The sequence below is a fragment of the Telopea speciosissima genome, chromosome 10, assembly GCF_018873765.1.
Source record: "Telopea speciosissima isolate NSW1024214 ecotype Mountain lineage chromosome 10, Tspe_v1, whole genome shotgun sequence".
In the NCBI taxonomy this organism is placed as follows: Eukaryota; Viridiplantae; Streptophyta; class Magnoliopsida; order Proteales; family Proteaceae; genus Telopea; species Telopea speciosissima.
Genome location: NC_057925.1, coordinates 986,687 through 1,058,775, shown reverse-complemented (window position 1 = coordinate 1,058,775; position 72,089 = coordinate 986,687). Strand labels below are relative to the sequence as shown.

The window sequence follows — 72,089 nt, the reverse complement described above, 5'->3', positions numbered from 1 at the left end:
ATCTATTAAGATCCGGTGAAGGCCTGTTTAGAGTTAGATATGCCCATAGCCCAATTAAGGCCCGATTATAGCCCGACCAAGCCGAGCCCAAATACTTGAACGGGCGGTCACGATATAGGCTTTAAGCACTGTAAGGCCCGACCGGTTGACACCCTTATGTGTAACCCAGTTACCCAGACCTACCATCCCCCCCCCCCCACCTCGTGGATATGATTCACTTTCAATCTACATCCCTCAATTGTTTTAATTTGTTCCTCATTCTCTACAACATATTGAATTTTTAAGAACCATCAAGATCATTAATTACTTAATTTTTTTTATTATTAACTAAATATATATTTGAATCTTATAGATTATATTTCGAATTATCCAAATTTAGATCCGAATACCATCTAAAGGGATTTGAATACCACAAAATAGATACTAATGTGAACCAAATTTAAAAATTGGGAGAATGTTCTCTGTGTCGCAGCGCAGCTTACGCCTAGACACATGGACAGCCTGTGCAGGAGGCAGGGTGGTCATTGCGCCCACTCCCATGTGTTTGGGTGCAGGCTGCGCTGCGGCACAGAGAACAACGCCCCTTAAAAATTTGACTATCTAATATCTATTGACACTTTTTTTTTGGATAGAGAGTATCTATTGACACACACATGCGCACTAGCATGACAAATTAGGTATGTTATGGTCTCCTTTTGCTTTCTCTCCTTTGTCCCATGTGATGAAAGGCTTTGTGAATGTAGAGCTCTTTCTTCTCATCTTTTCTAGTACTAATTCTCTATTCCTGAAGATGTTTGTTAGTGAGGATAGAGATGACAATGGTGATTGGATGGTAAATGGTTTTAGAAAACCACTTTGCCGGCTCTAAAGCCTACAACATCTCAGTATTAAGGTTATTTTTTCTTCCCAAAACCTTATTAATTAAGTTAATATGCAGGGCTAGCAGACAAGCAGCACACAGTGTTCCACGCTGTCCATCTTATGGGAATCCTCCCTCCCACTTCCACAAGCGGAATCAACATTTAAGACAACTTTTTATCTTGTCCACATCAGCCTCATAAATCCCATTATTTATTATTGCTATTTTGTCCTCTCATTTATTAAATAATACAGTATCTAAAGGTGTAGCAGCTAAGGACAAACATATATTTTCTCTTCCTTCAATTACCACATTTCTTAATTATCATACTAACCAAATAAGTTTTGGAGTTTTAACTTTTCTTAAATTCTAGTCACAATACAACAAGAAAGAAAGGTAGGATCGTGATCCTCTGCTGTCGCTGCCTGTGCGGCCGGCTTGCAATCTCACACAGGGAAGGGCAAAATGACCATCCTACCCCATCTGGAAAGGTGCTCGGGTAATGGGTAGGGCGATCATTTCGACCCTACGTGTTTCTCTACTGAATTGATCCTCTAGAACGATGTAGGTATAACCATGCATGAGGTATGCTACATGTTGCATATCCACATGCAAGTGCAAAGGTAGAAAGCATAGAGATATACAAGTCCTGATCGATGGAATTTATAGAGAGATTTTCTTATTCATACGTCTTAAGGTGTCAAATAAATTGTAATTTTATTTTTTATTTATTTAAAATAGTATATTTTATTTTTTTAATAAAGATAATTATAGGCCGAGTTTCTTCCACCCACGTTGAATGGGATCTCACTCATTGAGGGGCGGGAAAGAACAGGAATGGATATTAGGAGAGTATTTTGGAACATAGGAAAAGTTGAAAACCCAAGTAGGGGTTTGTGAACCCTAGAAAGGTGGGTGAACAGTTCTTTATTGATGGAAGAAAATTTTATTTTATATATAATGTGTACTTGAAAAATATACAAGATAATAACATTTTTTTGATAATCCATTGTCACCAAATGGTTATGGGATCGAGTAAATAAAAAGCCTCTTTGTAAAGCGGGGTACATTATGACCCTCTCTAGACCCTACAGTGCAGTGGAGGGAACCTCACGCAATGGATATGCCTTTTAGGAAAAGAAAAAGCTTAAAAAGAAATATTGAATTTATGATTTTTTTTTTTGCAGTTTTCGATCCAAACGACATTTTGATTGATTCGCTCAGCTTCGATCTGCTAATGTTTATAAAGGCAAAAAATATAATCGATTTCAATCGGTTCAATCAGTCGAGTCTCATTTTTTATACCCCACTTCAACTCTTCAATAGGAATATTCAATTCCCATGCGTCTGTTAAATGATTGAATTATTGACCATTCAAGATATATCCTATCAGTCCAGTATCATTTTTTTTCTCTAATGATAACCTTCTTTATTTTTTATTTTTGAAAATTTGAGTTAAATGATTGAACGCCACTAGGTCGCACTATACACGCCGTCCTTGTGCCATGATACAAGGGTGCACAAAATGACCGCCACATTCTTGGTCATTTTCGAGGTTTCAAGGAGTGTGACGGTCATTTCATGCAACCTTGTTGTAGGGTACAGAGGTGGCGTGTGTTGCACGACCAGGTGGGGTTCTCTTTCTCATAAAATAATATTGACTTTAAAAAATCATTATCGGATCCAGATTTCCATTAAATCATACACAATCATTTTCTTCTCCTCAATATTCTCTAGAAAGGCAGTAGATTCCGTGTTGACTGTTGAGTGTCTCTCTCGTTCATGGTCAAACACCATCAAAACAGTATGCTAATGTCAACCATTGGTACGTTGCACCTGCAGAGTCCATTATGCGTAACCACAATGACAAAGACCTCTCAGGTCAAGGAACCAATTGAACTCTACTAATGAGAATCTTGTTTCTTATCAACCTACAGTAACATATGCAAGACTCTCGAGTAATCTTATATAATACACACATCATATGTGCAGTCACAGTACTTGTGTCTTAGAATCACCATTATGAAGAACACATAGTCTGACGACCGTGTGAACCAGTTTGATCCCTAGTCGAATACCATTTTAGGTGAAAACCTAAGGATAATTAACAACATCGATCCCAGCCATTGTATTATCATATACGTACACAATAAAATGAATTAAAAATTAAACAAAATAAACACTTCTTTCTGTGCATGCATCATCCCTCAATCTAGCAGTAAAAAAAAAAAAGGTTACATAGAACAATGGTAGGAGGAAATTAAGAACCTGCAATAAATGGAGGAGAGATGGCAATTTGGGAGTAGTAGTTCTCTTTTCAAGTTTGAAAACCGGAACAAAGGTCCCACAAGGTATGATTAATTAAGAAGAAGGATGGATAGAAGAGATAACAATAAAAATTGAAAGGCGAAAGGGACAATAAGCTAAGTATGGATGATGTGAGCAGCACGCACCGGCAGCCCAATTAACCCAAAGCCAATAAATCCTCCCCAAACAACGCAATATTGCACCAATTAACTCACTCACTCATCCTATCCAATCTCTCAATGGCTAGCGTCCACTATGTTTATCTCTCGATCTCTCGTTTGCCCCCTCCTTTAAAATAACTCCTCTCTACCCTTCTCGTATGATGCTCGGCCGGTCACGTACCTCTATTGGTGTTGCCCGCTAGTTTATTGCACGCGATCCTGCCTCTTTCCTTATGTTAAAAACTTTAGAATAATTTACTATGTATTTGAAGGGGGGGGGGAAAGAGTACTCAGTGGGGGAGTGTGGCCCTTACACACAAAAGACCTATGGAAATATGTGCGAAAGCATATTAATAAGGTGAACATTTCCACCTTTCATGGGGTAGAGTGGTCATTTCGTCCCCCTATATGTCTGGGTGCAGGGGCCATAGTCTAGTCTCCCACAGAAACCATTTCCTCTTATTTGATGGTATACCTTAATTGGCTTTGTCACAAGCGCCAAAGAGTCAATAGCACTACTTTGGAGAATTAGAAGATTCTCATAATTTTGCTTTAGTTGTTGCCAATGAAGAGATTTCCCAAAGCTTCACGACTCCACCAAAGCACACAAATCCAAGCCACTAAAGTTGGCACTGAAGCTTATCTGATTATGCATCTCTACGTATCATTTAAGTATGATATAGCTTCTTCTTATTCCTTAAGATGTTCATTATACTCCTATATATAAAAGCAAATTAAATGTTTCATTTAGGCTTGAAAGATTATAAGACAATTCAACTTTCGTTTGCCTTTGAGTTGACTATGTGCTTTAGTTGACCTTTGATTGGAGTATCTCCTTAATTTTAAGAAATTTATTTTAAAAAAAATAAAAATAAAAAACCTGTGCTGCTGCCCTCTATGGTTTTAGTTTTCAAATTGGCCTCTAAGATTTTAGTTTTTAAAAGTACACCCAATGGGCAGATATGTCATTTCAAGAAATTCATTCACATAATATAGAATACCGTCCAGATGGACAGACTGTTTCTATTTCTCTCCTCCTCTCCTATGGAATGAAATATTTGCATAGACTGTGTCTATCTCTCTCTTATTATGGGAGGAGAGAGAGAGACACAATGGAGGTGCTAACATACTCTACTACATAGCCAAATAAAGATCTCAATCCCAATGTTTCTATTTCTCTCCTCCACTTGAGTTTTGCACGTCACCACCAATCAGTGGTCTGAAAATTTTCAATGCCTTTTTTGTATTTTATATTAAAATAAACAGTGGAATATGCTATCTTCATAAAAGGTTACATTTTCCATCTTTTTACAAGAAAAACAAACTTTTCAGGTGTTGTTAGGTATCATACACCTTACCTTTTAGAATGCAGCTCAGGAGGTTGTCGTACGAGAACCATTCTTGTACGGTCTAAGCCGCACAAATGGAATCCAAGAGAGGTGGGTCTCATTCTTGGATTCCATCAATGCGGCTCAAGCCTATATGAGAACCTGACCTTGCACCTTCTCGCACTCGATCTTGTCCTTAACATGTGTGTTCTCCCTTATACTAGCAATTCAACACCCCCTCTGTTGCTCTCATTAATGGCATGGCTTGGCTTAGCATAGAGATTCCATACCACACCGGCAGCATGGGGATCACCTTCTCACACTCTCTCCTCCTCATTGTTAGGATTAATTTTAGGGTTAAGTTGAGGCTAGGGCATTTAAATAAAGGGTGTAAATTAAACCTTTATGGGGAACAAGAGAAGTTTGAATTGAGGCGAAGATGTCTTGGTAGCATTGATCGATCAACTTCTTATAACGTAACTCATGAGAATAGATAAACTCCAACCTCATCCATGATTATATTCCCACACAGTCCTAGATTAGCTAGCTAGAACCAACAATGGCAATCCGAAAGAAAGCGGGGAGGGATAAAAGCTCCCCCCTGCTTTATATATATTGATCACCACTGCCATGCCTAAGAATCAAAAGACACATGTACGGTACTACTCATGTTCTTATTCAGGGATGTGTGCCAATCAACCCAGCAATTCAGATCTTCTATGGTGCGTTACCCGTAGTGGCCTGAGCGGTGCACAAACAGGACGTAGTACAATGACCGTCTTTTCCCTGCCCGAGCGGGGATAAAGTAGTTATTGCATTGCACCCTATTTGTGCATCGCTCAAGCTGTTACAGACAGTGCACCGTAGATGAAGAAGAAAACCACAAGCAATGAAGCAAAGACAAATACCCAAATCATCATGACCACCAATAAATCCCAATGGCGTGGGGAGAAGGGGGGGAGAGGTGGCCACTTGGGTTTTAGCAGTAGTTAGGGCATAAGCAAGCATGAGCATATCATGAAGATGTAGGCAAAAGATGGGGCAAAAGCGATGGTTGAAAGTCGTAGGATATCAACAAATCAAATCAGCTATTTAATTTTCGTTAATTTGACGAGAGATTCTATTATTTTTTAATAGAAGAGCTGACGAGTGACGACCACATAAAAGAAAAGAAAAGAGAAGAGCTCTCCTTCTCTTCTCTTCAAAGTTAGGCAATTCCATTCCATTCCATTAGGCGATGAATAGCATAGGAGTGAGTTGTGCATTAATGCGTTGTCTTGTTTGATGAGGATTAATTTCTAGGCTTTGGTCATACCTTGTGGGACCTTAATTTGCCACCCATTAATTACTGTTAGGGATGTATAGATAGAAGTTACTTCAGAGAGCTATATATATTGTTTCTATGTCTCTTCTAGATTCTTCTATACCATGTTTCATCGTCTAGATATATATAAAGTTTTGAAGAAAGTTTTTCGTCACCATGCGCATGGTGAAGGTCTACCGTTCCCTATTAGGGTTTTTAAATCTCTCAAAATACCATTTGTTGGTATTCCATGCGAGAGCAATAATTTCACATCAGAAGTGAATAGCCTAATGTGAAGTCTTATAGGTACTTGGACACCCTCTCCTTAACTTTTAGGTTTTGAGGATGAGTTTTTTTCAAGTTTCCTAATAAGTTGTGTTAGAGCTGGGGCATGGCAACTCCGGTGTGTCTCTGAGGATGGAGAAAATTCTTTAGGAAAGATCTCGGTTTCCATGTATACCTTTGCATAGAGGGGGAGATTGTTGGGGTTCCACACTAGAGCAATAATCTTACATCAAAAGTGAATAGCTTGATGTGGAGACTTATAGGTACTTGGACATCCTCTCCTTAACGGCTAGCTTTTTAGAATGAGTTCTATCCAAGCTTCTTAACACCATTCTGATATTCTTCCGCGAGCATTTGAAGGCCTGCACCGAATGGATTGGCTTAAGGAAAACTCGGTCTTGAAATTTTTACAGGCGAAATGAGGGATACGTGAGTTTTCTAAAGAAAATTAATAATAGGTCACCCATTCCAATATTTTTCATGATCAGCAAAATTCTAAAATTCGTACACTAAAATTTGAAGAGTGAGAAGGGTATTTGGAGTTCCATATCAATCTCACTTTGGTAAAGATAAGAGGCAATCAAAAGAAGATTATAACTTCTCATTTTTATAAACAAGGTGACGAGGCAATCAAAGAAGTATGACAACTCAAAGAAGATTATAACTTCTCACTTCACCATTTTTATGACAACAAGGTGCACCCAAAGTTTGAAAGTTTGTTCCACCACTCACCGCTTGGAGCATGCCTCATTCATGGTTATACCTTCTATGGTTCTAGAGGTTTAACTCAGTAGAAACTAGAGAGGTTCCTTCCCTTCTTGTTGTGTTATGATTAGAATTTAAGAACAGTTCAAACTTCAAAGCTTATTTGGGTAATATGATAATCAGAACATGTGGCAATTGAAGGAAGAGAAAATATATGTTTGTCTTTAGCTCCTAGGTATGGATCCAGATCCTCTACTACCGAGCTGCCTAGTAGGATTGTGCTGCTAAGACACAGCGAGACGTGCAATGACCGCCTTACCTCTATCCGATCATCTTGCCGCAGTGGAGGTAAGGTGGTCATTACACGTCTCACCGTGTCTTGACAGTGTGGTCCTACCGGGCAGCTCGGCACTAGAGGATCCAAATTGCCTGCCTAGGTATACCACCTTTAGATACTTTATCATTTAATAAATGGAGAGGATAAAATAACAATAAAAGACTGATGTGGACAAGATAAAAGTGGCCTTAAATGTGGATTCCGCCTGTGGGAGTGGGAGTGGGAGGGAGGATTCCCATAAGATGGACAGGGTGGAACATTTGTGTACATGGTGCTTTTGTATTAGCCCCTTCATATTAATTAATAAGTTTAAGGAAGGAAAAAAGCCTTAATACTGAGATGTTGTAGGCTTTAGAGCCGGCAAAATGGTATTCTAAAAACTATTTACCATCCAATCACCATTATCATCTAAACATCTTCATAATAGAGAATTACTAAAAACGATTTGGAGAAAGGGTTATATAGACTTTCATCACATGGGACAAAGGAGATAAAGCTAAAGGAGACCATATGACTTTCCCAATTTGTCATCCTAATGCTAATGCGCATGTGTGTAACTAATGGATAGTCAAAAACTTGAATTTGGATAATTTAAAACATAATTTGTCATATTCTAATAATAATAGAAAATTAAGTAATTAATGATCTTGAGAGTTTTTGAAAATTTGATAAATTTCAAAGATTGAGGAAAAGAGAAGACTTAAGACAATTGAGAGAAAAGGTCTGGGTTACACAAGTCAAGTATGTAAATAGATAGTAGAAAATCCAGATTCGATTTATATCTATATCTGTTTAAGGGTATTTGTATTCGGATTGGGGATATCCAGATTCGATCGCATCTGATCCGTATTTGATCTGTTTACATCCCTATGTATACACGTGAGGAACCCTTATCCCTCAACGTTATGGAAAAACTAAGAAAAGCATAGAAATGAATGTCATGTTTTAAAAAAAAATTCAGAATCAGACACCATAGTAGTCTGTACCCGATTCTAACTTCTAATTCAAATCGATCCGGCAAAAATAGATTGAACCATATAAATTGGAATGGGAAAAAAGAATCAAAGATTTCCTCTCGTCATATATTTTTTTCCCTGAGTTTTTATATTCAAAACTTGTAGATCTTAATATAAAAGGTTAAGTATTATTGATTTTTTATTTTAACCAAAGATCAAAGTGCATTCATACCTAAGGGTGTCAATTTTGATTGGTATCTGGAACCAAACTGGAACAGTTCCGCTAAGAACCGAAACTGACCCACCCAATAGCTTATTGGTTCGGTGTTGGATCTACTAATTAATTTATTGATCCTCCAAAAGTTATAGAACCGATAGACCAACTAAGAATTGGTGGAATCGAAATTCTAACCCTACATTATATAATTCTTAAAATTGTAATCGCGAATCGAAGGTCAAGCCCTTTATTTCTTTAGTCTTTCAATTTTGATTGGTACCTCTTGTCCCATATACTATTTTACTAAATATTTGACTGGTAATTTAGTGGTCCATTTGAAAATGCTAACTTAATAACATGTCTTAAAATAATCTTACTTTATAAGGGTGGAGGTGTTCCTACTTATTTATTTATTTATTTTTACTGAAAAAGAGATAATATATTACTTAAGAAAGAGAAAAATATACAAAAGAGCCCTCATTGGTTTTGTCATTTCGGTCAATGAGGGTTTTCCTAACCAAACTAGTTAACATAGTCATAAGTTTAGTGTCATGTAGGTAGTTAAGTTTCCAGAAAAATCTCCACCAATTAGAGAGGCTTGGATTTGATTGAGACTTTGAAAAACACTTAGCAGCAAAGATTTAGAGAGAGTGCATCTCCTACTTATTAATTAAATATAAAACAACAGATAATATGGATTAGTTTCGTGATTTGAGAAAAAAATTTGTGGACTGCATATCTCGTGTGATTGAAGGGTTTTTTATTATTATTTTGGATTGCTCGGAATCGATTAGGAACTGGAACCGGTCCATCCGTTAGTTAATGGTCTAGGTTCTCAGGTTTGGAACCAATTAGCTTATTGGTCTAGATTTGGTCCTGATTTCTTAAGATGAGAACCGTTACGAAACTGGACCAATAACCTAAAACCGAACCAATTGATACCCTTAATATTCATACTCAAATCATGAGTAGATTTTCATGAATCAAAGTGAGTCGACTGATTCCGAATAAACCGGCTGTGCCATCCATTTTATCAAACATGAGTAGTGAAAAGGATGAAAAGGTTTACGATAAAGATTTTCTTTAACCCCATCTCTCTTCATCATTGGTGACTTTGCCCCTTTGATTGAGGAATTTAAAAGGTCAAAACGATTTCATTTCTCAGTCGAAATAGAAGGTCAGATCCTATGATTGAATAGATATGAGAAACTGGGTCCAAAGTTTGTTTAACATAAAATTGGAATCCTCACTTGCCTCCCCTAAGCTTAAAACCCCACCGCTTGTATTTGGGAGGGTTGAAGAACTGCTTTGGCTCAGTACTCCTTTGAGTTCTGGCCCAAGTGCCCAAGTGCCTAAGTGCCCATCCATCCATCCATAAGGTCAAGAACAGAGCCCGGTAACAGTAGTAGTTCCATAGTTCCATACTCCTAGGCCTGTAAAGAATCCCTTCGAGGGACCTTGATCTACTTTATTTTCTGGGCAGTTCCATTTTCCCAAATTCCTCTAATAGAGGGGGAGGGGGCAGAAATGATCACCTTACCCCTGCCCAAACATACTACGTAGGTGGGATCCATCCCTCTCTATTAAAGGAACTTGGGGAAATGAAATAGATCAAAAATGGAAGAGAAAAAAATACCCCTTGTGTCGTCTTTCAGCTTTGTACTTGAGAAGATAAAAATCCGATTATATATACTTCTTGAGATCACATCTTCTTCTGAAAGAGCATGGTTGTAGTCCAATCTGCAGAATTCGTTTTCAAGAGGGTTCTTGATTGCTTTGGTTTAAACTAAAAAACAACAAAAAAACCAAAAGTGGACGTGGCAATCTGCATAATTCGTTTTCAAGAAAAGCAAAAGTGGTTTTTTGATCCTTTTGATTTGATTGATTGTAAAATTTATTATTCAAAAAAAAAAAAAAACAAATCAAAAGAAGGTTTTGGAAATTACCTTTTTGACAGAGTACGCTGGATTTATTATAACAAGTTAATACTATTTTTAAGAATGATTGGTGGTGGTGACTCTTTTTCCCCCCCTTTTTCTAGTGTATAAAGAGACCGAAAATGACAAAAAAACAAGGGCAGCCAAGATTACCCTGGATTGCAAGTTGCGTGCATGCCCCCGGAGGTCAAGGGATCGACTCTCTTGGATTGCATATTCTCCCTTCTCCCCCTAGTTGTAGATTGTGGGCTTGTCTTAGCCTTCCCCCTTAGCTTATAGTTGGTCTGTGGGCCCTTGAGTAGGATAGACCCAAAAACAAAAAAAAATGGTTACCCACAACCAGCACAACCTTACCTAGCCCTGAAATGACAAAAATAGTGATTGCTAATGTCAATTAGGATCAATCCAACCCAACACAGTCCAATCAGGATCAATCAGGGTTGGACTAGGCTATATCGAGGTTTCTCAACCCAACCTAAGGCTAGGCTGGGCTGGGCCTGTGAGGAATTAAGGGGACATAAGGTTGGGTTGGGGTTTTAAAAAAACTTGGCACAGTTTGTCCCAGTTAGGCTCGATTACACACCCCTATTACCAATTAGGGGTGTCAAAAGTTGGCTGGCACCAGTAGGCCTGACCAATTACTGAACATAACAGGCTCAAGCATTGAATGATTAATAATCGGATTGGGTTCCGGTGCAAGGTAGTAGACCGAAGGTCACCCAAACAGGACCAATTGTGAATATTGTGACTGACCGTTTATAGCTTGATTGGGCTGTTTAGCATACTTAGCCCGATTTAACCCATTTAAGGATAGTTTATGATCCATTTATAGTCCAATTAATCAATTAGTCCACTTAAATCCTGATTAGCCCAATTAACTTGAACCCGATTACAACAATAACCATAACCTTATCCCAACTAAATGGGGTCGGTTACATGGATCCGATAGAGACTATGACAATTATAGAAATAAAAGAAATTAGAGTCTCGGTTCCCCCCCCTCCCCTTGTTTCTTCCACGTTTCTTGTAATATTAATATGGACAACGTACATGAAAACGTCCCCTTCATGTACTAGTCCACTCGCTTTCTTCTTTCTTGTCTCATAATTTCAAATAAAACCTTCACTCCTCCTACCGGAATAAGTGATTGAGTGCAACTGAGCTTGCCAGGTGCCTAGCCAGGCTGGGGTTTTGATAATTTCCTTCGTTGCTATTTCTTCTTCCTCTTTCTTTTACGCTCTTCTCCTTTGTCCTCCTTATTCTCTCTTTTTTTCTCGTTGTTTTTTCCTTTGTCTGTGGCTTTGGTCTGGCTCGGTTTCTGCGGAGGTCTTCGATCTGGGGTTTTGTGAAGTTGTTTCAAGATCCTCGCCTTTCCATTGTTGGGCTTTGCTTGATCAGTTCTCTTCTATCAGTGGAGTTCTGGTATTGCTTTTCTCTGCTTGTCCCGGCCGGCTTTATTCTTTTGTTTGATCTCCTTTTTATCGTGGATCTTGGCTTCAGTTTATCCTTGCTCTGGGTGTTATACGAGTGTTGCATATATTGTTACCTCGTATTATCGCTCACTATGTCTTCTCAACACCCCCCGGAGATCTCAGATGATGGGCAATCGCCGACAGTACTGGGGCAGGCGTGCTTTTGGATACAGGCACAAAGGTTCCCATAACCCTTCTCCTCCTTCTTTCGCTCCTCACGTGCGTGGAGCCCAGCTATTTATCCAAGACCTTCACCCCAACAATCGGATCAGGGAAGACCCAGTTATTTCCTGCAATGGAAACCCAATGTTATTTGATTTTTCCATTGGATTTCCACAGCCCTCTAACACAGTCCTAAAGATACACTTCACAACATTATGGCATCCATTGTGTCTAATCTCTTTTACATCTGTTGATGAAGGACGATTTATGGTTGAGCTTAACTCCTCGGTTGCTCCTGACCATCTTATTTCTTTGAGCCCTTGGTGGTGCGGTAATAATCTGGTCCATGTGATTCCACACAATCTCGATGAAGATATCTTTACTGCTGAACGTGACTATGTCCCTATCTGGGCTCATGTCAGTCCTGTCCCTGCTGAAGCATTTTCTTTTGATGCTATTAAACAGACAGTATCATGTGTTGGCAAGGTGATTGACTTATACCTGAAGATTGATCTGGCTCTTTCTTCCCCCAATTGTAGCCAGAGTGAAATTACTGATCAAGTGGCGACGTCCCCTCTGCATGCATTCAAAAATCAGAACTTAGTCGTGGTATTTTGATCCCAGTCGACCTTTTAAGTACGAAGCTTTTAAAATTTGTAGACGTTGTGGCCGTATTTGTCATGATATCAGTTCAGTTCCTGCCCCACCATTTTTGGGCCCTCGAGCTCCTCTTCTGTTGACTCCTCTGTGGGTCTGTTTGATCAAGCTCTCACCACCCCCTTACATGTGAATTTCACAGGCTATCAGGAGGATAATTTACCAAATGAATGGTAGATTGATACAATGCTTTTGATCGACTCGGGATCCTCTCCTGATTCTTTGGTTCCAAAGCCTGTCTTTGAGAAAAGGCCTAGTGGATTGTAATAGTATTGCCTCAATGGACTGGGAGGGAATTGATAATTTTACCTTTGCCTCTCCGCAGTTGGGCCTCAATGCTGGTTGTTTCCAAGATCTTCTTACTGATCCTCCCTCGAACCCTTTTGTGTCCATCCCTGTGGCACCCTCTGAGCCATTACACATTACCCATTACCCATTATTACCTCACCTACGGAATCTAGTGATGACTCCTTCATCAATGCCCTCCTGACTGAACACCCAAATCTGATACCTTTTCTGCTGATGTTCTACCCAAGGATAGAGAAAACCTGGACAGCTTGGAATCTGGAGGATCGGCTGTACTTTATCCTCCCCCTCTACCCCTGGACCTGGACCCTTACATTGGAATCACCTCTAACCCTGTGCCTATTATCCCTCCTCCACCACCATCTGAGTTCTCTGCTGGTACCCCCTGGGTCAGTTTAATGTCAAGAAAAGAAAACTCTCTTTTTCTCCTATTCCTTCCTCTGTCTCATCTGAAATTGCCTCACTTAAACTGCTCCTCGACCACTATCTGGCGTCCACTAGTGACCCTTCTTCTTTTCTTCAGTTCCTTCATGCTTGGATTGATGAGGTTTCATCCCACCATACTTTTGGCTCTTATAGCTTCTCTGCTGACATCAATACCTCGCCTGGCTTGGTTTAACTGGCATTATTCGGGGATCTCGGTCACTGAATCCGGTACACTTCTTCACTGTCTTTGTAGATTTCTTTAAACCCCCCCCCCCCACCCCCCCACCCCCCCCAAAATCGGTATAGATTTTGTATGCATCTTATTTCCTGTCTCTTTTGTTTGTTCACTATGTTTATTCTATCTTGGAATATCAGGGGTTTAAATAATAAATTCTCTCATAAATGTCTTCAGATACATGTTAATAAATATCATCCTGATAATAGTTTTCTTTGTGAAACTAAATGTGTAGATCATTCAAAAAACCGTTTAACCCAGTTATTATCTAGTTATATTTCTTGTTGCCATGTTAATGGCTCATGAACTAAAGGAAGAGAAGGGGGAATGTGGGTTCTTGTCAAACCCCAAATCCAAATTCTATCTGTTATGCCTTCCACCCATTTCATTGCTTTAAAAATTATGGATGGGCATGCCAGGGTCTTCTGGCTTGTTTGCATTTATGCTCCCCCTCATGTTATGGCCCGTGATTGTTTCTGGACTGACTTGCGTTTGTTCCTAAAGCAACTTGACAGCATGATTTGTATCATTGGAGATTTTAATGAAACTCTCCACCCCAATGAAAAATTTGGAGGATCCCCTTTTAAACCCTCTACAACCACTCTTAAACAACTTTATTAACGATTTCTCTTTTGAAGATATCCAGTTTAAGGGTTCTCGCTTCACATGGTCCAATAAACAACCACCTCGACTTATTAAGGAGTGTATGGATTGTGCTATGGCTTGCCTTTCTTTAGTTATCCACCTTTCATAATGCCAACATTATTAAATTATCACCCATTGGTTTGGACCATAACCCTATCTTACTTTCCACTATTGGGGATCGTCCATCATATAAAAAACTGTTTCACTTTCAAGATGCTTGGACCCACCACCCTGACTTCTCAATTTTTAGCAAGTCCATCTGGCTGGACAATCCTTGTGATCCCATCAAGAGTAAACTTTCCACCTTATCCAATGCCCTTCGAGTCTGGAACAAAGAGGTGTTTGGGCATGTTTCAAACCTGAAGTTTTCCCTTGCAGAATCTTTCTTGCAACATTCTGACAGTCCTTGCCCTAATCATAATTTGTTACAACATACCTCTAATCAATTGCAATGGCTTTTCCTAGCTGAAGAAATTTTTTGGTTGCAAAAGTCTAGACAGATCTATATCAGAGACGGGGACAGAAACACCAGGTTTTATCATTCGGTTTCCAAGTCCAATTTGCGGTCTAGAAGAATTGAAATGTTGATTGATGAGCACAGGAATCAAGTTGAGGATCCTAAGCTTATGGCTCATTTATTTGCTAATCACCTCAAATCCATTTTCACTTCTTCTGAGCCCTTGGAGGCTAATTTCATTGAATGCCTATTTCCGAAAGTTCTTCATGAGCAGGATTGTACCAATCTCAATTAATTCCCTGCCCTCTCTTAAAGAAATTAAAAATGTGTTGTTCTCTTTTGGTCCATTTAAGGCTCCTGGCCCTGATGGTTTCCAGGCTGTCTTCTTTCATAAATATTGGGACCTGGTTCAACAGGATTTATTCTCTTTTGTTTCCAATTTTTTCTTAAATGCTACCATTCCTCCTGGGACCAATCATACCCTCATCTGTTTAATACCTAAATCCCCTACTGCAACAAGGGTAGGAGACTTCAGGCCAATCAGCTTGTGTAATGTCATCTACAAAATTCTCTCGAAGTTGATTGCAAATAGACTCAAACCCTTCCTGACTTCAATTATCTCCCCTTTTCAGGCCATTTTTTTGTCCGGACGTCAAATCTCTGACAATATCATTATTGCACATGAGATTTTCCATTTTTTTAAACATACCAGAAGCAAACTGGGTTCTGTGGCTATTAAGATTGATATGTCCAAAGCCTATGATAAACTTGAATGGGGTCTCATTACTTCTCTTTTCGATTTCCTGGGCTTTGGTAATAATTGGAAGAGGCTTATTACGGCACTTATCTCCACCTCCTCTTTTTCTATCAAGCTGGATGACAGTCCTTTTGACTTCTTCCGGGCCACTAGAGGCCTTCGCCAGGGTTGCCCTCTCAGTCTGTATCTATTCATTGTTGCCATGGAGGCCTTATCTTGACTAATTTCTGTTTATAGAGATTTGAATCTTATTCATGGAGTCAAGATCTCTTCTTATGCCCTGGAAATTACTCATCTTTTATTTGCAGATGACATCTTCATTTTTTGTCGGGCATCTTCTGAAGATTTAACCACTGTTAAGGCTATTGTTGATCTATTCTTTGATCTATCGGGACAGGAAATCAATTTCTCCAAAAGTGGTATACATTTTAGCAGAAATTTTCCTTCTTCAACTAGGAAGACTCTCTCTGAGCTAATGGGAATTAAAGAAATGGCAAATAATTCTACATACTTGGGGACTACTCTCTTTCCATGTAGGTCCAAAGTTAAGGAATTTGGTGGAATTGTGGCTAGGATGCAAAAGAAGCTCATCGTTTGGAAATCAAATTTCTTATCCTATGTAGGTCATAGGGTTTTAATCCAATCGGTATTAGCTTCTACCCTAGCTTATATTATGAATTGTTTCCTGTTACCTAGTCAAATTTGCAGGAACATTGATTCAATTTGTCTCAAGTTCTGGCTTGGAAACAAGAACAACAACAGGAACTCTACTCTCATTGCGTGGGAAAAAATGTCACCCTAAATCTCATGGTGGCCTTGGTTTTCGCAAAACTGAGATCCACAACAAGGTTCTTTTATTAAAACTTGGATGGAGGGTGATTACCGAACCAACTTCTCTCTGGGCCAGAGTCCTTAAGGCCAAATACTTTCCCAAGACTTCTTTCTTCGACCCTGCCACTAGATCCAAAAGTGGTTCACAAATCTGGAACAACATTGCACACTTGGTCCCTAATCTTGAAAAAATGGTAATTAGGAAATTAGGGAATGGTGTAAACACTTTCTTTTGGACTGATAGGTGGAATCTGTCCCTTCCTTTAAGCTTAGTCAATTACTCCACATCTAGTCTCTCTATCATAGACAAAAGGACCACCATATCCTAGACCGAAGTGGAGGAGGAACCTTCTCCTAATTATCCCCGTTCTCTAATTCCTACTAACCTGCACCCCATGATTTTTAATTTCAATTTAAATAATTCAGATGATAGATGGTGGTGCACTTTGGCCAAGAATGGCAATTTTAGTACTAAACTAGCTGCTAATTTCCTTCTCTATTCCCCTATTGCCACTAAGAATTTTTTTCCCTCATGGTGAAATTTCTTTTGGAAACTCAAGATTCATCCAAAATTTAAAATTTTATTCTGACGTGTGATACATGCAGGAATTCAGGTCAAGGCTTCCGTTTCCAAATGGATACAGATCGACCCTTCTTGTGCCTTCTGTGGAAATTGTATCGAATCTTATTGGCATCTCTTCCTTTCATGCGATTGGGTCAAACATATTTGGGTGGCTGGACCTCTGGGTTTACACACTGAATCTTTGGTTTATGATTCCCTGAGCGAATTTTGTTTTAAATTTTTTTATTCAAGACAGTTAGATAAAGCCTCAACTACCTGATTTTTTTAGGTGTTTATTATTACTTTCTACTTCATATGGTCGGCACGAAACAAAGTTATCTTTGGTTTTGAAAAATCGAATGCCATTTGGGTGTTACAACAGGTCTCACGCTGGATAGTGGATTTACATTTACAACCCCTTCCCTCTTCGCCCAATGAAGTATTTAAGGCACCCGAGAATATTTGCAAATTGGTTTCATGGAATTCTACTCCTAAGCTTAAATATCCTATTTTATTGTGTGCAGGAATCCAGACCCCAGGAGTAAGACTGGCAGGCTGGTCGTATATTTTTTTGATGGATGGAAGGTTTTTGTTATTTGCTGCAGGAAATATTTTGTTGTCTAAGGTCTGGGATCCAGAATTGTACAGTATCAGGGCTGGTCTAGATCATGCAGCTCATATAGGATTGGAAATCAAGAAGGTTTGGTGCTCAAACCAAATGATCGCCGATGCTCTTCCATCCCCTACTAACTCTCCATGGCCGTGGCTACATATTAAGGATCTAATGTATATAAGTAATAGATCGTTAGACATTACCTTTTCTATGTTTAAAGATAAATTATGCTTAGGAGTGGCTCTTAACCTTGCGACCTATGTGCAAGACAAACAATATGTATTCTATCAAAATATATAAGTACTCTTTTTATTTTCATCAAAAAAAAAAAAAAAAGAAGTAAGAGGAGTAAAAGGAAGTAAAAAAGACAATAAGTAAAGGAAGAAGTCGACGCATTAGTCAAAGCAGCATCCCAGGTACATTCCCTTTCAAGGGGTCGGCTACACGGGCCTTTGTCCTCCAAACAACTCTATCTGTAGTCATACTAGGAGCGAACCCTATCACATACATATCCTTTCTTACCACTTCTTCAATAGTCAATTTAGGCCTGCCCCTACCTCTTTTAGCTCCGTCAAAAGTCATACTAGGAATGAGCCCTACCACATGCATGTCCTTTCTTACCACTTCTTCAATAGTCAATTTAGCCCTGCCCCTACCGCTTTTAGCTCCATCAAACTGAATCTGGTCACTCTTCCTTATCGGTGCATCCATAGGTCTCCGACCAAATAGAAACGTGATCATGCCCTGGCCTTCGAGGCCCGATTATCTAAACGGACAAAAATGATATGGAATTTAAATTGGTGGGGACTGATTAGGCCTAATCGAAATTGACCAATTGACACCCTTAGGTAAAAGAGAAAACTATAGACAAAAAAAATAAAAAACAATTTCATCTAAAATAGTTTAGTAGTGGCTCTAGTTTTGACCGCCGCTAAAAAAAAAATACTACCTCTAAAAACCAATTTTGAAGCAGTTTTTAAAAATTACTATGGAACATGTAACAAAAATGGACTTTTAGTGGCAATTAAAAAAAAAATACTACCTCCAAAAACCAATTTTTAGGACGGTAAAAAACTACCACTGTTTGATATGTAAATTTTCACTCTTGAGTGGCAATATAAATTTTGGGCAAGAGATCTCACGATGAGCACGCCTGGGTATCTATAAAAGGGGTAGAGGCATCATCTCACGATGCCTTGTTAGAGAAAGTAGGAAACACCACCAAGTAGAGATCTTTTTTCCATAAATTTTATAAGGCCAAATGTTCTTTGTGTCGGGGGCGCAGGCTGTGCCCAAACACACGGGTTGGGCGAATGACCATCCTACCCCCTAAATGGCAGGCCCATGTGTCTGGGCGCAGGCTGTGCTGCGACATAGAGAACGTCAGCCCATTTTATAAAGAACATATACAACCTTTTCTCAAGCCCACAGGAGAGATACAATCCATGCTCAAGCCCAAAGGCAATACGATAATACCAATCTACAAAAATTAGTGAGCCTGTGGTGTGTGGATCATAGATTTGGTAATTGGTAACCGGATCAACTAATACTGATCTGGATCGGTAGTACGACAATTGGATAGTGCACGTGGTATTAAGATTTAATAAAAATTGAAAAAAAAATTCAATATTGGATCAGATCGAGCCTCTCATGCAGCAAAAATGATTGTGGAATTGCTATGATACAGCTATGGTGCAGGTCGTGCTTCTACACCAGCACAGAGATGGACGATTGTCAAACCGTTGGATTATGCATGGGAGTTGGCTCCTCTCTCCTGGTTGGGGATCTCCTCCCTCCTGCCTATCCTCACCCTTATTCCCCCTCCGATCCCCAGGATCTCTCGTGGCTTCCTGTGTGATATTGTATCCTATAGTTCTATGTAATTCTCTAGTGCTGTAATGGGTATGTACTTCCACTCTACTATGATACTATCCCCTTGGATCCGGCTCCTCTTCAGGGAGCCCAACGCCTAGGGGCTATCAAACAGCTGGGACGTGCCCCACATATACCATGCACGCACCATGTTGCACGATTAGGTGGCATTCTTTTTCTTTTTTTTAATTCCCAAAATGAAAAGATCAAGGGTGCACTGATCATTCCATGCATGGCTGTGTCTAGGTGCAAGTACACTCCACATTGTGCGGTGATTAGGTGATTTGTTAGATGTTACCTTCCCCTCCTATTAATGTATAATTGTACTTTTTTATTTTTGGTAAATATGTATAATTTCACTTTTGCGTTAAATGAGACTGTCTACCTAAGGGTGTCAAACGGTGCGGTTCTGATTCAGTGCACATTTTGCAAGGTAGAAATCAAAACCACACCGGATAAGGTGATGTTTTATATGCGGTGCGGTTTTAGCGGTTTCACCCAAAATTAGAATTGTTTTATATGCAGTGCGGTTTTAATGGTTTGTATTTAGTTTTTGTTATCTGGTTTACATTCGGTTTGTATTACCGGTTTCACCTTTGTACCATTTTATTTTATTTTCCATATCTTTGTTATCTAGGAGAAATTATATTGTTTCATATACATCAAACTCTAGGCAAAGTTCACTTAGACATGCTAGTTGCAATGATAATCTTAAGTGATTACTCAAAGTCGCAAAGTACCTCAAGGGAAACCAACCTGCTGAGGACATCACCAATCCATACCCCACACAATTCATTAACAAAGTCCACTAAGACATGCTCATACTAAAACCTTCAGTCTCTTCATGAATTTGGGATTCAAACTGAAATTCAAAAAAACCTCAGTAAGGAGTCTTAATATTTTAGAGTGCTTAACCCCATTCTAAACAAATAAGAATATTTTTAATCTCGGCTTTCTACTTGGTTTCGAATCGAATTGAATCAGTAGTAGAACCTATGAAACCAGAATCACGTCGTTTTTATACAATGTGATTTGGTTCGATTGTAAACGAACGATTCCGGTTCCGACAATTGGTTTTGGTTCCATTTTGACACCTTTGGGTCTGCATGATAACACTCATGTTTCTCTATTTCTCTGTTTTTTTGTTCCTGGGAACCAAAAAAATAAGAGAAATCCGTTTGTTAACACCGGTTCATTTTTTTGTTTCTGGGAATGAACCGGGACAAAAAAGTTGCTGAGAAATAGAAAAAAAGAAGCTCCAATTTGAAGCTTCTCTGTCCCAGAAATAAAAGGAAGAAATAAGGGGCCGGGGGAATTGCTTTTTAATGAGCACATGCATAATTTGATGGGCAAAACAGTAATTTCATGTTCAAATAAAACAACACCTCCAGTGCAACTTTCAACCACCACCACCGCCACCGCCACCACTACCTCCATCGCCGCCACCTCCACCAACTCCACCTCTGCCACCACAACCACCACTGCCACCACCTCCACCGCTATTGCCACCTCTACCACCACCACCTCTGCCACCACCACCACCTCCGCTCCCGCCACCACTACCTCCATCACTGCCATCACCACCACCACCTCCACCGCCACCTCTACCACCTCCGCCCCCACCTCCACTGCCACGACCACTACCACTACCACTACCACCACCACCACCACTGCCGCCGCCACCGCCACCATCACCTCCATCGCCACCGCCGCCACGACCACCACCACCATCAATACCGCCACCATGTCCACCTCCACCAACACCGCCACCACTTCTATCTCCACCAAATTTGTTGGTATTTAATGGTATTTTTGAAATTGTATAGAAGTTCTAGAAACAGAAATGATTTTTCGTAACAAACGCGTTTCTGTTTCTTTTCTGATCAAGAAATAGAAATTATTATGCATTACCATGTGTTTTTGTGCCCAAAAATACAGAAAGTCATTTCTGGAATAGAATCATGTCCCAAAAACAGAAATGTTATCATGCAGGCCCGTTATGACTACCAAACTATTAATAGGGTGCCGATAGTACCATATGTGCACTACTAGGAAAAATGAAACATACGACATCAGTGTGTATATTCTTTGGCACATTATCTCACATTACCACCCATGGGTCCCCACACCTTCTTTCCTCATTAAATTAAATGCCCATTCTTGCTATTTGTCACCCACCCAAATGCATAATTGCACCTTGTTTTTTCCTCAAAATACATAATTGCACTTTATTTTTTGTTTTTGGTAAATATGCATAACTGCACTTTGGCGTCAAATGAAACCGTCTACTAAACTTTTAGGAAAAAACAAGGTGCAATGCCAAAAGGTTTGCCAGCTAACCGTATTGGTGAGGGTCAGTAATCCCACCCTTCTAAAGAGCATCTCATAATCTTAATCGCTGAAACATTTCTCTATCTACATCCAAATACAGTATGATATACCGTTATTTTCTAATTTAAAAAATCGATATTCAGATTACTTTTTCCTTTCCCAATACACAACATTCTCCGATGGGTCATTCTAAAAAAATTCTCAATGACATTTTTATCGGGAAACCAAAGAATGTAAAGCAACTAACAGACCGGTGGGGTGGGCCTCACGTGTGAGCAGCACAGAGTCCTCTCCTTAGAGGTCGCAACAGAGTTCCTCTTCCGCGGCGGGTTCTTTGCATCAAGGTTCTTCTTCAACGGCGGGGCTACGGTTGGGGTTTGCAGCCAGGGTTCTTCTTCCATGACGGGGCCATAGATGGGGTTCGTAGCAGCAAGGCGGCGCTGGTTGCCGTCTCCGAGGGGATCTCCGGCAAGGCAGCGAGATAGGGAGGAGTGGAGAGAGGAGAGAGAAATGCGGGAAAGAGGATGGTAGGGTTAATTTTTGGAGAAACGCTCTTTGGAAATACGTATGTACGGGTATAAATAATATATTTATCATTTTTGTGCAATACTTATTTTATAATACCGTATATTTTTTATTCTAAATCAACACATACAGTTGCGTAGCCCCCTACCCTGAGACTGATCAATTCAATCAAAACCAACCGAAAAGGTCCAAATTGAGTCGAACCAACTCCATATTCGTTGCCTTCGATTTGGGTATTATGGAATCTACTAAAAACTGCTTCACAACTGAAAACCACATTTGAATATTCAAAACTGGACCAAAATGTAACCCAAACCGATACGAACTCAAAAATCATAAAAAGAAAATTATTTTTTTCCATAATTATGCAAACCGGACCGACCCTAGCTTGATAACAACCTGATATGAAAAATTGGAATAAATTGAATCCAAATCGGTCCAAAAACGAACATCCCCTTATTGGTTTGGTTTCGTATTTTCACATTCATCCATTTTCACCTTGAGACTTCAGTTTGACCGAAACTAGATCACCCGACCAATTGATATCCTTATGAAATAAAAAATCCCATCCATGTATATGCCCTTGTAAGTGCTCTCAATGGCCCCATGCAGGCTACTCCAACGATCTCTTGTCCTATCTTTAATTTAAAGAAAATATCTTTATATTATTTTGGGTAACAATTGTATAAGAATATTTCATGATTCATAGTAGTATTGATAATTAGGGGAAAAAATAAGGTATATCATTTATTTATTTTTTGGTAGAAAATAAGGTATATATCATTGATAGTTTGAAACAGTGAATCAGTGATGCTCTTGACTTGACCTGTCATTATCAAAATGGCTGACTGACATCCAAAGCCTTGGGGTCTTTCTGATTATAATTTGAGTGGGAGGATCTACCATATAAAATAGAATTTCCTACTTGGACCTCTAACTATTTAATATTTGATAGAAATACCTTCAAGATGCTCAATGTCGCCTCATGACTGGATCACTAGAAGTTTTGGACACTACAAAACGGATCCTTCGTACGGATTTGTCAACCCAACGGTCCCAACCCAGCACTCAGAAAGCCAGGAGGAACCAGCCATTTTCGTTGCATCGTTGTTTCCCTCAATAAATACTTTCTGAAACATAAACTTATGGCTGGCGGTGATCGATTCTTGCGGGATCCAGTCATTGTAAGGTTCAATTCTCGATTTTGGGATGGGATTCTTGTTCTTGTTTAAGGAGGAGGACGAGGAGGAGAAAGGAAGGGGAGAATAAGCTAAAGAAGATTGCAGAGGTTTCTGTTTTTTATTTTTCTCCCAGGTACTTGGTATTGTGCTTCTCTAATTTCTGATCTAAGCCTTCGAATCTCATATGGGTTTTTCTTTATCTGGGCAATGCTGAAGGTATATTAACTGGTACATATGCAAGATAAATTGCTAATGCATCATTTTGTTTTTTCGTGAGCATTGGTTTCTTCATCCGTTAATTTGTTCCCCCTCCTGAATACCCAATTCATCAGTTTAAGGGCTTCTTCCTTCTACAGTTTTCTGCTAATATTACATTGAAAAGTTGTAATAATATGGTGGGTTGTTGCTCAAATGTAACAATTTGAGGCTTCTTCATAATTTTTCACTCGTTTCTGTGATCCGTTGTGGCAATTGGTATAGACCCGTTCCTTGATACGTCTTTCAGTCCAAAATCGTGCGGAACAACGTAGATATCTCAATTCCCAGGAGTACTCCCCTCCTTAAAAATATCCCACTTCCAGGGAGAAAACATGGTGGGGTGGGATAATAGTGACTTCGCTGACACAACAACCCCACTATCTTTCTATCTTTCACTTTACAATTAGGATAACTAGAACCCCTGATCAGTGATCCCCCCCCCCCCCCCCCCCCAACCAAACCCCTGATGGATAACAAGAAAGATCTGATGGGCTTTCTGTTGAATGTTTTTGACAACACTATCACAAGTGTGATTTTTGAAATTAGAGTTTTTAGCAGTGACATATTGATCATGTTTGGTTGTTTCCTTAATTATACTTCCCAAGTGTTCAGTTTTCCAATATTGGAGAATTACTTCTTCAAATTTCAATCTCAGCCAGCTTTGAGTTATCTGGTAATATCATGATAGATTATGCCAGGATAAGGGTCTTATTTGTAAAGCTCTTGCTTTTCTCTATTATTTTCCTCCGTATCATCATTTTTGAGAGATTTTTATTTGCATAGTGCTTTAAAAAAATGAATTGGCTGATAGATGACAAACTGAGGAAGCAAGTTAAGCAACTATGCTTCTTCAGGACTCTGATCATCTCATTTCTCAATTTGATGTGTAAATTTGTTACATTCTGTCTTATTTGCATTTACTCTAACAATCACGTTGATATTCCTTTGTTATTTTCTTTGCTCGATTGATCTGTAGTTTCGTAATTTTTTTTGTTGTTCTGGCCAAAGTTGAAGGAACCATTTGTAAAATATTTTTGATAATGATTTGCTATTATTGAACTTTCAATTTTTGTTTGATAGATATAAAAATCCAACTTTTCAATGTCTACCTTGGGCAAGCCAGCAAACATCTTTTGGCATGAATGTCCAGTTGGAAAACTTGAAAGGCAGAAGCTACTACAGCAAAAGGGATGTGTTGTATGGATTACAGGTCTCAGTGGGTCAGGTTTGTTTTCAAAATTGCCTGGTTGAATTATCATCTTGCTTCTTCTTCAGTCACGTACAATTCTAAAGTTATAGAAGTAGTGTATATTGACAAAGCCATGGGAACTGGGATCTGACACATATGTTGGACAGTCTGACCTGGCCAAGATTAAAAGACATGGATTCAGGTGCTTATCTAAGAATAGTATTTAATTTCAACAGTGGGAAGTGTTGTTTAGTACATCTCTTATATATATATATATATATATATATATATTTATATCCCTACAGAAATGGGCATAATTAATGTTGGTGATTTATATTTTCCACCTTAATTTCTATAAGAATACACGTATTTTCGGAATTTGATGTGTGTCCAACACAGAGACTTCATTCACTTAGAAGATTTGACAGTCTAGAAGAAGACTCGTACAGCTTATTGCATTTTATTACAGCTGTACTAATTTTCCTGGGTGCGATGTCTTGACTCAGAATATTCCCCTAGTAAGCTGTGATCCAAAACTGTGAAGTATTTGTTGGTTGGATCACCCAGAAATACTGTTTTGACAGAGAGCTTGGCACTTTTTTTCATTGCTTGAAAGTTGAGAGTCCCCAATGCAAGATCTGTAATCTCAGCATGCAATGAGAGATGACCAAGCTGACTCAAAGAAAATCAAATATTGATGGGGAGATTTTCCGATGAAGAAATTAATTAGATGGGGGATAATAACTGGATTCAAGCTGGTTCTGGCTTAAAGAACAATAAAATTACCATAGAGAATCCATAGGAGGTAAAAAGCAAGACAGTGGAACGCCCCTAATTGTTCGCAAGATATAGGGTTCAGTAAGTCTTTAACAAATTACTTGACAGGAGCATCTATAGAGCATGAGATCTGAAAAAAAATTTGATTTTATCTTTACAAGCTTTGGATATGGAAGAGATCTGGATTGATTGGTAGAACCCATTTGTTTATCTGTAGTATAATTAGTACAGCTTCAGTTCCATAGTTCATTTGCTTTTCATCTTGAAATCTCTAATGTGTGAGACACACATTTATGCTTAATAATAAGTTCTCATGAAACTTAATTAATATTAGTGACTTATTGGAGGTGGCCTTGCCATTTCTTGGAGCAGTTTTGTGTAAACTTCAATGGCGAGATTGAAAGGTTAAACCACCCAAACAACAGCTTTTATGCAGCAAAAACAGTTATGTCCATTGAAATCCAAATAATGCAGAAGTCGACCTCGAACCGGGGAAACCAGTGAAAGATCGATTACAGCCGCGATCAACATAATAAGGAAGAACAAATTGGATAACTGAAACTTTTATTGCTTTCTTTTTCCTGTTTACATATGAAAGAAGAAACATAAAAGGATAAGAAGAAGAATAAAGGGATATAGAAGGGGGGGGGGGGGATAGGATCAGCTCTCTCAGCCCATCATCCTCTCACCCATGGTCTCTCACCGTTGCCGCCTCTCACAGCTTCAACCTTAACTATTTTCTCTTCAATCTCTATCCTCTTCTGCTCAGCCACATACATGTATTTATAATAAACCCAATTACAAAGCAACAGAGTCCCAATCTAATTAAGAAACTAAAGAGTCCTAAAAAAAGAAACTACTAATTAATAAAACCCATAAAATAGAAACTTCTAAATAAAAGCTAAGCAACTAAAATAGAAACTCTAAATTAGAAACAATTAATCTCAAAAATAGAAGCTAGATACTTGTCAAAAAGGAAGCTAACTTGGTCTTCAATCTTCTAGAAGCTGTCCCATCGATCCTGGAGTCTCTTGCTGTCCAAGGCTTCTAGAATAGAAGCACACATGATGTAAACTGAGACCCACAACACTGTTTACGTGAACAGTACCTCATGTACTTTTCATGTGAACGGTAACTTTATTTTTGAAATATATTTTTGTCCTGTTCTTCATGCTTTGATCTACATCAAATAAACTTTCACCATTGCCAGATATTAATTACCAAAATGAAATCTCAGAAAATAAGATGATTAGATAATTGTCAACTTTGTGACTAGATTGACTAATGAAGTAATCTTCAGGATAATTATTTCCTGAGGGGCTCTTATTTATGTTTCAGATTGTCTAACTTTGTGGACTAGAGAATGATAAAATTATAAATTGGAAATAGAATTTCACTTCAAGACTCTTCTAGTGTTGACCATTTAGCATGCTATGTTTTATGTGTTTACAAACAGAGACCATGTCTTGAACTATTTCTTCAAATTACTCAGGGAAAAGCACATTGGCATGCTCAGTAGGCAGAGAACTGCACAATAGAGGAAAGCTTTCCTACGTCCTTGATGGAGACAACCTTAGGCATGGACTGAACAAAGACCTTGGTTTTAAAGCAGAGGATCGTGCAGAAAACATACGCAGGGTTGGTAAGTATGCTTTCCATGAGGGTGACTTTTCAATGTTAAACTCAAGCAAAGGTATTCTACAAATATGTCCATTGCAGAGGGGGTGTTCTTCTCTTATGATACCTGACACAGATGTATGAACTGGCAGGAAAACCAGTACACCAGCATGTCTATACAGTTCATCTTACATATTATGAAATAAAGGCTTTTCTTAGTACAAAAAACACAATCCTTTTCCTCATGATTTGCATGTGATCCACATGCCTCAGTGCTGAAACCTACTATTGAGTAGGTTGCACCTAGGGATTTCCTAGCCATTAATGTAATTGATGTTTTGTTCGTCTTCAAACTTATTATTTCAAACCCCAGGGTATTATGGTAAATTGTCTCACACGTGACAGGACTGGTTATAGTTATTGGGTAAAAGATGAATTTATTTGTGGCCCATAAAATCTGTTTGGTGTGCCTATCAACTTTTGTGTGGCAACACCCTTGGAACCTGGATGAAATGATGACGTTCATCGTAATTTTTATCAGACATTTAGAAGGAACCATCCTTGCTGGAGTTTTCATGTATATGATATTTACTTCAATAATTTCTTCTTAACTACTGATCTGATTGCAGGGGAAGTAGCAAAGCTTTTTGCAGATGCCGGTTTAATCTGTGTTGCTAGTCTGATATCTCCATACAGAAGAGACCGAGATGCTTGCCGTGCCCTTTTGCCAGATGGTAGTTTTGTTGAGGCAAGATTCCTGGCAGATATCTCTTCTTCAAATTGAATTAACTCTTTCTTTTATTAAAAGAGTTCCTTGAAGCAGGATCATGGGTTATATCTGATTTTATAGGTTTTCATGAACATGCCTCTGAAAGTTTGTGAGGAGAGGGATCCGAAAGGCCTTTACAAACTTGCACGTGAAGGGAAGATTAAAGGTTTGCTCTATAAAATTGTCTTACTTGAACTCTTGAGATATTGGCATACATTCATCTTAATTAAAACACACACAAAATTTTCAGAAGAAGAACCATACATATACAAATTTAAGTGAATGGTAGATTCCAGTTAATACATGTTCCTTTCTTTTCTCTTTTTTTTTTTTTTGGGGGTGGGTGGGTGGGAAGCAGTTGATTGATGTTCTCCTTGGGAATTAATAATAATAGATATATCAACCAGCTTGTCTGGAAATAACAATTGGGCTTGATAGACATGATGAATTTTATCATATCAACAGACTTGGTCATAAGTAGATCTTGTAGACATCTCTTTGCCTGGAGTCTTTCAATTGGAAAGGTAGGCATGTGGAAGAAATTAATTTTTGTCATACAAGGCAGAAGAATGCTTAGAAAATTCAGTGTCTGAATCCAACTTCTCTAGAATGGGTCTGCCATTCATGTGGAAGAGTCGCTGCAATGTAGTTTCTCAATGCACTAAATAATATATTATTGTATTTTAAAGTTTACTGCTGTCTGCCAAGTTTGATGTTGATACAGGGCACAAGTCTTGCCATCAGTACTCTCTATTTATAAAACTTGCAAAGTTATCAGTCTCTTTTGGTGTTTTGTGGGTGGTTGTGGCTTGGTTTTGAGCTTATAGTCATGAGTTTTTCGTGTTCTGTCTGTGGTTGTTTTCAGAGGATCTTTCTGCTTCCTTAAATGTCCGGTTATATTTCCCTCCAAGGAGTAGAGGGGGCCTACATTTACTGATCCTCGGCTGTTTCACTGTCTTCTGTGTTGTACTTTGTTTTGGTTTCTTCTGTAACTTATTGCTTTCCATCTCTCTATCTCTTTCCTGTTCTCCCCCCCCCCCCCCACATCCTTTTAAACCTTGGGGAGCTCTGGGATTATTTCATGCTTTTGATGTCCTTTTGTATATATTCCATGTACATCAAACAGAAACTACAAGTTACATGTTAATCGAGTGAATGTAGGTTGCCAGAGTAGATTTTAATTTTACTCTAGTCTATGTTCTTTGGATTCTTCTAAATAGTTGTACTTGCATTGGTAGCTGTTGGGAAAAACTTTTGTTTTGTATTGCATACATTTCCTTTATTTTTCTTTCTTCTGAAAGTATTTATTGAGGCTTTGAGAATTTTTACGCTCCCTGTAAAAAACAGCAGAAAATGAGTATACTAGTACAATAAGCCCCTAACAATTAGTCTCTAATTTTCAGAGAAGATTTTAATTTATCAATATTGTTTGATAGCTCATTCAGAAAGCAATGTTATTTGGCAGTTGTTATTATTATTTGTAACTGTGGCGCAGGATACAATATTGAAGCCTCTTGTACCTGTGGGTATGGAGCCAAGCTCTGCACAATTGATACTTCAATTCTTTCTGAAGATGTTTAGGCTTGGCTCAGACAAAAGTGTACACAATTGAACAATCTAGGGTTAATTTGAAGAAACCAAGTTCTGATGACCCTCCTTAGGCTTGAATGCTGAAATAGCCAAAGACCCATAACAGTTACGGAATCCAACCGAATGGATACAATAACACACATTCAATGACATACCCCGAAAAATAAAAGGCACCTAATATTTGAAAATGACATGTGGTAGAAAATATTATATGCATTATGTAATTGGCATATTTTTGAATAGTTCTGTTACTTGTGTTGAGCAGCTGTTACTTTGAGTAGTAATCCATGTAAGTTACCACGTGATTGAGTTTTTATGGTAAAGCTGTTATATAAGTTATCTAGTTGGTTGGGTTTCAATTTTTGTTAAAGAACGGTTTGAATTTAGAAATGGGAGGAAATTTCAGATTTTGTTTTCACGTTCAGGGTGGACAGTTTGGGTTCCTATCAAACAAAACCTGTTGGGGGAGGTTGGATTCCTCTCATTGAATCCAATAAACAAAATCTAGAGGATCAGGTTGGTTTCCTCTCAAATTGAATCCAATAACCAAAATCTGGACGCTCTTATCAAAATATAATATATTTTGTTGAATTTATCAAAACTATTTCTTCCATTTATTCATAATCATTTAATAAATGATCTCATACAAAGGCATTTTATGGAATCTTCAAATAATAACAAAATCTACTCCCGTCTTCTGTTGGATGCCCAGTTAGCAAGTCATCAAATAAATCAGTAGCAGTAAGTAGTAAATGTATCTTGCTTTTTCTGTGCTATAGCTCATTCCGTCTGGTGTATCATCATCTATTAAAATAATTCATAGTTTGGTGAAATAACATAATAGCTGAGTGTACCTTCTAGTGGTTTGAATAAGACAGGTGACTTCAATTCATTAAAGTTGCACTAGAGCTCTGTATTTGATAACTTTCACCTTAATTTGCAGGTTTTACAGGTATAGATGATCCATATGAACCACCCTTGAATTGTGAGGTATGTATTTCTTAAACGAAAACTAGATGGCATTCTCATACTAATACTATAACTGAGTGCATGCCAATCACAGTGGAAATGTCTTACCACTTTAGTAGTGACAGTTTCTGTTGTAGGCACTCTGTCAGTTCAACCCAACACTTCCCACGCTGCACTCCGTTTTAATGGAGTTAACTGTGTCTCTTGGTGAACCTATTCGATGTCTCCTTGCACCCCATGGACTAATCCTGTAATCATATATTTTGGGTTGTATTGGACTAATATAATTTGTATATAATCTGCGCTCACTGATGGGTATGGTTCAACAAAAAAATAATAGAACTGTTATGCATGTTTAAGTCATACTAATTTATTGGGATCTGATGGTGGTTGTGATAAATTTACCCCCATTTCTCTTACAATACAGTATGTACAAATGAGCATGGGCTCAAGAAAACTTAGATAGGCATAAGAAGCAAATAAGAGATTCACAAAGTTCTTCAACAATGGGGAAGTCAAATACAAATGGAGAATTGGCTTCCAAGTACCATTTGACTGAACAAGTTCTAGGATATTGGATTGTGCTTTCTGTCAATGTTATTAATCTTTTACCTTGTTTAGGCCTTCTCCTTCCATTTTTCCTCCCTCTCATATGTTGAATTCTTATTGTTTTTTTCCTCAGATAGAGATACAACAGAACGATGGGATTTGCCCTGCTCCATCCATTATGGCAGGACAAGTTGTGACGTACTTGGAGGACAAAGGCTTCCTGCATGAGCAGTGATTGATCAACTTCTACTTCTGTTCCTTATTGCATCCTCTCTTTTTCTTTTTCTTTTGTTTTTTTATGAAGTCTTTGTAGATGATTATGACAATCGAAGACATAGGTTGACAGATAATTTGTCTAGAAATTATCTGCCAACATTCTTTATTTTAGGCCTTATTGGTAGAGCATGGGGTATTTAATAGCAGTGGGTTCCTGTAATCCGTCGCATTTAGTTATGCAGTTGTTGGTATATATCTAAGATGCAAATGACCATGAGATCCATTTAGAGTTTTTTCATTATAACTGAATGGGTAGTTTATTCCTTTTTCTTTTTTTTGGTAATATAACATACATTAATCACCGAACGAAGCGAGGAATTACACAAGTACTGATACAATAAGGGGGAAATAAAAGGTGGAAGGGCTGAATCCAAACAAAAAAAAAAAAAAAATTGCCTATGCTGGGAACCAAAAGATCGAGGCAAAAGATTCAGCCACATAATTTCCATATGAACAAAACTAACAGTTAAAAAACGATTAGCAAGATGAAGACCATCAGAAATAATTGAAGCAATCCTCCAAGGAGGGGAGGGTGTCCTGCGAGATTTGATTGAGTAGACTAATGACCATTAGAGAATCTCCTTCAAGGACAATATTCTGATAGCCTTGTTGAACAGCAATGAGAAGTGCTTTCCTGACTTCAAGAGATGCTACAACAAAAGCATATGAGATTCCAACATACTCACAGAACCCCATGATAAATTGGCCTTGATTATTTCAGAAATCTCCTCCTGAGCCTGCATGACCAGGGAAACCAAGAAAAGAGCTTTAATTTTGAGGAACAAAAATCAGAAGCAAAGCGCTTGCTTTTATAAACAACATCATGCGGAGGTAGTGCATACCTAATCTTTAATCTTGAATGTTTGTACATCCTCGTATGATACAAGAAAAACCAAGTGCAACTTAAACTGATTTAGAATAAAAACTACAATTGAGGAACAAATGATTGGTGTCAACAATGTGGACGAGGCATAGAGGACAAACACTTTTAAGATTGAAAACCCCCAACCATCTGAATCTGACTATCTGATGCCTGATGGTGCTTGAGAGTTGAGATTTCAAAATTCGCGTGGTTTGCAGAAAACCATTCGGGTCATACTTCATAATGGTTCATAAAAAAGCAGAAAAAAAAAAAGGAACTAGTTGCTTAAGTGCGGGTATGATTCCTAGCTGGTTTCAGGGATAATCAGCTTCAAATTCAAATAGTGGAAGGGAAAAGGGCTGTCTAATTCTCTATAATAATGAACACCAGAAATAAAAAAAATCACGATTTCAAATCGCTGGTAATTGGAACAAACGAAGGGTAGGTTCTATAGGCCCTTTCACTTTGAAGAGCCAAGATAAATGACATTTTATTGCCCTGATATTATAGGATCATCTCATCCACTCTGTGAGTTAAATCTAAAGGTAAATTGCAGTCTAATGATTTCATGGTGGACCTTAAATGGTTATAGCCATCTAGGTCTTCATAACTTGCTGGAGTGTGTGTGTATTGATAGAACTGGAACCCAGCATTGATAAAGTACAACAATTTGGAATTAGCAAATATTTCACCAAAATATGCGAATTTTTTGGAGTTTTTGATTTAGTAAAATTCACGATCTTGAGGTAAGTTTCATTTAATTTATACTGTTTTACTGACTAAAGTAGGGAAACAATGGTGAAAATTTGATTAAGATCTTTAAATTAAGATATAGTTTAACATGGACATTAAGCCTGCTCAATGTTAGTGACAGATAGTTTATACAGCTCCTTGGGGCCTACTTGATTTCAATCTGCAGAAGCCAGCAGTAGAATGACCCACCATTCAGCTTCATTATTCACACTTCTTCACTTCTGTAGTTCAATGGTCAACTCAGGAAGTATTATTTCAATACAACATAAGCAAGTTAGTCTCTTCAGAATCAAGAGAACTAGTAACTTTCTCTTAAGCAATCCATTTGTCTGAAAAACTATCACAATTATCAGAAGACACAGATTGATTAGGATCCACCATCCTTTATTTGATCCTTTCAAAAACTAAGAAGATGCATCTTCCAACTCCTTTTATTAAACAATTTCATCCTTTTACAAGATTAAGGAATTGAGTATCACAACCTAGAAAAAGAACATGTAGTTGGAAAATATTCCTTGTAAATACATGTAAGAACCCTTTTTTATTTCATTTTTTCATTCCTACTATTCTATTATTCTACCATCCTTGGAGACAAGATTACAAGTGAACAAACAATCACAAAAGTAAACCACAAGAAAAAATTAATGTTTCTGGACCTCTTCTCTGCAACATTCCTCTTAGAATGATCCATAGATGAAATAATTCAACGAGAGAGAGAGAGAGAGAGAGAGAGTCATGGTTTGACAAATGAAGTGGCTTGACTGATCCCATTTATGCTTTGACATATCTGCGAGTTGAATGATGGCCGAGGCAGGCCTTGGGACTTTGCGATGTGAACTCATGGCCTAATTCTTGTTGAATATGCCAAAAATAGATTTGATAGCATTGATGGCATTCTCATTGATAAAAGACTCATCAAATCTTTTCAGTAGAGGCTCAAATTCTTCCGATGTCCTCATGTTGGCCAGATCAGGATCTGTCCGAATTCTCTGCAATAGTAGCAATATAGTATGCGGGATGGTCTAAGGGCATAACTATTGAGAACTCAATTCAGTAAGAATTGTAATTGCATACCTTGAAATTTTCATATCCAGCTTCTAGAGCATCTTCAAGTGCTGAGAGTCCAGCTTGTATCTGCCAAAATAGAACTTAAATATTATGCAGGAAAAATGAAATGATCAAACAAAATATGGAACTGTACAAGCCTAGAAGGAGCAGGAATATCCCTGCCTTCATCAATTACCGCATTTTGCAATAAAGGTGTCCAGCAGAAAAGAAAAGCTATATAAAATTGTATGACTGCTGCCAAGGTTAATGGTATGAAGAACAAATGAGACTAGTGCGGTACCTGATTGAGTTTGGAATAACAACAAGCTACATTGTAACTTGCTACTGAAGCTTCGTTTGGTTCTGGTTTTGATCCCAATACTGATTCAAACTTCTCCAGTGCTTCTTCATATTTCCCATCTCTTGTATTACAAACAAATAAACGCCTAGTTAGGAGCCAAAGGAGAACAACGTAAAGCCAAATGCTCACTCGAAATAAATAATGAGCCAAAGGAGAACAACATAAAGCCATATGCTCACTCGAAATAAATAATGATTTGTATGTTTTACACTTTCAATGGTCAAGGTGTTGCTTTATTGGAAAAATATCAGAATACTAAAATAGAAATAAGTGCCCCATGTAGTCACAGTTTGAAACCAGAAAAAACTTGAGGGAAAAAAGCTCATTTCACTTTCTAAACTTACTTGTAAAGCATTAGCCCCTCACGAAGCTCCTTTTCTCTGCGTTCTTTTTGTTCAATTTTTCTCAAATAATTTTGCATCTGAAAACAAAAACCTTCAATATTGAATTGAGAGTAAAACAAGAGACTGATACTTTTTGCACTTACAGAGATGTTATCCATATTTCCAGAGTGAATTTGTACTCACTTGAATATCTCTCACTCTATTACTGATCACACCAGAATTCCTCTCAGCTCTGATAATCTCTTTCTCAGTAAGATCAACCCTAGTTTCTACTTTCCCTGGCAACATTAGGTATGTCAAAAAATGTATGAGTGCACTGATATTGGATGGAACCAGAAAATGAAGAAACGAAACATAGCTTGATGAACAAACCGTATCTCTTTTGCATTCGCATGAGTAAGGGGCCAACTCTCTGACGGATGGTATACATGGTCCTCCCATACTCAGCAGCAGGCCATATTTCTGGTCCAAACACAGCACTGCAAGCATTTTAAAACTCCGTCACAATCACATACATCATCATGGTTTCATCTCTTGAAGGTAAGATCAAGATTATTGTGAGGGAAATACAAAGAATATACTAAAAAACTGTGAAACAGAACTAGAAGTAAACAATATTTGAAGAATCCACTAATTAATCCAGTACAAACAGCAGACAAAACAAGTTTATCAGAAAATGATGTGTTCAGAATTACAGAAGCTACTAGAGAGTTCCTTTTTAACCAAACACGAAGATTACTTATATCCTTTAAGCATAGGCCACAAGAAATTCTCGAGCAGTCAGCCAAGAAGAAAGCAATTTTTGCGACTCAGAAGTCAGTATTTGCATACTAGCTTAGCAGCAAGAGATGAAAAAAAGCAAACAAGTGAGAAAAAAAACCTGGTTGCAAGTACTTTATCCCCAACAGTGAACATTCCAGTTTTATCGGCTGAGCCTCCCGGAGCAATGGCTTCAATGTAGGTTCCTCCATCCCTGCCCTTCACAAACTTCAACCCATATGGCTGATCCAATTCTACCTCATACTCTTCGTATTTTTCTTCCTCTTCTTCTCCTTCTCCTCCTCCTTTACCTTCGTTCTCTGATTTTGACGACTCTGATGCAGTGATGGATGCTTTAGAGATTAAATTGGATGGTGTAACCAGCCGGGAATGGAAGATATAGATTGGAGAGTCCAAGAATGAATGATTTGGATTCCTGGAGAAGTATAGCTTTGGAGGAGAGTTGAGGCATGGGTTTTGCTTAATGGGTGGTGTTCTTCTTGGTAATGGAGGAGAAGAACAGAGAGAAGCGCAGCTGCTTGAGGCCATAGAGATTGTGGGTTTCTACCGATCTGTTCAGACTTCAGAGATGAGGATCTTCTGTGGACAAAGTGGAATCAATACAGCCCATCTGGAGGGAGTGAGACTCCAAAGGAAGAGAAGTAGTTGCAGAGAACGAAATGTTTGGATTGGAGGGACATGACTAGTGGCTCCAGTGAGGTTTTGAGTTCAACTCAAAAGATTATGCAGCCACATGTTTCTAAATTCTAGAAAACAGAGAAATATTATTTAAGGAATTCATGTTTCTGGGCCGGCCCATTCTACCCAAGGCCCAAGGGCTGGTTTAGCACCGATCTCCCTACATGCCAGGAAGGTGCGGATGATTATCCTCTCAGGTTTCCTGTCCGGTACAGTTGTCTAGTTCCTCTCATAGGGGACAGAAATGACGACCTAAACCCTTGCCCTAAAATACTACCCGAGTGAGGTTAAGTCGTCATTTTTGCCCCCCTACGAGAGGAATCGGACAACCGTACTAGACAGCGAACCTGAGAGGAAAAAAATTCAAAAGGCGCCTGTTCCGGGGACTTAGTTGAAAACTTGGGATCATAGATATTTAAAACGGAATTGCCAAAAAAAGAAAATTTATTTTTTTTGTTTTGTTTTCTTTTGGTACAAGGATGGTTTATTAATAAGAAGAAAAAAAACTTTGTTAAGTACAGCGTGTTTAATGACTCAAAATTTAGTCATATTACAAGTAGGATGGGCCCAAATGTTGGATAGTTATCCTTAGGTCTCATACTCAAATGTCAAGTTTTTGTTTTTTTGTTTTTTGGTAGAGAACTCAAATGTCAAGTTTTAGTCCATAGAAGAGAATAGCATTGGAGCTTCGAAAATTCAGGATAAGAGAGTACAAAATAATGTTACTGAGGATAGAAGGCTTGCATGCCCAATGCACCTGGGCGTATATGATTGAATTTGTCACTTTACCAAGTGGCCTAAGTCTCCGCTTTCTGTCCAACAACAAAAATTGCCATATCATTCTGATGTGTGGCAAAATTTTGTGGACGGTCGATGATAACTTATCTTGACTAACTATGTGGTTGCTCTATTGCGACCTTAACGCAATGTTAAGGTTGCTTCATTGGGATTTATTGATCATGGGTTCAAATAAAAAATTAGCCTCCTCTCAAAGCGGGGGTAAGACTGCATACATTATATTATGAGCATCCTCAGACCCTGTAATAGCGTGAGTCTCATGCACTAGGTACGTTCTTTTTTAAACAGATAACCTATTTGCGCTTTATGGAATGGTATAGGGCCATAGGAGGTTCCTTCACATAGATTGGACTTCATGAAACCACATACCACAAGATCTTCAAAGAAAAATAATGCAATAGGACGACAAAAGGTGTGTTCCTCTCAAGAGATTAAATAGAAAAAAAAAAAAATTTATTCAGCATCAACACCCAGCTTGTTTCCAAGTGAAAAGAAAATCTTCAAATAAAAATTGAACCTATTTTTTGGTACTCAATTTATTGTTGGATTTTCCTTTTTCACAGAGATTTTACCTAGAAATAAATGGTGCCTCATTAGTGATCCAAAAGGCACATTCTTATCTGGTTGGTCCTAAAATCTACACATGGTGTTATGTGGGGCCCAAAATTTCTGAAGATAAACCCATGATGAGTCCCCTTCTCACATATCAAGTTTCAACACAAAATAAAGCTTTGAAAATCTAAAACTACAGGAGAATGCAAAATAGTAGTTGAAATACCAAAAGTATGTAGACATACTGGGGATGCATCCCAAGACAGGTAGTAGTATATGGTTGAATTTGAAATTGATCAACTACCAAAATTGCCACAACATTTTGCCACATGGAAATTTTTTGTGGACCTGAAGCTTACTTTGATAGAGAGCTTGAAATCGCATTTTTCCTCATTTATTCAGGAAATTCTTCAGCAAAATATTTGAATGGCAGAGTCCATACAAAAAACATGGGAACAAGTCTCTTCCATACATTAGGTATCATTTGGAACACGACATAAACCACTAAATTTGACATGCAGCCTATCCAAAGAGTTTCCCATCTATCTAATGGTCAGCATGCCAACTCTTATCCATGTGGGAAAAAAGTTTTGGATGTAGAGGAATGAATTCCTACCATGGGCTCAGATCAAATAGAAGCAAGATTTGAAACCTTAGTCTTCTACATGTGCAAGCCTGACAATTCCAAGACTCAATCAGCCCCCCAAGGGTCCCAAAATCCAAATCTGCGTCGCTTGCAAGCTGCTCTATGTCACAGTGTAATAATATAAAGCTGTAGGCATACAGGTAACACCATATTATATACCCATGAAGGATCTCTTTATGAAGAAGACAAGTTTCACACATGTTCATCAGTACCACCATCTGAATGATCTTTCCATCCATGAATTCGAGAAAATCAGATGATCCTAGCTATCCCCAATGTGAGCTTTCCTAGGCATTTTGTACATTGCTTTATGACCTCTAAAACAACAATAGAATTTCCTTTTTGGTGCCAGAAAAAAAAAAAGACAAACAGTAGGGATTGGAGATCCCTGAAGGAGATTATTTTAGTGGTTTTCCCTTGCACAGACTGCATGTTAAAGGAAACACAGTTTTCAGATTCCTACAAATGATGTTTTACACTTGTAATGATAGATTTTTAAGCTAGGAGTAGGGACCATAAACAGCTTCATTTGATGTTACTTTCTGAGAAAATAGAGGGTTTTGGTACACAAAATTTTTTTTTTTAATTAAATGACCAAAGCATCATATAAGACAAGAATACCATATGAAAAAATAGCATGGGCATGTTAACCATAGATATATCATGAGAATTACAAGGAGAGTCTACAAGGTTACTCGTTACCAAAATGGATACTTTAGCAGGAGAACTAGATAAATTGAACTATCCCAACTCTTACCAGCATAACTTCAGTTAAATAATTGAACAGTACCCTCCCCATAAGCATAAAGAAACTCTACACCTCCCCGGCTTCTGCTTTTATTACCAAGCAATAACACGAGTTCATTAACATACAGACTCATGTATGTCACCTCTAAATAAGTACTACTTGACTAAGAGAAAAAGGCAATAAAATGCAAAATTCACCTTCATCTGTTCAGATGGGCTGTACAAGACATCTCTATCATTCTTTCTTAAGTTCCACCTCCCAGCTTGATAGTCAAGTCTCAATAGCTAATTTCATGGCTTTCTTCTTTACTCTTTATTACATAATTTTACAAGATCCTCCGGAACCCTGAACCAATTGTCTTATGGGGAGCACTTTAGCTGCACTGCTCCAAGAGATTGCTCAGAACCCAAACAGTAGTTTAGGAAAAAGCGATGTGTGACTTGATCCAGGAGTTAAATAAAAGAAACATGTTACTTCTTCAGACTATTGCTTGAGAGGACTTTCTTTCCATATGGGCTTGTCCGTAGTGCAGGAACATGGGGCCTGATAGCCTCTACCAAGGCAGAATGAAGAACTCCCTGCTCAACAGGAAAATGTGGAACCATAGGAATTTGCAAGCAGGAAAATAAAACCAGATAGGTAGAGAAGAATGTGTGTGTGAGAGAGAAATTCCAGCATATCCTACCTTAGACTGATTAAGTGCTGCTTGAATAACATAATTTCCATAAGGGTCCAGCAAGATTTGATCTAATCGTGAGTAATTTATCAGTTCCTGAATGATACGAGGGCAGCCTTCTTCTCCAGCATATTTCAGGCATTTCTCAACCACATTGCTGCTATATTTCTGCATGGAGAGGTATCCATAGTTACCCTCCAGTTGGTCAAGAAGGTCAATGGTTGCCCAAGGAATCCGAAGTTCAAATACAAACTGCACCACATAATTCCTGAAAAATAAATTGAATTTGAAACAGATTACTAACTGAAAGAAAAACAAGTAATTTTTGACGCATGAACATGCACAACCCACAGACAGGATCACAATATGCTTTTAAGTAATGAAAAAAAAAATTAGCTATTTCTGCAGAATAAAAGGGAAGAAAGAGAATATAGTGAGTACCCAAATCGATCTTGGGAGAGGCTAAGAGCATTAGAAGTGATCTCAGAGATCAAACGCTGTCTATGTTCACCATCAGAATGGCCAAGGCACTTTTGAAGCACACAGCATCCATGGCGGTCTGTGGCAAGCTCAACACAGTGTGTGACTGCAGCTTGGAAGAGAAACTGGGGAACAAAACTCAGAGTTTCATTGAAATCAGCAAACTAGTACACTGCAAAAGGACTATAAATCAACTACAATGAGAGCAGCAATTCTAATTCCTATGCAAGAGCAAGGAGAACAGAAGGGAAGTATGTCTGACTTAATTGATTGTTGCAATCAGTAATGATGAAACAAAAGCTGTTAAATTAAAATTACAGAGTCAAACCCCATCTGATATTCCTAACCACAAATTGTACCAACACAATCCAGAATATTCGTATATAGCAAACAAATCGATATCATAACATAGAATGTCAATAAATGGGGCAATATAAAGATGATGAACCTGTAATAAACTAAGAAGTCAGTCATATAACCAATTCATAGGCAGTAGTGTACAACTAACAGTATAAAATATGTAAAAGCCTGAAGAAAGACTGAATTTCCTAGCCAATCGGATCAAGGCTGTCATCCCTTCCCTCGTCAGTCCCAATCAATCGGCCTTCATTTCAGGCCGAAGCATTGCGTACAATATCATCCTCTGTTCCGAGATCGTCAGAGGCTTTGAGCACAAATCCCACTCTCCTGCAGCTCTCCTAAAAATAGATCTCCATAAAGCTTTTGACTCCATCCGATGGGATTTCATTTGTGATGCCCTCTCCCTCATGGGATTCCCCCCCGTCTTTATCCGTTGGATCTTCGCTTGCATATCTTCCCCCTCCTTCTCTGTCCTCGTCAATGGCACCCCCGCCGGCTTCTTCCATTCTAAAGTGGGCATCCGCCAAGGCTGCCCCCTCTCTCCCTTCCTCTTCTCCCTTGCCCTTGAAGTCCTATCCAGGAGCCTCCAAACCAAAATCGATCTCCATCTTATCTCTCCGCTCCCCAAGTGTAAACACATCAATCTCTCGCACCTGGCCTTTGCTGATGATCTAATGATCTTTTCTAAGGCCTCCCACTCTTCTATCTCTGCCATCATGGACTCCCTCCACCTCTTTGAATCCCTCTCTGGTATATCTGACTCTACCAAAGAGACCCTTCTCTAGCTCACTGGCTTCTCCATTGGCACCCTCCCAGTCACCTACCTTGGCCTCCCCCTGATCCCTGCCAGGCTGTCGAGTCATCATTGCATCCCTATGCTCGACAACATCCGCAAGCGCCTTCAGCTTTGGAAAGGCAAGCTTTTATCCTATGCTGGCAGACTGGAATGTATCCGCTCTGTCCTCCAGGCCTCCTCCTTATACTGGGCAGGTATCTTCTGCATACCTAATTCTACCATCAAGGCCATTGAGCAAATCCTATGTGCTTTCCTCTGGAAAGGAAAAGAAACCCCCAGATTCCTCCACCCTACCAGCTGGAAATCTATCTGCCTCCCCAAATCTGAGGGCGGTCTGGGCATCCGTCGCATCCGCGACTCCAACAAGGCGGGCATTCTTAAGCTCCTCTGGAAAATTTCTTCTAACCAGGACACTATCTGGGTTACCTGGGTCCACTCTTACCTCCTTAAGTTTGACTCCATTTGGACTGTCAAAACCCACGCCGACTCCTCTTGGATTTGGCGTAAGATCCTCTCCCTTCGGCCCCTTGCTCTTCTTGGGATCTCCTCTTTTATTGTTGACGGCACCACCACCTCCCTTTTGCTTGACCCCTGGCACCCTCTTGGAATCCTCTATAACCTGCTTGGCCCCAGAGCCATTTATTCCTCAGGGCTTCCTAAGGATGCTCCTGTCTCTGCCCTTATCTCCTCCGGTGTCTGGTCCCCACCCCCTTCGCTCAACACTTCCATCTTCTCCCAGATCTGGCCTACCCTTCCCCCCTTGCAGCCCACCTCATCCCCTTGTGTGGACAGGGTTATCTGGCTCCACTCCCCCACTGGTATTTTCACCTCCTCCTCCGCTTGGAACCTTTCCAGAGACCCTGGCCCTTCAGTTCCCTGGCACAATTTAGTCTGGTTCACTGGTCACATCCCTCGCCATAGCCTCACTATTTGGAGAACCCTAACACTTTGCCTGCCTACCCAAGCCTTTCTCATTCACCACACCATCCCTGCTCCCCCCTCTTGTACCTTTTGCTGGACTGGCCGAGAAGATACCCCCCACCTTTACTTTGCTTGCACCTTCACCTCCACCATCTGGAATAAAGCATTGTCCTCTATTTGGCCGCGTAGCAGAAGGGCCCGAAGCTTTGATCGAGAATGGCTTTGGCTGCTTAAGACTTTTCCGGGAAACTCGATTTGCGACACGATTGGGAAGCTGGTTTTTAGCGCTGCCATACACCATATTTGGCCGGAGAGAAATCTCAGGAGATGGACTTCCAAATCTAGATCCTTTGACGTGATTTGGAAAGCCATCTCCTTTGATATTTCTTCCAAGCTCAGGTGTATCAGTCAGAGACACTGTTTGGATAACCTCCGGAACAGGTATATTGTGTCTTATTGGGGCCTTGATGTCGGCCTTTTGCGGCCTCCCTCCTCTGCGTAGGCTGGGTGGTAGTTCTTTCCCCCTTCCCCCTTCTTTTCCCGCTTTCCTTCTTGTATTTTTTTCTCTTTCCCTGCCCCCCCTTGGGGTTCGGTAATATATTCATATACCAAAAAAAAAGACTGAATTTCCTAGGCATTATAGCATTAGTTATGCAAAATGTGAGTTACAAAAATAAAAAAAATATCATATAAAACAGTATGCATTACTTGGAATATACAAGACATAGTAGATGACTGGAGCTCTTGTATTAAAAGGGGTGGCGTGTGTAAAATGAAATACAAGTTACTCATGGACAAGAGTCCAAATCAATATAGAAACACATAGAAAGTCTTTCACATACAACCAAATCAATACAGAAATGCATACAAAGTCATTCAGATAAAAGTTTTAATTCCAGAACTTTAAAAAAATACAATGATGTGCTGTACTAATAAATGAGGGTGTTTATATACATAAGAAGATAACTGAAAGTGCCATCCATCACATAAGGGTGTTCCCAAGTAAAACAAAAATGTCAAAAATAAAAGGAGCAATATGTTCCCTGTAGTTTGAACTGAATATATCACTGTTCAAGTTGGAGTAAAAACCGAGCCTCTCCTATGCAAAACAATCGCTGAATGCCAAATTGTAAATCAAGATGCAAAATCAAATATAGGGAGAAAAACTTGTGAGAGGAGATATCCATGCATGATTTTACTTTTCTAGAAATTACACTTACAGAAATATTTAGAGAAATAAAGAGTACAGTAGCCTTGAACCATTTCGATATCAAGACAGCAATTTCACAATGTTTCCGGAATTTACAACCCCAGAAATGCACACAAGCAAATCCATGTCTCAACTCTGAAACTCACATACTAACCACCCTTGAAACAATTGATTGTAAGACAAGAATGGGATCGATAATCAGCATTTGTTTGTCTACCTTTCATCGAAATTGCATTCGCTAATAGTAAGGGGGCCACCAGATCTGCATAACAGGCCCCTCCTTAACAACTATGTCCTCTAGGACAACTTTCTGATCCCAGTCTTCTCTTATATATCCATTCTATTTTCTCAATTTCATATTAGTTGAGGATTTAAGGTCTGGTTTTGCATATTCTACGTTTATCTATATGAACCTTGTTAACGACTGAAGATCTGGTTCTTTTTTTATTTGGAGGGGGGTGGGTGGCTGTTCATAATTATTTTCTCTACCGATTTGCCATCTCCACACAGATATTAATGTAGCTCTAGAATGGTAGGAGACCAACTAGAAGCCAATAACCAGGATCTGTTATGAACAGTAACTCAGGTAGGTCAAAAATAGATATTTTGGTCAAATTAGGGTTAGGGTTTAATGGATCTTAGGGTTTGATGGTAGGGTTAGGGTAAGTTGATGTAGGGGAGTCTTCCAGTGAAGGTTACATTAAGTTTTAATGAGGGAAGTGTGCTGGAATGAATTGGCAGCAAGGTTAAAATTAGTTGTTTAGAGGGTGGGAGAATTGGGGTGGGAAAATGCTGATGTGACACTTCAAAATCCCACCCCATCCTTGTTTGGTTATCCTGGGGTGGTGAACTTACAAAAGCTAAGGGAACATCATTAATTGCTTTGTCTGCTGATGTGACACTTCAAAATCCCACCTCTAGCCTATTCATGGGAAAAGTAACTTTACCTCAACATTTTCACTCCAATAAAACCCCACCAACATGTGGGTCCCATCTTCCCAACAATCCCACCGCACCTTCCCCTCTAAACAAACAGGGCCTTAAGAGTTTTGGGTTTTTGAAAAGAGAAGGGGATGAATTTATAGGGTTTGGGTGTATGGAGGATTAGAAGAAGAATGGCTAAGGTTATGGACGATTCAAACTTATTGTTGCTGAAGAAGTACTTAGACAACGCTTGTTTGAATGGAAGATCCTTGAAAAATCAGAACTTGAATGTAACAGCAATGGAGAAGAAGAGCAGCAAAAAAAAAACTTCTCATTAATATAAAAAATTTGTGTCTTGTGCTTGCCCCCCTTACAACCTTATATAAAAGACTAAAAAATAGACTCTTACACTAAAAAGAAAAGGCCTAACCCAATCCTTGACCTATTAGGTAGCCTAAACTGATTAGGAAGCTGAAATAGACTCAAAACAGAGTCCTAGTCCAGACCGACTAAACACTTAAAAGAAAAACTACTAAAATCACTTAAATTGAGCCATTGGTTGAACCGGTTCAATTTAAGAATAAAAAAACCAAAACAAAACTAAGTATGGAACTAAAACAACTAATCCCGTATGCAACCCTATTACTCATACTTTAGGTCCATAAAAGTGACCTATTACATTGAAAACCCATGGGATCAAAGGCCCAACATGTATATAACCCAACCCTAGACTTATTCCCATTAAAATAAGCCACTTTTGGTGATGTATCTGCATCGGATATCAATATGTTTGTTGGTTTGGGTAGGTCCAACTGAGGACTCTGGTATTGAAATTTTGAAATGACCTACGCATCTATTCAATTTCCCACTTGCATAAGAAAAATAAAATTTAAGGATATGGTGCCACACAGAAATCCAAAGGTTGGTTTGTCAAGATCGTCCTCCTATAATTGTGAGTGATATCCCATCCAACAAATGGACATCATTTAAATGGTCAAATCAATGAGCATGTACACTTGGGTTATTCCACCATTTCTGAAAGAACCATGCACTTACTTCAACTGTGTGAATGTGTTAGGGAGGCAATTTAAAAAAAAAACTCAGATACAGGAGCAAGGGAGAGAACAGGGTTTCCTAATGAAGTAAAAATTTGAGAAAGAGTGTTTGAAGTACAAACGACTACAATTAAGAAAAATAATAAATATCTACATAAAGAATCTAGGAACCACTTAGAATGAACTCCTATAAAACTTAAGACATGGACAACTTTTAGTTGAAAACAATGTGTTCCAAACAAAACATTAGGTTTGTGTAAACTTATGGGTAACAAACATTCTGAAAACATGCGATGAGATGAACTTCAGCAAACCAGGACCTGGTTACCATTAAGTGTATTGTAAGATGAAGATCGGAAACTAATCATGCAGCAGGAACTGTGTATAAAAAGGGATGACTAAATTTGGCAGTATCAAGCTTATCCCTTGCATTGCCTCCCATGGAGGGAGTCCCAGTGACCTGAGTACACTTTGTTTGAAATGGATGATCTGTTCGTAGTAAACACAAATAGGATATGGTTAGTAGAGTTGAGATGCTTGACTTCACAATTCACACTTTTTGGGCTTTTTCTTTCAATTTTTTATTTTTTTATTTTTTATTTTGATAGATAGCTGAGCATTCTTCATTGAACTAACAGAAGGGGAGATAGGAAGGAAACAGAGAAGCACATCTAGTAAGAATATTGTCGATAGGAGAAAATAGGAGCATTTGAAGAAAGTGCAACAGACTGGTAATAGGTAATCATTCCACACTAGTGTATTGCCTCAAGGGTCAAACACCTTTTATTTTATTTTTTTGAGCTGCAAACTATGAAGGGTCTAGCATACGGGTACTACTACTGACAGTTCAAAGTGGTATGTATATGCACCTTCTAGTTTTGGGGTTCTGTATCACTTCCTTAAAGGCCTCATCTTGTTTAAGTGGTCTCCTCACCACCCTAATAAAAAAATCATTTAAAGGAGAAATTTTTCTCTTTCAAGATTTTATTTCTAGATATATTCATGCTTTATATACATAGAGGCGCCTTTGCTTTGAATAGAATGCATGATATTATACAAGCCTTCTTCATTACACCCTACAATATCATGTTAACATGACACAAGATGCGGGCATAAAACCAGTGTCAAATTCATGAAACCCAGACCCATCAGTTTCAGTGGCAAGCCCAACAGTCAATTTTGATAGTTTAAATTAGAAATTCAAATGTAACAGTTAGAATACAGATAATAAATGGGTATTGAAACAAAACAAAGCAATTATGAGTTAAAACCCAAACATATGCAACACTTAACCAGGAACATCTCTTCAACCAAATGCATTGTAGATTTTCGAATTTTACTTTTGACGACCTTCATTGTCATGTTGCATTACTTCCACATTTGTACTCCTCTCTTTTGAATGTTCTGTTAAATGGTAAAATTAGTTTAATATATATGGACTAGTAGATATATCTTTCTTACCTGGAAGTTATACACATAGTTGTCAAGGCGCCGCTTAGGCGTCCAGGCGGTTTTGCTGGGGCCTAGGCGACAACCGCCTTATTGCAGGGCGCCTTGCATTGGTTTTATTGGTATCGAACCTGGTATTGGCCCTTATTTATGCCAAATATCATTTAAGTAAATATTTTGATGACTTGAGTTAACTTAATGTTGATTTTTTATGACTTGAGGAGGCTTAGTGTTGATTTTTTATGATATAAGGTATATATTGTAGCATACTAAAATAGTTGTAGCACATTAAATAATGTTAGAAAAGGGGGAAAATAAAAAATAACACTTGAGAGTGCCTTGGCCGCCTAGGTGACGCCTAGGCGGGCGCCTTGTCGCCTAAGCGCTTAGGCACCTCTCTACCACCTTGGGTTGCCTTGCCGCCTTGACAACTATGGTTATACATTTAGCTATTAATATTTGATGTGTACATGCAAGCTTACCCAATTTTTCACATCAAGTTAGAGCAGAACACAAAAAGTAATACTCAGAGAGGTTATGACATCCAATTCTCCTAGACTCATATCTGCACCATTCTTCTTTAACATGGCATGTATCTGCGTCTAAAGTCCATATGTATATAATGCAACACAGATATGATGTTATAGTTATTAAATAACTATTCATGATGGTCAGTATGGTGCTTCCCCCGACAAGTATCTCACTCCAGCATGAAATTTCTATTGTCAACCTCAATGTCACAATTTTGGTGAACAAGGTAGTATGGCTTTTTCCATTACTATTCACCATATGGGATCCTCACGTCAAAAAATAATTCCAAGGAAGAATCTAGTGATATATGATATCTCACCACCAGTTAAAAATACTATGAATGACCATGATATAAATAGGAGAGATCATTACACATTCATAAAAAGTAGAGATGAATATGGAAGAGTTTGCCTGTGTTATATCTTTGTAGTCCATGGTTCCATGAATTGTTTGATATGTATTGTATTGTATCATGTGGAATTTATCCCCCTCAGGGCAGATTTCCAATGCTGCTCGTGTGGGGGAATTTGGAAGCAGTTTTGTCAACAGGAGGCCCACATAGTCAGAAGAGAGACTGTCAGTGCGGGGCCAACATGGTCAGAATGTGAGAGGGCAGGGGAAAGCATTCACACAGCCTGCGTGGGGATCTGTTTCCCTTAAAACTTCTTACCAGAATCACATACTTAAGCTGCCCAGTCCAACCCCCCCATGACCAATAGGAGTTCAAACCACAACCTTGATTTGTGGAGTTCGGTCTACATTACTGTGTGGGATTTTTCATCCCATCCCAAACCTACTAAAAAGTAGTCTACTCACAAATTGACAATTAATCATCTTAACTCTTGTAAGTTCCACCAAACCCAACAGAGCCTTCACCTAGGTTGTCAAAATTCCATTTTTCATAAAGTCATTTAGTAAGAAAACTCCCTTACAGAAAAACTACATCTGATGTATACCTCAAACCTCATTCACCAATTAACAAAGAAAACTAGTAACAATTCTGTTCGGTAAACAACAAAGTCCATTTTCCTCGTTGCTACACTAAATACAAAAGATTCCTTGTGATATGCTTTCAGAATCATCAGGCTTTGTTCAAAAATACAGCCAAGAAATGAGATTCTTCTTTGTAATGGGTCACTTTAATAGGCCTAAAATATGGGTAGAAAGTAGGAAAACGAGATTTACTTCATTAGTTTAGTTAGAATCCAGTTTTGAGTCAATTTCTTTCATTATTTTAGTTTCCTAGTCAATTTATGTTACCTTATTAATTAAGGATTGGGTTACGACTTTCCTTTTTAGTGTTTGAATATGTTTCTTAGCCTTCTATAAAAGTTTGTAAGGGGCTACAGCCTTGTACACGAATTTGAATAATGGATTGAGGAAAAAAAAACATAGCTTTGTGCTTTGCTCTGTGAGAGAGTATGGTGAGATGCCATTGGTGAGAGGCCGTGGGTGAGAGACCCGAGTCAGAGAGACTACCCTATCTTCTTCTTCCCTTCTTCGATTTCCTTTTTTTTATTTTATTGTTCTTGATTTTCCTACAAATCTGTGAACCGATCGAAGTATTTACTGTCGCTGGACCTGAAGTTTGCAATCCGCTAGTGGACTGGTTAGCACTTGTGACTGGTCTACATTATTTGGTATCAGAGCTATGGAGGGACAACGATAGAGTCAAGGGTCACTGAATTCTACTTCCCATTGAAGGATGATCATTCAAGTCGGATTCAACATCTCTACCAAACTTGTGGACGAGTTTTTTTTTTTTTTTTTCAAGTAGTGGAGAATTGATGCAGATAAGTCACCTAAGGGGCTTATTTTATTGAAAATAAGCCTTGAGTTGGGTTATGAATGTGTTGGGCCTTTGATCCCATGGGTTTTCTTTGTAGTGGGTCACTAATGGGCCTAAAATATGGGTAGAAAGTAGGAAAACGAGATTTACTTCATTAGTTTGGTTAAAGTCCTGTTTTAAGTCAATTTCTTTCATTATTTTAGTTTCCTACTCAGTTTATGTTACCTTATTAGTTAAGGATTGGGCTAGGCATTCCCTTTTTACTGTTTAATTCTGCTTTTGAGTCTTTTTATATCAGTTTGTAAGAGGCTGCAGCCTTGTACACGAATGTGATTAATGAGATTGAGAAAAAAAAAAAACCTTTGTGCTTTGCTCTATGAGAGAGTATGGTGAGATGCCATTGGTGAGAGGTCGTGGATGAGAGATCCGAGTCTGAGAGAGACTACCCTATCTTCTTCTTCCCTTCTTTTATTTATTTATTTATTTTATTGTTCTGCAATCCTGCAAATCTGAGAACCGATCGAAATATTTACTGTTGCTGGACCTGCAGTTTGTGATCCTCTTGTGGACTGGTCTACATTAGATACCTTTATCAAAGAGGTGGCAGATGTTTAATCCAAGCCAATTGCCATGAAAGCTTCTAGTTTCAAGGGTGTCATTGAAGGGATTAAGAAAAAATTCTCGGGGCACCTAGGCAAACCAAAGTTTAGTTTAATTTCTCAAATTTGTAAACAATCAATTAATAATCAACTAACTATTAATCCAACCATTGGGGTTTTGCCACAAGGTACAAACATTACATTCAGATATCATGGAAACTATCCCAAATTTTCTTCACAAATAGCACCAAAGAGTATGGATTACATGCAATATATAGCAGAAGAATTGGTGAATTGGAAAACATGAAAGCATTTTTCTCAAAAAATTTCAAGCTCTTACATATAAAACCCTTTCTTTAGGTTGGGGTATGTAGTTCCTTTAATAATACAATCTTCTTTCCCTTTAGATTAAGATGTTCGTTAAATTCAAGCAGGAAAAAGAAAAGAGAAAGTATGTTTAAACATTATCCTGTTTATCTGACCCTAGCGTCAATGCTTCAGATCTTAAGTGTCATACCTATATGGGCAGGAGATGCTTTGCCTACATCAGAAAACAGAATTCATTCCATAAAGTCTCAGGAGTCTCAGGGAAGACAAAACAGCGGACAGAAAGTAGCTTTCTTTAACAAATGAGATATCAGAATTGTACATTATACAAAAGCTAAAGATATCTCCTATCAGCATCCTCCTAAAAATACAAAGGATAATATATTGGCTAGAGAAGTAATGAAAAGACATACTCATACATAGGAAAATGGCACTTGTAAGCACTTCCTTTGAACAGAGAAGGATCTGCTATCTGGATTTATTTATATATTTTGGGGGGAAGGTGTTTTGGAGGGCCCAAGTGTGCCTTTCACCTTCTAATGGAGTAAGGGGTTAAGAGTTCCTACTAAAACACAGTTCCTTTTATGGTCTACTCTCAGGAACTGTCTGCATTTGTTGTCTGGGTGCTGCTGAATCTGTATCTCAGCTTTTAAGGTATGGTTAGCTGAAAAAGATGAGACGAATTGGGCAATGCCATGACCTTTTTCTGGGTTACTTTTCTATTTCAAGATGAGGAATGGGAATCAAAGTTTTCAAGGAGGGGCGAAAAATGTTGGTTCCATATGCCAGATGTGGTGGTGTAAGGAATCATTTTTTGAAGGGCCTCCAAAATCATGCTGAGCATATGTACAAGGTGGACCTTGAAGGTTAAGGAAAAGATGTTGTTTGGGCATCCACCAGTAAAGAACTCTACTAACAATAAAGGAGACTGGGAAGACTTTCTTCTGTAGGTTACAGTTGGGTTGTACAGCCTCACTTCTTGAAGACTGAATAGAGCATAAGGGGTCTTTCTTTAATAAAATTTCCTGTCTTATCAAAGAAAGGGAAAAATCCTCACAAATGTTTTTGGAATCTTTAGCAATAAGGAATGTAAATGATTTTCTCATTCAAGAAGACATGGAGCAGAAAGTACACATTACATAAAAGAAACTATATCTAATAAGAACAGTACCCAAGCACCTAAAAGTTATACAAGCTTTTTCCAGTATGAAGTTTCTCTGTCACCTTCAAATTACTCTTAATCACCTTAATATATACAATGTTCAATCATAAACTTGAGTTATAAGTTTATAACCATCACAAATGCATTGCAGTAAACAAATAAGTGTATAAGAAATTGGCAGAGCATAAAAGGAGAGGAATAAAAGTTCTTACCTCACTATATTCAGGTATTAAGTATTGTAAGCAGCGCTGTGCAACATGATTACCATTCATATCTTTTATCAAAAGCACAATACCAGGCTTTAGAGAGGAAACAATCATTGAAAATTGCTCAGGAGTCTTAAGGGTCTCAATCACCTTCTGTACAGCTCGAGTCCTGTGTCACAGAATGGAACTGGGAATATGAAGAGACACTTTATGCAAATTAAATACAATAAGAAATAAAATACAAAATACCAAAAAATTAAAAGCATAAAAAGTTGAGGAGAAAGCACAGACCCATGCATGTCGCATGAAATTCTAACAAGGTCACCAGGTTTTCTCGTAATTGCATGAATGATCTGCATTCTCTGATCGCCATCACACACTTCGAGCAGCTTCTGGACAAGGTAGTTTCCAAAAGGATCTGTCATGAGTTCAACAATGTGACCAATTATCTCAAGAAAGATTTTCTCAACATCTTCTGCAGTGCCTTCGCTGAATTTCCTTTGCAAGAAACGGCAACCATGTTGATCCTTTGCCATAAGATATATTCTACCTGTAACCTCGTCCATGGAATTATACCTTTGAGGCAGTGACCTTAGATTATTATTTCTGATGTCCGCAGCATCAGGAGATGAACACCGTGAGTTCCGGCCATCAAGCTGGAAGGATCCCGCATTCAGAATGGATGGGTGGTGGTGGAAATGACCATTTGAGAGCGTCCTCCCGTTGGCATTGCTGTGGTTCAGAGAATCACGTCCTCCATCAGATCCAGGCTTTATAGCTCTTATTGAATTCAAGCCATGTGATCTTGTTAGAATCTTCTCAGGAAAACTATGTTTTCCCACTTTGTCCATAACTTGGACTGCTTCAATGTCTTTGGCAGCAAGAGCAGGAGGATTACCTCCCAAACTACTTGCAGATGTCTGTTTCTGGCCATGTGCAAATGGACAGCCATCACCCCTTCCACAAAACCCCCGAGTGTAGTAATGACATACACCATTGCTCATAAGTGTTGGATTCGATGAGTTAAATCCCCTACGAGCTGCAGCATTATTCCAAAAGGCATCTCGATTAGATTGTTCCAGTTGGTGGGAGATGGGCATTTCGAAATAAGGCTGTCTCAGGTTCCTAGTCATAGGCCCAAGTCCCTCATTCGCATTTGCTTGCATTGAAAGGTGAGCTTCTGATCCCTGATTCCGAAGCTGTTGTGAATACAGGTAGTGTTGACGCATCCTACAATACCTCTCTTCTTCCATATGTCGCCAAGTGAGAGGCGAGCGGCCCATTTGCTGTGGCTGCATGTAAGGAAGAGGTGATTGTGTTTCCACGAAATACTGGTGCTGATACGGCATCATTGGGAACTCCACTCCAGGGACAGGAACGCTTGATAAAACCTGTAAAGAGTGCATTCCAGGAGCTAATGGCATAGCTGCAGAATACATTGGGTGGCTCTGTAGTTGCTCCCCAAGGGCACCCGATAAATTCTCAAGCGGCTGGCCAGAACCAGGTTTCTGTTTCTCTAGTTCCTGAACATTGAGTTTTAGAAAATTTGTGCTTCGCTGACCATTCATCTCCGCATTTAACCTATCAACCCCATTTGATGCGGCAGTCACCAAATTCATGCCATTTAGTGTATTGGGTGATGAGGGGTAGGGAACTGCTACTACTCCGGAATCCAAACGTGAATGAGGATTCTTTAAGCAGTTTGGATACTGTCCTTCATGTACAAAGGTGCAACTCTGTAATGTATTATAGTTAACAAGCTGAGGGCTTGGTGATTCCAATGCCACTCCATCTTTGAAGCCCAACTCTACAAATGCAGATGTCAAGGATTGATCGTCAGGAAGATTCGAGTCCTCCCTATCAATATTCTTGACAGGTGACTGACAGTAGCTCCTCACAGTTAATTTTCCTCCATCCATATTTCCATTGGCCTGAGGACTCTCATCACTGGAACTTTGAGAGGAATTCATACAGGCAGCTCTGGGTCTTTCAAAGGACAATCCAGTATAGAAAGCAGAATTGCTGCCAGGGTTTGCTGCCTGGGATGCATGGTAGAACTTAGTAAAAGTTGCAGGTGGAGAACATTTCCTGTCCCCCTCTTCCAGACGATTCATTTCCAAATTCACTGAGGAATTAAGATGCCCAGATTCCTCAGGATGCGTATTTTCAGAAGTTGCTTCTGGTATCGCACCCAGAATGAAATCAATTTCGTCAAAGTCCTGTTCAGTCCCTCCGCCCATCTTCTGAATGGCAAAAAGATTGAAACCAAAATGCGATGCCGAACAGAGCCAGCTCTAATCGACAATGCAGATCTAAGGACAAGCCCTGCAACCTCTATACCGGTTAGAAAACTGACTCAAGGGATGACATTGCAGTAAATAACAGAAACGGCAAAATAAGTCATCTAATTTATTCTGAAACGTTAAAAAACCCCATCAAATTTACTACGGAACCAACACTCATCGCTGAACAAATGAACAACCAACGTTACTTTTTCGTCTACCAGAAATTATCAAATAACATAAGAGGCATGAATACTCATTAATTCAAGCCCATCATCCAGGGCAACCAGATTATAAAATTCATGACTTCGTTTAGACGAAAGCCTGTATATTTATTATATTTGCAGAAAACCCATTGAAACCAAAGTGTTGAAACTCATCATCGTCATCCGATTCTCCCAAGTCCCAACCCACAGAGAAACCACTATAACCGAGAGGCACAGTCATGTAGGCATCCAGTCAACACCAACAGATTTCACACGAGAAAAAGGATCAATGCACAAAATCCAGTCCCAGAAAACAAGACAAATGCAAAGCTTTCATAACCACGATCATCATCGTCAAACAGATTACCAAGGAGTCATTCCTCGAATTCTTCGACGACGTCCGGAAAGCCGTACGACCAGGTAAAAATAAAGAGTGGGAAAGAAAACGGAATTTTCCGCAATAATTCAGAAAGCCGAACTGAATTCGATCAATCCATGAAAATGAAATGTACCAAAACCCCTAAAACCCTGACCATCAAAAACCAAACTCAAAAATAGAAAAATCGCAAAACCCACTGCAATCATACATAAGAAGTAACCGCGATTGCGGAAATCCAACACTACTATCAAAGAAAGAAAGGAAAACAGAGTCCATAGATAAGAAAGAGGAGATGTTGAGCGATAGATGGATGAAGAAAGGAATGAACGATGCAAGTATACGTCAATAGAGATGTACCAGTGAGGGAAGCGCCGGCATTAGAGAGAAGAGTTATCCATCATCGGTTAAAAAAGGAAAGAAAGAAAAGCTTCGGTCTTGGTGTTTTTGCAGCGACACAGAGAAAGGTGGGAGAGACGGTGGGGTCTTATGGTAAATTAAGAGAGAAATGCAAAGGGGATGGAGATGGTATTGGTAAGGTCAGGAAGAGAGGCGGCGTGGAGGAGAAGGAGAAGTTTTCACAAGGAAGGAGAGAGAGAGAGAGAGAGAAAGAGCGAGAGAGAGCATGGCACCATGGCACAATGCATATTCCATACCAAGTTACCAACGCCACACCCAACACCAACTACATGGGAAAGAAGCCAATGCCAAACCACATTAGAGTCCATGCATGGGATCATTGGGAAGGTTTCCTCTTCTTTCCCTTTTTGGTTTTTTTTTTTTTTTTTTTTTTTAAATCTTTTCTCTTTTAACTTCTTTTGGAGTTTTTGGTTTGGTTAGGTTTCGGGTAGGGTTGTAAATTGGTTTGGTCTAGGTAATTGGTATGATTTCTTAATAGTTTCATCTTTAAGGGGTCATGATCAGAACCAGACCACAAATTAAGATCCAAAACTTTTGATTAACAGGTGGGCTGGTTCTGGTTCTTAATCGGTTCTATGAATTATAGTGCTCAAAATCCAAAAAATTCTTAAACATACAAATGATAAAATATCTTTTCCTTTCTATCAAAAAAAAAAAGATAAAATATCTTTTCCTAAGTATTCAAATAATTAAATGTTTTCATAAGTATAAAGATAACCAAATATCTCAAAGCTTTTTTTGTTTGGGTCTAGATTCTATAAGCCATTGGTGGTTGGCGTCCCAACTCAAGGAAGGGTTTTTGAGGGTGGAGGTTTTTTTTTTTTTTTTTTTTTTGAGGGAGAAGAGCAAGAGAGAATAATAGGATGTACACATCCGATGGGAGGAAGAGTTGAATATGCAACCTCTCCCTGGACGTAGGCTAATGCTCTACTACAATGGCAGCTACCACCACTCTAAGAGGCATTTTCCAAGTATCCCAAATCAATGGAAGAAATGAAAGTTTAAAATAGAGTGGGATAAAAGCATATAATCGGTGGGTTTTTTTTTTTTTTTTTTTTTGAACAACATATAATAGGATTAGAGAATATATGTAAAAGATAGATAAAAAGAAGGGGAGATTGCCTTGATCTACGAGATAAGAAAATATTAATTATAAAATAAGTAAGTTTGTCTTTATTATATACTTACTCTGTCTTGTAATTCTACCTGTTTTGTAATTCCTTTTCTTATCTCATAGATCTATGAAATTGCCAATAAAAATAATGTGTGATAGCTTTAATCATGGTCTCTATGAATTGGAAATGGAATATTGTATTTTACAATTGTTGGATCATGGTCTCAATGTGTCAACAACATTCCATCACATGTTGGATCTCCCTTGCAACCTTGCAGTCACTCATAACTGTCACTATTTTATCTAAAGCTCTAAAAAAAAACGAAAAAAAAAAATCAAATCCAAGGGTTTATCACAATGTATACTAGGTCTAAGGGTTCTGGTTCCAACGGTTCTTAATTGGTCTATTGGTTCCGAAATCGCTAGGAGAACCGGACGAGCCAATAAACTAATCAACTCCAAAAGCCTAGAACATTACCAGTAAATTAATGGGTGGTCCAATTCTAATTCCTAATGGGTCAGTTCTACTCCGAAATTGACACCCTTATGGGTATAAAAGCTTCTTGTCATCTAGGTTGTAGGTATCAATATTGGTGTTTGTATCGGTTCTAGTCAGTCGGGCTATATCAAACCGATATCAAGCATAATTTAAATATTGATGTTTGAATCACTTTTTGGTCAAAACAATCAATTCGTATTAGTATCGGTGTCAATGTTCAATGATTCTGATACATTAAATCGTGTATTTTTTTTTTATTTTTTTATTTTTAATCATCATAGGCTTTTACCATATTTATTTATCTCATTGTATAAGCAAGGGAAAGGAGCAAAATATCCCATACATGGATAGTGTTTCCTCATTTTTACAAATTCTCATATTATATACTTCTTTTAAAATATCTAATTTGATAATGAAGTGTGAGTTACCGAATTATAAGTGAGTGTATTAATTTAGATATCTTATTAAAATATGAAGAAAATTTAATTGAAATAGACTAGTGCCAAGTTTTAAAACTCGAAATCAGGTATAGGATTGATTTCCATCAATTTCAATTCGGATTGGATCATAATCAGTCCAGTATCGGACATAATTGGCCAAAACCCTAAAAAACAGAATAAGAAAAATAAATCATATATTTTTAAGTAATGATCCTTGTTTTTAAATTTTATTTGTATTCAAAAAGTCCTATACATCTTGTTTCTAGAGGTAAGTTTTATTGATTTTCTGTATTTTTAAGTAACTATAAAATATTGAGAAAATGGGCAATAGAGAAATTTGTGTGCACTCATGGACGAATCCAAAAATATCCTTAAAAATTGGGATTAATAAGTCATTCTACCAATATGGATCCAATTTTTTAAAACCATGACTAGTGCAAATTGTTGGGGGGAACCAATAAAGTGAACCCACCGTAGGTAAGTTGGCTCATCACTGCACATATAAACTAAATGAGTAGGAATCTAGATTGTATTGGTTAAGTCAACTCGGGATGACTTAGAACCGATCTTAGTTTTAAGGTGATACAAGTTGCTTTGTTGGATCAGGTTTTCCTTTTGAAAAGAAAATCTCGATCTTCATCCATTGGTTCTAGCACTTCGACAGGGCTTAGGGAGCAATGCTTAGGACACTTTGGACATTTGGATCGTGTGTACCTCTCCTGCTTCCATTGTTCTATGCAATTATCGTATAGAATGGGAAGAAGTGTAAATTCCCTTGTTATGCAATTTTCTATTTCAAGTCTGGGAGAGGGTTTCTTTCCCATGATGCCATAGTACTATTTCGAGCGAATGGGAACCCTAGATTATGAATCATTTTTTTTTGTGAAGGGGTGTGTGAAAATATCTACACACAAGTGTCGTGTAGATCCTTTCCCTAACTTTCAAAGAAAAGAAGGGGAGCAAATTTGGGTCTTAGAGTCCTATGCTCACATATCAAATTTTTGGCCAAATCAGAGAGAAAGTACATAAGAAAATATGGATGGTTGACAAAATCCAACCCAAACAACCCAAAACTAACTTTTGACAAGGGAGGCAAGAACCACTAGAGCAACTCTGGTGTCCCAAATTTAATGTCTTCTTAAAAGTCATGGGACATTTTTTGTATTAGAAATGTCCAAAAAATGCCTGCGGGTCTGGGGCAGCAGCTTTGTGAATTAAAAAAAAGAAGGGGGAAGGAAAGGGAAAAAGAAAAGAGAAGAATTGTCTCTCGGAACTCAGATTCTGGATTTGAATAATTTCTCTTTCGTTATCACTCCGCCATTATACCTTCCTCCCACTCTCACTCTGCTTTAACAAGTTTACCATGAGTGACAGTGATTTCCCGAAGATCAAAGTAGAAGACTCCTTCCTTGGAGCCTAACTACTCCCGCAGGATCTTGAGGATATAGTTGCGAGTTTCGCTGAATGCGTTCGCCAAAACAAACTGCAACGGAACAAGTTATCGGAGACTGGGGAAGGGAGAGAAGTATTCCTAGAACCTGAAGAAAATCTTCAAAGAGCCATAAAACGATTGAAGAACCAAAGAATTGTTATTGATACTCTGGGAGTAATTGAAATTTTGACGGATGAAAAGATTTTTACTGGAGAAGAACACAATGATCCAAACCTAGAATCAGAGTCGCTGTCGAAGGATGAAATTGAACTGAGGAACCTTATTGTTGATTCTCTTATAAAGTGTGGACTTCTTGAGATAATCATTCAAATTCTTCATAAAAAGAGATTGCGGTGTGCTCGTAATTGTAAGTCGACTCCAATCATCCCTTCTGTTGCGATTCCGTTCACTCCAGGTATGATCTAAACCTATGGTGCTTAGAGAATGGAATGCATGATGTTCTAACAAGAAAGAAAGAAAACAGAACAATTTGGAAGGAACCATAATGAATTCTAAACGATGAGAAAGCAAGTCCAATGTCCAAACACCCATCCCCCCCCCCCCCCTCCAACAAAAAAAAGACTCACTACCAAAATATAAGAGGCAGGAGAAAGAGAGAGGGAGAGAGAAGCAAAAGAAGGTGGCAATGAGAGTGCAAGCGATTGGATGGATATGGTATATGGGATTGTTGTCTAGCATTAATAGAAAACTCATCTTTCTAGAGTTTTCTATTAGTGAACTTTGTTTAGAAGAACCAAGCATAGCCTTATGGCTAAAGTTTTCCTTCACCCATTATAAAGTGTTCATCCACAAATCTATCATCATTGTTACTCCTCTTCTATGTATTGGATGTTGAAAATATCCTTTATTATCCTTATACCAATCTAAGTGCAATAATGGCTATCGATGAAGGAATCCCTTCATCTCAGGTTTTACAAAATGGGATTTCTTTAACACCCCTTGTTCTGAGGGTTGTCTTGGAAGACATTCTTCACCTCTCAGGTAACTTTGTGTCTTGTTCTTTTCACTTTGTTCCAAGGGAGATTAACATCATGGCTGACTCCTTGGCAAAGATGGTCCTATCAGTGAAGTGTACGATGGTTTGGCCTATTTCCGTTCCATGGCTATGTGATCTTTGTAACCTTTAGCCATGAGCTCTCACGTTATCTATGATATACTCTATTTACCAAAAAAAAAAAAAAATCTTAAGAATCACCTTTAAAAATGTTTTTGACATCCATACCTCATGTCCTATTGTCTTGGTTTACTTATGGCAAAAATTCAATGTGTGTCAATTGAAGAGTGGAGACCCCAATTAAATTATGTGAGCCACTTCAATCATTATGAACATTGTGATCAGCTTTTGGGTTACAACATTCATTTCTTAGGGTAGAGATCACATTGAGCAATGGGAATCCTAATTGCACACTAGCATGTTGGAACATACTTAGTGATTAGGGCCTACCACTACACTCACTCATGTGGCTATCACTAGTCCCTTTTAGGCCTTGTGTAAATGATATTTTATATGAATTTTTTTAATTTTTTTTAAAAATTTTAAAATAAATAATAAAAATCTTATTTTACAAGAATATTTTCTTTTTTCATCTTTTATACATGGGAATAAACGAAACCTAATCTGAACCTTAATATATAGAGTGGGTTTACATGGGCTATTGTTAGTTCAAGGTCCCTACCTAGTATAAGTTATATAGGGCTCCCATATCTGTCAATTTCCTCTCAACTACAGCTTATTCCCTCTTCAAAAGAACTCTTGTTCCATGGACTTTGTTTCAAAAAAATTCTGTGTAAAAAGTGGGAAAAAATCAATCCCAAGACATCAATCCCTTACTGAATGAATCCGTCTCCCACTGGCCCTCCACTTTGGTGTCATGGGGAACCTCTGTATGCCCAAGTGATGTATTCAATGTGATCCAACTGGGTAGAGGATGCAAGTTGGGTGCATATGGGCCGTACATGAACTTGGGTTAGGGAATTGGTAAATTTTCTAATCAAATTGAGCCCAAGTCTGACCAGCCCAGTTAATTTTTGTTCAGTTAAAGTTGAGTCCAAATTGCACATATTTTCATTACCTAATTAACAGAGGAAAAATATTGTTTGATAGGTGTGTTCCAACTTCCAACTTGAAATTCTAATAATGTGGAAAGACAACATTACATTATAATGCAGGGGAAGAGAATATGCATATGCAGATTGTTTGTATATTCTGCTTGACAAAGCCAATTTTGGTGAGCTAGATATGTTCATCATAAGAAACCTCTAGCAAGCCTCTTAATTACCTCTCTGCTGAAGCTTTAAGCTAATTGCACTCAAGGGTCTTGTGCCTTATTTGAATGATAATATTAAGGCTGTAGCTTTATAGAATTGAATAGTGATGATCTGATGATGATCATGTTAGGGTTTAGGGTTTAAGCAATAGGTTGCTTAAAGCATTACACCCTGTATATCAAGTTTGGAATACCCAGGCTGCTGCCTCCAGCTAGTATATGTAGGGAAACTAGGGTTTAGGTCAGATGGACTACTTACTAGATTGCCCCTCACAACCTGAGCCATAAATACAAGTAAGATTATATTAGTGTAGGTCAAACTACGGTCCATGGGATCATTATGGTTCACCGTGGCAAACCAATATACTGCAAAATTAGGGTATTGCACACCCTAGGTTAGCCCATGGTGTCCCATGGGTGCCCCATTTAATTTTAGGGTTTCCCATGGTTTCCCATGGGAACCCTGGTGTCACGCCCCTATTCCAGCCAAGGAATATAATATCATATAAAGGGTGACTAGGACGACGCGTGTCATCCTACTAAACCGCCTGGATCACTGACGCAGTGTCCCAACGCACAGTCATGATCAATATTAACACAATATAACATTAGATCGCGGAAAAAGGAATATTACATTCCAAGGATCAGTAGTATTGCGGAAGCGTATAAATCGAATAGTTACAAGATGTTCAAAGGCTAGATGATAAATACAGTAATTAGTTACATTTCCAATGACCATCTAATAACTATCAAAAATGGTATAACAGTAAGTATTTCAACATAGGCCTTAGCCCCAAAAGTAAATCAAAAGGGATCAAGTCCTGAATATCCTCACGGCCCGTAGGCACAATCATCGCAAGGACACCCGTCGCCATGTTCCTCAAACACGGCCTCCGGTTCCTCCTCACCAATCTCATCGTATCCCGAGGGCTGAACTCCAAGTCCCGCGAGATATCCGTCACCTGCATCATAATCTAAAAAGTGTGCGCACGAGGGGGTTAGCTCCACTGAGTCAGTGAGGGGATGGGGATGCACAAACACGCAATTCACATAGTCCAATGATGCATGCACATGTTAAGTCCATTTTTCCACCTAACAAACAACTAAGTCAATGGCATATGCTATTGTGACAACTCGGGAGACACTGTGGGTCACTTAACTTATCGCCACAATGAAACCTCAATTGTCACGTGAGACCTACGCCGATCGAAGCCTCCAAGACCACTCAGTGGCAGACCCCGATAACCAATACTACCATGATGGCCTCTTCCACCTCCACGAAATCCGTGTCCGATTACCCAACACCTAAACCCCTGTTGGTAAGGGTCGTAGCATAAGGGTGTGAAATCCTAGCCACAAATATACTACATGCAAGTCCTATCGTCCCGAGAGGTAATCCGGGCGCATCAACTTTTCATCTGGTTTAGTGCCCGGTTACCAGCACGGCACGGAGCATACAGTTCAACATGACATTCAACATAATTTCTCCATAAATGTATATAGTATTCGGGGTTCCGGCACCGGTACCCACCGGCACCGAGACCCATCAAAGTACAACATTTCCAATCAACATTATAACAATTATATATAAAAGTATGCAATATGCGCAAACATGCTTATTAATTATAATGATTACATAATATATAATGCAATAATAATATCAAGCCCAAACAACCAAACCCACTCACAATGTATCTGCCAAGCACCAAGATTGTAAGTTGTCGCCTCGATCAAGCAATAAGCCACAAGATGGATATGTTAACCTAAACAAAGAGTAAAATAAGGTTAAACGAGCGAAGGGAAAGGATCCCCCAAAAGCTCTCCCATAATCACTTAAGTATAAGGTTTCGAAAAGAGTGGTTGCGGGGAGTGGTTTCATGCCCAAATTCGCAACCACATGTAAATCCTAGGAAACCAGGGGCTCAGGACAGTTTCAGTCAAGGTCGGTTGCAGATGTGGTTTCAGAAAAATGAAACCGCCCATAAATCCGAGCTTCCTAGGGGCCTTCTCAGGGAGGTAATTTCAAGGTGGTTTCTTGCAGGTCTGAAACCACATGTAAATCCTCACACCTGCAGGTCCAAAATCCGAAGGATCCCCCTCCAAGGGCTCCATTTTCAAGTGGTTTTAAAGCATAAGATGTTATACCCGTACCCCGGGATATAATTAAATATCATTTCTTCTCGTGACGTGTAGATACCGCTGCCATGTATGCTGGTGACCTGTTCTCCATGATGGTCAAACCTAGCTACAAAATCGTTGACCACAAGACGGGTTTGCTGTGGAGGAAAGATTCCTCAACCGCCGTGGGGAAAGTTCGTTGACGGCGACTTCGTCGATTACCCTCCAAGTACCAGCCCGGGAAGCGAGGAGTTCGGGAGAGAGCATCCGGACCGTCACCTCGCTTGGATAATTCGTTCGGTGATGAGCTTAGCATTGCCGTGGCGAAGTGTTCGGGTCATGGGTAATAAACCATGACAGGGGAAAAGTAAGTTCTAGCCTCAAGACTTATTAATTATTCTTCCCTTGGTAACCTCGAAGTGCGGGTCCGGGCTTGAACCGCTCGAGCTATTTCATGAGAGAAGGGAATAATTTAAGTTCGGGTCCCGCGTACCTTTAGGAAGTACATTGGGGACTTATACCCATCTCATATGAACCCATCTAAGAATGGGCTTTTCCCTAATTGAGGTTGTGGGCAGGCCCATATAACCTATTGACCCAATGATGGGTTATTCCATCCACTTATCCACATAGGACTAATGGGTTGACCCATTAGGCCTCATGACCCATTTGACTAGAGGTACCCAAATACCCATTTATTATAAATGAGTCCATGAGGGAGAGAGAGAACATTACTTCTCCTTCATCATCCTCTTCTACCCTAAATCGTGGAGGAGAGAAAGAGGAGAGAGAGAAAGAGGAGAGGAAGAGAAAGAGGAAGGAGAGAGAGGCTTGGAGGAAGGTGGAGACCCCATCTCTTGGGCCATAAATCGTGGAGCTCTCATCTTGGGGGTAGGTAAGCTATTGAACCTTCTTCCTTCTTCTATTTTGGATTTTAAAAGGGGTTGGGTAATGGGAGAGATTGACCTAGATCTCTCTTGGAACCTAGGGAGTCGATGGAGCTTTAAAGCCAAGCTATGGTGGAGTTATTTCACTCCATTATGAGCTCTAATGTGAGGGTTCTCATTGCCATTTGAGAGATTTAAGGTTGGACCCTAATGAGCTTAGGATGGAGTTTTCTAGAAGTCCTTGTGCTTTAAAACCACTTGAAATGGGGTCCTTGGAGGGGAATCCTTCGGATTTTGGACCTGAAGGTGTGAGGGTTTACATGTGGGTTCAGACCTGCAAGAAACCACCCTGAAATTACCTTCCCGCGTAGGATTCTGTGAAGGTCGGATTTACACTCGGTTTCAGTTTTCTAAAACCACATCTGCATCCGACCTTGACCAAAATTGTCCTGAGTCCCTGTGAAGGTCGGATTTACACTCGGTTTCAGTTTTCTGAAACCACATCTGCATCCGACCTTGACCAAAATTGTCCTGAGTCCCTGTGAAGGTCGGATTTACACTCGGTTTCAGTTTTCTGAAACCACATCTGCATCCGACCTTGACTAAAACTGTCCCGAACCCCCGGTTTCCTAGGATTTACATGTGGTTGCAGAATTTGGGCATGAAACCACTCCTGCAACCACTTTGTTTCCGAAACCTTATACTTAAGTGTTTATGGGAGACCTTTTGGGGATCCTTTCCTTTCGCTCGTTTAACCTTATTCCACTCTTTGTATAGGTTAATATATTCACTTTTGTGGCTTATTGCTTGATCGAGGCGACAACTGATAATCGTGGTGCTTGGCGTATACGTAGTGAGTGGGTTTGGTCGTTTGGGCTTGTTATTATTATTGCATTATATATTATGCAATCATTATAATTAATAAGCATGTTTGTGCATATTGCATACTCTTATACACAATTGTTATAATGTTGATTGGCAATGTGGTACCTTGATGGGTCTCGGTGCCGGTGGGTACCGGTGCCGGAACCCCGAACACTATATACATTTATGAAGAAATTTTGTTGAATGTCATGTTGAACTGTATGCGCCGTGCCGTGCTGGTAACCGGACACTAAACCAGATGAAAAGTTGATGCGCCCGGATTACCTCTCGGGACGATAGGACTTGCATGTAGTATATTGTGGCTAGGATTTCACACCCTTATGCTACGACCCTTACCAACAGGGGTTTAGGTGTTGGGTAATCGTACCGGATTACGTGGAGGTGGGAGAGGCCGATCATGGTAGTATTGATTATCGAGTCCGCCACCGAGTGGTCTTGGAGGCTTCGATCGGCGTAGGTCCCACGTGACAATTGAGGTTTCATTGTGGCGATAAGTTAAGTGACCCACAGTGTCTCCCGAGTTGTCACAGTAGCATATGCCATTGACTTAGTTGTTTGTTAGGTGGAAAAATGGACTTAACATGTGCATGCATCATTGGACTATGTGAATTGCGTGTTTGTGCATTCCCATCCCCTCACTGCTCGGTGGAGCTAACCCCTCGTGTACACACTTTTTAGATTATGATGCGGTGACGGATATCTCGCGGGACTTGGAGTTCAGCCCTCGGGATACGATGAGATCGGTGAGGAGGAACCAGAGGCCGTGTTTGAGGAACATGGCGACGGGTGTCCTTGCGATGATTGTGCCTACGGGCCGTGAGGATATTCGGGACTCGATCCCTTTTTGATCACTTTTGAGGCTAAGGCCTATGGTGAAATACTTCTTCGTAATACCATTTTTGATAGTTATTAGATGGTCATTGGAAATGTAACTAATTCTTGTATTTATCATCTAGCTTTGAACATCTTGTAACTATTCGATTTATACGCTTCGCAATACTACCGATCCTTGGAATGTAATATTCCTCTTTTCTCGCATTCTAATATTATATTGTGTTAATATTGGATATGACTGTGCGTTGGGACACTGTGTCAGTGATCCGGGCGGTTTAGTAGGATGACACGCGTCGTCCTAGTCACCCTTTATATGATATTATATTCCTTATCTGGAATAGGGCGTGACAACGTGGTATCGAGCCGGATGCTCTGCACCACCACGATCTAGCGGAATTGTGATTTACTCTACACAATAGGTTGCTAAAGTAAAAGCTTCTAACAATGCATAATTGGAATGTGTGCGAATGTTAGGGAGAAAGCCGAAGACAATAGCAAATAATAGACGACAGTGGAAGGAAAGACATGTGTATATATTTATATATATATTCCTTAATTCCAGCTGTGAATACATTTTCCATAAGCCAAATGAGTGATTACAACAAAATTCAGCTGAACTGTAGACTTCAAATTCTTACAACCAAGAAAAAGAAAAAAAAATTTACTACATGGTAAGATAAATAGCTAGGAGTCCATAGAGAGCATGGTGGGAATGGACAGGAGGTCTACTGCTCCATCTCATCATCACTACTGGGCTCATCCTCTGTGCCCTCATCATGGAGGTAGGAGTGCAAGTCCTCCATCTGCTGCTCGAAGCTCTCCATGCGTCTGTCTGATGCATCGAGCCTAGTGTTCACTCCTTCAAACCCCTGAGCCATGCTGGTGCTCATCTGGCCCAAAGCTGCAAGAATCCTATCGATGTCTGACCCACTAGGAGCAGTGCCGGATGAAGAGGCCGCATGCACAGCCGGCGGAGGAGGAGGCTCCTGTACCTGAGGCTCAGGCCCGTGGCCCTCTGCTGGGACCAATGGCTCCCCATCACTATATGCATCCATCGCAATTCGCATCCTCGCCACTGCATTACGATCTAGAGGTGGATCTTCGGTTAAGTCTTGATCCTCCTCACTCAAGTCAACTCCAAAATGCTGGAAAATAGTGGTGAGCAACCTCCCATAGGGTAAATCTAAGTTCTTCCTGGGATTTCGCCCCGCATGATCCATTGTCCGCATGATAATGTAGGGCAGGCAGATGGGAATGCCTTTGTAGAGGTGATAGGCCACATAGCCTACGAAGATGGAAGGCATGGTGCGGTGACCTGCTATAGGCACGATGTTGTGCTGTACAATCCGGCTCAATATCCTGGGAGAATTAGCAAAAGAAGTCTCAGGCACTTTCTTCTCGAATGCCCCACGTGTAAGCTCCCTGTATAATTCCCTGTATGCCTCTCTCCTGAGAAAGGAGTAGGGATTCTTCCATGGAGCGCAGTAGGTCTTCTCTCCCCAGATAGCTACATTGAGGATGCCTGCCAACTGTGCCCCTGTGAAGGATATGGTGACTCCCTTGACATAAGAGATGATCCGGTAATCTCGCGTGCCTAGGTTCTCGGTGTGCAGGTTGGCGTAGAAGTGACGAATGAGCTTGGGATAGAATGGCTCTGGAAGGTTGAGGAGGTTGGACCACCCCAGTGCTTCAAATCTCGGCCCTACTTTGTAGGCCTTGAGGTCTTCCAGTACCACATCTCTCCCCTCCAAGATACTCTTAAAGCGAAAGTGGTCTTGGTACATCTCCTGTTTCTCTAGGTCTTGGAACCATAGTGCATCCAAAGCAGCTGGGGCAGCTTGTTCGGCCCGTGCACGCCTTGTTCTAGGAGCCATTTACTTCCCTAACCTGCAACCAAGGAAGGCCAAGAATACAGAAACATATTAAGTCCATGCTTGGATATTAAGGTCTAAGCAGTTATACAATGAAAGGAGATAAGGAATTAGAACCTAGACCTCGATTCCTACAACAGATTAACCAAATTACAGCAGGAAATTTACTAGAAAATTTGGTTGTGAATGGTCTAAGGAGTTAGGAAAAAGGGGAATGCATGGCCACTATGTAGATGCAATCATAGAGAATAAATGTACATGGCCACATTATGCTTGGAGAGCATTATATCATACAAGCAATTTGTTCAAACAAAATTGGACTGAATGGATAACCAATATACTAAGAAATCCAAAGAGGAAATTTTCAGATTTGTGTTTGGAAGTTGAATGGCATAGTAAACAATATAAATACATGGCCATATTATACCTAGAACATGAAGTTTATACCAAATATCTAGTTCAAGCAATATATGGAGCTAATTTGTAGTAAATCATGCTTGAATCTCTAAAAGGAAATTTCAGATGTGATTCTTGAAGTTCCAATTGCAAGAAGTAAATAAGTAATGGCTTGAGACAACCCCAAATTATATACACCAAGCCTACCTAGCAAAACCGAACTTGATTTGGGCAAAAAGGAAATAGAATTTTCGGTTAGGGTTTTGGGATTTCTCCAAAATCCAACCCAAACCCATGGTGAAGGTGCAAAATTGGGGGAAATACCTCAACTAGGTTGCATATGATGGGGAACGAATGGAGGATGGACAAAAATCCATCTATATAGCTAGGAGAAAACAAAAAAAAAACCCAAACCTTGTAAACCCGAAATGGATTTTGGGGTTTCTCCATAAGAGAAGTCGAAGGGAGAAAGAGATAGATCGATAGAGAGGGAAGAGGTCATACCTGAACTCGATCGGATCTGTTGATGAGTGGGTTGGAGTGCCAAAAATCCACCTAGAAGGGAAAGGGAGCAAGGAACGAGTGCGGTTTTGGGTTCTCCAGAGCGTAGGGGGTGTTTAGAAATAGGAATTTGGGTTTTGAAAAAGAGTTTCGAGTTAGAAATTCTGTTTTTGGGCCATGCGGTTTTACACTCGGATGCAAAATTTTGAAACCGACTGTGAATCCGCGGTTTCCCGAGACCAGACTTTGGTCCTGTGAATCTCGGTTTTACACTCGGATGCAGCCTAGTGAAACCGCACGTAAATCCGACCCGGCCAGAAAGGGTTTTTTGACCCTGTTTTGCTTAACCAACTTGTTTCTAATGCTTATTACCCTCATTATTGCTACCCTTACCCCTCGTGTAACCTGTGTTTACCTTTGCAAATCGATTTTTGATTGGTTTGCTTAATATTGCTATTGTGCCTATAACTGTGGGTGTTGACTGTAACCAGGTGTGAACCATGGTTAATACACGGTCAAATGCCAACCGTTCTCCTGCTAGGGAAGAAGCCGGTGAGGCTTCAAATACGATTCTACCGGTAGCACCGCCAGTTAGTAATAATGCGGATGTCGCCGCGTTGTTGAGCAATAGGTTGCAATCCATGGAACGAGAGCATAGGGAGGCGCAACAAGAGCAGCGCCAATTTATGCAAAACATGACTGCTATGTTCCAAGCCTTTGTTAGGGAAAGGCAGCCAGTGCCTCCTCCTGTGCAAGTCAATCCTCCCCCACCTGCCCCTGTGGGTTCTGCTGTACCTAGTGTTCCTCTGGCTCAAGATACTGCCGGAATTCCTTTGACACAAGAGGTGCCAGCACCTACTCTACCTCCCACTTCAGTGACTCCTCCAGTCCAAGCGGTGGCTCCGGCTTGGGTAGATGCTGCTAGGATCTCGGAAAGATTTCAGAAACATCGCCCTCCAACCTTCTACAAGATGGCCCATGATTCCTTTTTCCCGGCAACATTTATAAGGGATCTTGAGAGAATCTTTGAAGTGATACAGTGCAATGACACGGACAAGATCCGGTGTGCTACCTACCAGCTTCGGGGTGATTCTGATGCGTGGTGGCTCTCCTCTAAAGACCATTTTTGGGCAACTCACCCAGAGGCAACTTGGGCTCAATTCAAGGAAGTCTTCTTCAAAAATTTCTTCCCTCAAAACTTCCGTGATAGGAAGGAGTCTGAGTTTATGAGCTTCTTTCAAGGATCCAAATCGGTCCTTGAGTACCAGCAAGCTTTTGAGGAGCTGTTTTACTTCGCCCCGGTACACATGAAGGCCGAGAATGTGAAGGCTAGGAAGTTTGAGAAGGGGCTTAGACCTAGCATTAGTACTTCTGTGGTGCTACACAAGTACCCTACTTATGCTGAGACGGTCCAGGCCGCTAAGGTGATTGAGGACCAGCAGAGAGAGAATTACAGGGCCATTCAGGCTGGTAAAAGACCCATGACCTCTCACGAACCTAGGGGATCAACAAAATTCCAAAAGAGAGGATCCTACACTACTGCTTTTCCGGTCCAGTCCCGGAGGTCAGAGGCGGTGCAAGCGCCCAGGCCTACATCAACTCCTCACTATGGTTCCCAGACTCTTATATGTTACAATTGCAAGGAGTCCGGGCATATGGTTCGAGACTGTCCTCATCCTCGGATGATAGGTCCTCCAGGTGCAGCTACACAAAAGGCACCCCAAGCCAAGGCGTGTGCGTTCTCTTTTTCTGCTCCGGCCCATAGATCTCAAGGTCGGGTGTATTCTCGTGACAAATGAAGAGGCCCAGGCCGATCCGAGTGTTATTACAGGTAATGCACTCTACTCTTAAGATGTGCATATTATAGCTTTTGTTTCTATGATTGGTTGTCCGTTGCTTGTCGTGTCGTTCTTGTTTGCTCTCGGCGCTTATGCTTTATTTGATTCGGGGCATCACACTCTTTTGTGTCCCCTAGTTTTGCTAAGAAGATGTCCATTGAACCAAAGCTAATGGCCCGAAACGATAGTCGCACACCAACGGGTAGCAAGGTTGAACTTAACTCGGTTTATGATCCTTGCCCGGTATGTGTGGGTGGTCACGGACTCAAGCAAGCTTAGTACTGCTGGATATGAAAGACTTTGATGTGATTTTGGGAATGGATTGGCTATCAATTCACAAAGCCGATCCTAATCTGTTCGAGAGGAAGGTTCTATTCAAACCAGGTGAAGGTGAAGAGTTTGTGTTTATGGGTACTAGGCGGAGAGACCCAAGAAGGTTATCATCTCCGCCTCCAAGTACGGTTGTTGGCGAGAGGGATGTCGTGTTATCTAGCATCCGTGATAGACACTAAAGCCAAAGGCAGGCCTTTGGAAGAGTTGTGCGTGGTGAAAGACTTTCCGGATGTCTTTCCCGAGGATCTAACGCGGTTGCCACCGGATCGCGAGACAGAGTTCATGATAGATCTCGATTCCTGGTGCAGCCCCGAGTATCCAAGGCACCTTACAGGATGGCCCCAATCGAGCTAAAGGAGCTACAAGAGCAGTTGAATGACCTGTTGAAGAAGGGTTTCATTAGACCTAGTGTATCTCCTTGGGGAGCACTGTGTTGTTTGTGAAAAAGAAGGACGGTAGTATGCGTCTCAGGCATTGACTACCGTGAGCTCAACAAATTGACAATCAAGAACAGTATCCTTTGCCTAGGATCGATGACCTATTCGATCAACTACAGGGTGCTAAGGTGTTCTCGAAAATTGATCTCCGGTCAGGGTACCATCGATTGAAGATCGAAATAGTGATATCGCAAGACAAGATTCGATCTCGCTATGGTCATTATGAGTTCTTGGTCATGTCCTTGGGTGACCAATGCCCCGCGCCTTTATGGAGTTGATGAACCGGGTGTTCCACGATGTTCTAGACAAGTATGTCATTGTCTTCATTGATGACATCTTGGTCTATTCCAAGAGCGAGGAGGAGCACGCAGACCATCTTCGCCTAGTATTGCAACGCCTAAGGGAGAAACGCGAGTTGTACGCCAAATTCGGTAAGTGTGAGTTTTGGCTACAACAGTGGCATTTCAGGGACACCTTGTTTCTCGGTAAGGGTATAGAGGTTGACCCTGGCAAGGTGAAGTCGATAGTTTGATCGGGCGATACCCAAGAATGTGGCGAGCATTCGTAGTTTCCTGGGACTAGTCAGCTATTACGGAGATTTATTGAGAACTTCTCAAGGCTCTCCGCTCCTATGACACGACCGACCGAAAGGGAGTGAAGTTCGAGTGGTCCGATAGTCGTGAAAAGAGCTTCCAAGAGCTCAAGCAGCGGCTGGTTTTCGCTCCAAGATTACCATTCCTAATGGTACTGGAGGGATGGTAGTCTACAGTGATGCATCTAAATTGGGCTTGGGTTGTGTTCTAATGCAAGATGGGAAGGTAGTAGCCTATGCTTCTGGCAATTGAAGGACTATGAGAAGAATTACCCGACCCATGATTTGGAGCTTGTCAGTGGTTTTCGCTCGAAGATCTGGAGACATTATTTATATGGTGAGAAGAGCGAAATATACAGTGATCACAAGAGCCTCAAATACTTCTTTACACAAAAGGAGCTCAATATGAGGCAGCGACGGTGGTTGGAGTTGTTGAAAGATTATGATTGTACTATCCATTACCACCCAGGCAAGGCAAATGTAGTAGCGGATGCACTGAGCCGGAAATCTCGGTCCTTGTCACCGCATCACTAGCAGCCAGTGAGAAACTCATCGAGGAAGCTAGAAGGATGGACCTGGAATTACTGGTTGATGGTGTTACCTTATCTCTATCAGCTTTATCAGTACAATCCACACTGGTAGGGCGAATTCAATCAGCCCAGGCTTCTGATGAGGAGATTCAAAAGGTTATTGAGGCTATCAAGGGGGACACGCAGCGGGAACTGGATTTTACTTTAACAGAGAGTGGTGTTCTCATGTTCAGACAACGGCTATGTGTTCCTAGTAACCCTCAGTTGAGGAAGGAAGTGTTAGCTGAGGCCCATGACTCTCCCTATTCTATTCATCCAGGTAGTACGAAGATGTA

General features: G+C 39.6%; 3 protein-coding genes across 4 annotated transcripts; 1 reads left to right on the top strand and 2 right to left on the bottom strand.

The window, feature by feature from the left end:
• Positions 1-23,314: 23,314 nt before the first annotated feature.
• Positions 23,315-31,663, top strand: LOC122644169 (adenylyl-sulfate kinase 3-like). 2 transcript variants are annotated; one of them, XM_043837785.1, is made up of 8 exons: positions 23,315-23,534; positions 24,766-24,910; positions 27,144-27,293; positions 27,898-28,016; positions 28,119-28,203; positions 30,571-30,617; positions 31,279-31,479; positions 31,520-31,663. In XM_043837785.1, the coding sequence occupies exons 2-7, from the start codon at positions 24,787-24,789 to the stop codon at positions 31,378-31,380; spliced, it is 627 nt and encodes a 208-aa protein (XP_043693720.1). In that variant the 5' UTR covers positions 23,315-23,534; positions 24,766-24,786; the 3' UTR covers positions 31,381-31,479; positions 31,520-31,663. The 2 variants fall into 2 exon arrangements, with proteins under 2 accessions (XP_043693720.1, XP_043693719.1); XM_043837784.1 differs by having other exon boundaries at positions 23,315-23,545; positions 24,750-24,910.
• A 2,007-nt stretch (positions 31,664-33,670) lies between these two features.
• On the bottom strand, positions 33,671-36,223 carry LOC122642798 (protein MET1, chloroplastic). The gene is made up of 7 exons (XM_043836395.1): positions 35,669-36,223; positions 35,161-35,267; positions 34,972-35,066; positions 34,789-34,865; positions 34,385-34,505; positions 34,111-34,170; positions 33,671-34,025 (listed from the first exon to the last, which is right to left on the bottom strand). The coding sequence occupies exons 1-7, from the start codon at positions 36,094-36,096 to the stop codon at positions 33,882-33,884; spliced, it is 1,032 nt and encodes a 343-aa protein (XP_043692330.1). The 5' UTR covers positions 36,097-36,223; the 3' UTR covers positions 33,671-33,881.
• Positions 36,224-38,870: 2,647 nt separating this feature from the next.
• LOC122642763 (putative pumilio homolog 8, chloroplastic) lies at positions 38,871-55,001 on the bottom strand. Its single transcript, XM_043836342.1, has 7 exons — positions 54,700-55,001; positions 51,767-53,800; positions 51,482-51,644; positions 40,108-40,271; positions 39,676-39,934; positions 39,465-39,568; positions 38,871-39,335 (listed from the first exon to the last, which is right to left on the bottom strand). The coding sequence occupies exons 2-7, from the start codon at positions 53,713-53,715 to the stop codon at positions 39,296-39,298; spliced, it is 2,679 nt and encodes an 892-aa protein (XP_043692277.1). The 5' UTR covers positions 53,716-53,800; positions 54,700-55,001; the 3' UTR covers positions 38,871-39,295.
• Between the last annotated feature and the right edge of the window lie 17,088 nt (positions 55,002-72,089).

Excerpts from the sequence above, each read along its gene's own strand:
- LOC122644169 (XM_043837785.1), top strand. The coding sequence starts at position 24,787 with ATGTCTACCTTGGGCAAGCCAGCAAACATCTTTTGGCATGAATGTCCA. Across the intron at positions 24,911-27,143 it reads TACAGGTCTCAGTGGGTCAG|GGAAAAGCACATTGGCATGC; the intron begins GTTTGTTTTCAA and ends CAAATTACTCAG. Across the intron at positions 28,017-28,118 it reads CAGATGGTAGTTTTGTTGAG|GTTTTCATGAACATGCCTCT; the intron begins GCAAGATTCCTG and ends CTGATTTTATAG.
- LOC122642798 (XM_043836395.1), bottom strand. The coding sequence starts at position 36,096 with ATGGCCTCAAGCAGCTGCGCTTCTCTCTGTTCTTCTCCTCCATTACCA. Across the intron at positions 35,067-35,160 it reads GCGAATGCAAAAGAGATACG|GGAAAGTAGAAACTAGGGTT; the intron begins GTTTGTTCATCA and ends TAATGTTGCCAG. Across the intron at positions 34,026-34,110 it reads CTGGATATGAAAATTTCAAG|AGAATTCGGACAGATCCTGA; the intron begins GTATGCAATTAC and ends CTACTATTGCAG.
- LOC122642763 (XM_043836342.1), bottom strand. The coding sequence starts at position 53,715 with ATGGGCGGAGGGACTGAACAGGACTTTGACGAAATTGATTTCATTCTG. Across the intron at positions 40,272-51,481 it reads TAATACCTGAATATAGTGAG|TTTCTCTTCCAAGCTGCAGT; the intron begins GTAAGAACTTTT and ends TTTGTTCCCCAG. Across the intron at positions 39,336-39,464 it reads TCAAGCAATAGTCTGAAGAA|GGTTCCGGAGGATCTTGTAA; the intron begins GTAACATGTTTC and ends CAATTGGTTCAG.